Genomic DNA, 72,089 nt, shown 5'->3' with positions numbered 1-72,089 from the left:
GGTCACGTTTTAAAAACATGTTGTGACCAGCTAGCTGCTCTCTTTACAGATATTTTTAACACATCTCTGAGGGTTTCATCTGTCCCCACCTGCTTCAAGCAGACAGCCGTCATCCCTGTCCCAAAGAAAAATAAAGTAGACTGCCCTAATGATTACCGCACTTACTCCCATAGCCATGAAGTGCTTTGAGAGATTGGTGCTAGAACACATCAAGGATACCATCCCTGACAGTCTGGACCCCCTCCAGTTTGCCTACCATTGCAACAGGTCCACTGAGGATGCCATCTCCATAACTCTTCACACCATCCTGTCTCATCTGGAGAACAAGAACTGTTATGCCAGGCTGCCGTTTGTAGACTACAGCTCTGCATTTAACACCGTCATTCCATCCCAGCTCATTGCTAAACTCCTGGATCTGGGGCTTAGCTCTTCACTGTGCAACTGGGTACTGGACTTCCACACCGGCAGGCCTCAGCAAGTGCATATTGGTGGAAAAACCTCCTCCATCATCACCATCAACACTGGCACCCCGCAGAGCAGCGTGCTGAGCCCCCTGCTTTACTCTCTCTACACCCATGACTGCGTAGCTAAGTACAGCTCTAACACCATCCTCAAGTTTGCTGATGATGCCACTGTAATAGGTCTGATCACAAGGACGATGAAACTGCCTACAGGGAGGAGGTCAGACTCCTGGCAGAATGGTGTCAGGACAACAACCTCACCCTCAACGTTAGTAAAACTAAGGAGATGATTGTGGATTTCCGCAAACATGCAACAGAGCACAGCCCCATCTGCATCGGAGGTGAGGCAGTGGAGCAGGTCAGCAGCTTTAGGTTCCTTAGAGTCACCCTCACTGATGACCTTGAATGGTCAAGTCACACTGTGACACCAGTCAAGAAAGCCCAACAACGCCTCTACTTCCTCAAGAGACTGAGTAAGGCCTGGATGTCCCCCACAACCCTGTGCAGATTCTACAGGTGTACTGTGGAATCCATCCTGACAGGATGCATCACATCCTGGTACAGCAACTGCTCAGTTCAGGACTGCAGAGCTCTGCAGCGGATGGTGAATACAGCACAGCAGATCATGGGCACACAGCTCCCTGCGATCCATGACATCCACACTACACGCTGTCTCAGGAAAGTGAACCGTATCAGGTGGGACCCCAGCCACCCTGCACTGTCACTTTTCACCCTCCTCCCATCTGGGAAGCGACTAAAATCCATTCGGACATGCACCTCCAGGTCCAGGAACAGTTTCTACCCAACTGCAATCAGACTCATGAACAATCTGTAACCTTGTGTCACCTCCACTGCTACCTGCACATATACTTCTGCCACTGTCTCTATTTATTCCTAGGATTCTGGTTTTATTTATTTACTTAATTATATTCATTTATTTATTGTGTGTTTTTTGTCTCTGTTCACTGTCTGAGGGGGCACATGCAAGCAAGTATTTCATTGTACATGGTACTTGTACTTGAATGCATGACTATAAAGAATTGAATTGAATTGAATAACTTAAAATAATGCATTCCTTAGAAATCCTTGCTTGACATAAGAAACTCATGGTAAATATCTTCTTTCATGCCGAATCAATGTCCGTTACGTCAAGGCTGATTTGGTGAAGGTTAATACTACATCAATACATACAGTATATCCAACATAAGGATTACAATAACTCAAATAACCCACAAACAACCAAACACACTTACACATATTGATTAAATTATTGTAGATGATTTTAAAGGTTAAGGTTTAACTTTCATACTCATTACAATTTCTGAATAAGTTGCTTTCAGGAAATATTTTAGCTCTAGTTTTTATTGACCCAAGCCATTTACAAGATGGCAGAAGAGGGAGCAGAGGATGTGCGGGTGTGATGGGCTGGATCATTGCAGAACTAGAGTATGCACAGGCCATATAAACCTGTAGGTTTTGTCCGGTTACACAGGTTTCTTGTCAAACCTTTGATTATAGTTTAATTGTACTTTGATTGTAGTTTAGGTGCAGTATGGATGTATGTGCAGGTGTTCAATAAAATTCCAGTGGAATACATGAGCACCAGGTTAACGTAAATAATGAATAACTGTCCACTGTATAAAAAAGAAGGATTAACTACTCATGGGCAGAAAACAAAATAAGTGATATTAACTTGGGGAAAACATAGATGATGGTAGAATTAAAAAATCTTGTTTTAAACTAATTGAGCAGAATATAACTATGTATAATAAGAAACATAACAAAAAAACAAGGGAGGAATAGGGAATCATAAACCCTTTGGACACTGTTCCTTCGTAGAATTAAAAAAATATTTTAAAAATATGTTAAAAAAAGACAGGAACAGAAGCAAAAATTGACATTAACATGCCTAAAAATGCAAACCCAAGAAAGACAAAGCCAGTCCAGAATCCAAAGAGCAGTACCTTAAAACAATAGCAAGAAGTCCATAATCCAGAGAAACCAATAATAATTACAAAAATCTATAAACAAAAAAAGCTATTAATGTACTGTCACAGCACCAGCACTGAGGCTATCTTAGCTTTATGTAATTCTGGGTATGGTATCACAGCTGTAGTGATGCAGTTCATCCTCCTTAACCTCAACTTGAAGTACGCAAGGCACATCATACAAAGAACAAATAGATAAACAATTCACATAATGTATTATTAACTGTGCTAGCTTAACAAAATAGCAGAGTGCAAGAACAGGAGTTTATGGGTGTAATCAATGAATGGTTTTTAGCACAGTGTGTTAAAGCACCAATGTAGAGTGGGCCTGTCTAGATTTAATATTCTGTCATAATCAGAATAGGATTCAGGGGATTAATGTGGTTGAACTATTATGATCAAGTGACCATAATATAATACATTTCGCTGTGTTCTGGCAGAGAGCAAATTCAAAAACTAATGTTACAAGGGCAAATTGTAAAAGCAGATGTGGTAAATCCTAAATAATATGAATTTGGATAAGATTTTAAGTTTGGAGACAGTTAAGAATACAGTTTATTTTTTTGTTTAGCCCAAAATCACACAGGAAGTGCCGCAATGGGCTTTAACAAGCCCTGCCTCTTGACAGCCCCCCAAGAGGCATATTAGGCATATTAGAATATGTGGGGCAGGTTTAAAAGTGTTTTACATGTAATGCAGGACATATTTATCATATTTAACATTTAGAAACAGTAAGCAATTAAATAAAACTTGTATATAATATATTACAGTATATACTATATTATATTATAATCTATGTATATAAAATTCTTTTCGCGTTTGAAATGGAAATTACATATAAGTGCACCCTGCGACATCCTCTCCCAGCCCTCCTGTCTGGACTACAGTGCTGAGCCGTCCACCGCCAGGCGCGTTCTGACAGAAAACTTTTATTTATTCATCCATGTGACTGTCACGGAAACTGCCACATTGTAACTTTTTTTTAGTTGGCAGTACTTGATAGTAGAAGAGATGAGGAAAACAGCTTTGCGTCTTCCTACTTTTTAACTGCGGTGACCTGTAAACAATGTGCGTGAGAACAAAGTAGATGCTGGGAGGCTCGAAATGTCGGGGTACTCCGCGGGGTTGAGAGCTTCGCAGTTTTGGGCAGCGTCCTCTCTTCTCGCACTGTTTGTGACACTTCAAGTGCCCCGTTGGCTCCTGGGAGAGTGGAAATCTTTGCAAGTGAGTGTAATCGGCGCCATCGAAGCAGGACTCTGTTTGTAAATTACCCTGCACTACTACTTACTGTCCCTTAAGGTGAGTTCGGGTCACTAAAACCCCGCAACATTCAAGGTTCCTTTTGTGATAAATTATTTTAAGAAGTAAATCACAGGCACATAGTGCAAGGTTGTCAGGCAGAAATTTGGACGATCACATAGAAAATGTAATTTCTATACCACAGCAGTCGTGTAGCGCCTTTCACAAGGGATCTACTACCGACAGATAATCCAAATACATTTTAGCTGTCAACTGATCACCACCTGGTGGTGAGTTGGCTTCGATGGTGGGGGAGGATGCCGGTCAGGTGTGGTAGGCCCAAACGTGTTGTGAGGGTCTGCTGGGAACATCTGGCAGAGCCCCCTGTCAGAAGTAGCTTCAACTCCCACCTCCGGCAGAACTTCGACCACATCCCGAGGGAGGTGGGGGACATTGAGTCCGAATGGGCCATGTTCCGTGCCTCTATTGTTGAGGCAGCTGACCGGAGCTGTGGCCGTAAGGTGGTCGGTGCCTGTCGTGGCGGCAATCCCTGAACCCGCTGGTGGACACCGGCGGTGAAGGATGCCGTCAAGCTGAAGAAGGAGTCCTACAGGACCCTTTTGTCCTGTGGGACCCCGGAGGCAGCTGATAGGTACTGGCAGGCCAAGCGGAATGCGGCTTTGGTGGTTGCTGAGGCAAAAACTCGGGCGTGGGAGGAGTTTGGGGAGGCCATGGAGAATGACTTTCGGACGGCTTCGAGGAGATTCTGGTCCACGATCCGGCGTCTCAGGAAGGGGAAGCAGTGCAGTGTCAACACTGTATATGGTGGGGATGGTGCGCTGCTGACCTCGACTCGGGATGTTGTGGGTCGGTGGGGGGAATACTTCGAAGACCTCCTCAATCCCATTAACATGCCTTCCAATGAGGAAGCAGAGCCTGGGGACTCAGAGGTGGGCTCCCCCATCTCTGGGACTGAGGTCACCGAGGTGGTCAAAAAACTCCTTGGTGGTAGGGCCCCGGGGGTGGATGAGATACGCCCGGAGTTCCTCAAGGCTCTGGATGTTGTAGGACTGTCTTGGCTGACACGCCTCTGCAACATCGCATGGACATCAGGGACAGTGCCTCTGGATTGGCAGACCGGGGTGGTGGTCCCCCTCTTTAAGAAGGGGGATCGGAGGGTGTGTTCCAACTACAGAGGGATCACACTCCTCAGCCTCCCTGGAAAAGTCTATTCAGGGGTCCTGGAGAGGAGGGTCCGTCGGATAGTCGAGCCTCGGATTCAGGAGGAACAGTGTGGTTTTCGTCCTGGTCGCGGAACAGTGGACCAGCTCTATACCCTTAGCAGGGTCCTAGAGGGTGCATGGGAGTTTGCCCAACCAGTCTACATGTGTTTTGTGGACTTAGAAAAGGCATTCGACCGTGTCCCTCGGGGAATCCTGTGGGGGGTACTCCGAGAGTATGGGGTACCGGCCCCCCTGATAAGGGCTGTTCAGTCCCTGTACGATCGGTGCCAGAGCTTGGTCCGCATTGCCGGCAGTAAGTCGAACCCGTTTCCAGTGAGAGTTGGACTCCGCCAGGGCTGCCCTTTGTCACCGATTCTGTTCATATCTTTTATGGACAGAATTTCTAGGCGCAGCCAGGGTGTTGAGAGGGTCCAGTTTGGTGGGCTCAGGATTGGGTCACTGCTTTTTGCAGATGATGTTGTCCTGTTTGCTTCATCAGGCCGTGATCTTCAGCTCTCTCTGGATCAGTTCGCAGCCGAGTGTGAAGTGGCTGGGATGAGAATCAGCACCTCCAAATCCGAGACCATGGTCCTCAGCCGGAAAAGGGTGGAGTGCCCTCTCAGGGTTGGTAGCGAGATCCTGCCCCAAGTGGAGGAGTTCAAGTATCTCGGGGTCTTGTTCACGAGTGAGGGAAGAATGGAGCGTGAGATCGACAGGCGGATCGGTGCGGCATCCGCAGTAATGCGGGCATTGCATCGGTCTGTCGTGGTGAAAAAGGAGCTGAGCCGCAAGGCGAAGCTCTCAATTTACCAGTCGATCTATGTTCCTACCCTCACCTATGGTCATGAGCTATGGGTAGTGACCGAAAGAACGAGATCGCGAATACAAGCGGCTGAAATGAGTTTCCTCCGCAGGGTGTCTGGGCTTTCCCTTAAAGATAGGGTGAGAAGCTCAGTCATCCGGGAGGGGCTCAGAGTAGAGCCGCTGCTCCTCCGCATCGAGAGGAGTCAGATGAGGTGGCTCGGGCATCTGATCAGGATGCCTCCTGGACGCCTCCCTGGTGAGGTGTTCCGGGCACGTCCAACCGGGAGGAGGCCCCGGGGAAGACCCAGGACACGCTGGAGGTACTATGTCTCTCGACTGGCCTGGGAACGCCTTGGGATTCTCCCGGAAGAGCTAGAAGAAGTGGCCGGGGAGAGGGAAGTCTGGGCATCTCTGCTCAAGCTGCTGCCCCCGCGACCCGACCTCGGATAAGCGGGAGACAATGGATGGATGGATGAATATAAATAGCCCCTTACCTTCAGCGCTTCAGGAAGACAATGGCGAAAGCACGGGAAAAAAAAAAAAAAAAACTTCACCGAATGCGAAATGGAGGTCCTGCTAAGTGAAGTAGAGGCCAGGAAAAATGTTTTATTTGGTAGCTTAGGAAGTGGAATTAGTAACAAAAGGAAATTGATGGAGTAGCATAGCGTGATGGATGCACTCAAAAGTGCTGGAGCAGAAAGTCGCACTGTGACCGAAATAAAAAAGAAGTGGTCCGACATCAAAGTTGCCATGAAAAGGAGAGTTGCAGCTCATCGTCTGCATGTCAGCACGACTGGAGGAGGTAGTGAACTCCCGGAGCTCACACCATTTGAGCAGCGAGTTGCTGCAATTATTGGTGATACACTCATTGCCGGCATTGTACCAGCTGGGGAAGGTGATTCTGACATCACCGCAGGTGATGGTGAGTTACCATTTCCTTTTTGATTACCATTATCCATACTCGTGTAAATAATTTGTATGTGAAATAAGACAATCAGGCTGCAGATGCTGTATTAATTATTGTTTAATTACTGACCCCAATGCTGAAGACGTGGCTCCAGGCGATGATGGTGTTGCGTCTGTGCCGACCACATCTTCGGGCGCTGGCTGCTCACACACCCCTGCCTCGGAAACCACTGTTCGATCATCTGGCCGTGTGCTGACTGATGCAGTTCTGGAATCCCAAAATGCATTGGTGGATGCGGTGAGAGATGTAGCCAATGAACTACGAAATATAAAGGCAGTATTGTGTGATATTAATCAAAAATTAAATGACTTTGTGAATAAATAAATGATGCATCTGCTTACCTGTTTTTACATTCTGTGAATTACATTCATTCGACATTGTAATGCTGTCCGGTGTGGCTGCTCATTTGGTGGACCAGGGCCCGGTTCATCATACTGCATCTCTTCAGGTACGGGCAAGCTACGAATGAGTGCCATATTATGTAGAATGCTACATGCTTACACGATGCGACACACTTTCTGTGGACTATACAGCAGCACTCCACCAGTCTTATCCAGGCAGCGCCAACGGCCCTTAAGCTGCCCTATAGTACGTTCTACCACCGCCCGAGCCCGAGAGTGGAGGTCATTATAACGTCGCTCTTGTTCAGTCAGTGGGTTGGCGAGAGGGGTGAGGAGCCACGTCTTCAGCGGGTACCCACTGTCACCTAAGTAATCGTGTTATATGGTTACATCGTACAGATAACGTACGACTCTGATTAAAAGGTAATAAAAGTCTTATCTTACCAAGAAGCCAGCCATCACGCACCGCACCATTTTCAAGTTTGTTCCCCACACTACTATTTCTCAGGATGAATGAATCATGAGTTGAGCCAGGCCATCTCGCAACAACATTAGTGAGGCGCATTTTCGCATCACTGATGATTTGCACATTAACAGAGTGAAAATGCTTTCTATTCACATAAACAAATTCATTCTGTGAAGGTGCCTTTATAGCAATGTGTGTGCAGTCAACCGCTCCGATGACATTTGGAAAACCGGACATTGCTGCAAATTGCGCTTTGATGTTTGCCTGTTCAACGGGAGTGTACGGAAATCTGATATATCTGCTTGACAAGCAGATAATACCATCCCATACAGCTGGCATGGCACGACTCAGTGATGACTGAGAAATACCGGATCGGTCAGCCAATTCACGCTGAAAAGCTCCTGTGGCTAAAAATCCGAGAGTGGACAGAACTTGCAAAGGAGCAGGTACAGCACAATTCCTGAAAGTCTGCCTTTGTAAAGCAGGTGCCAGTTCAGCACACAGCTCCAAGAGGATCGCTCTTGGAAATCTAAACCGACTTAGTAGCCAGTCATCATCATGTGCCAAGAAATCCGTATGATCTCTGAATACGTGTTCTCTTCTAATCCTTCCATTTGCGATGTCCTCTAACAATGCTAAGACAGCCATGGCAGTGGAATAGTTTGGCCATTCTGTGCACAATTATATTGTTACAAATTGATTACAATCAGGTGCCTTAAATTTATCAACGATATGCAGTTAGTTTCAGTGTATATGATACAGCCGCATCAGGGATGTCGATCTAAAAATGAAAGGAAACCACACAGGAACAGTAGCACTGCTTTGACGCTGGGTGCCGCCAGTCTGCAAAACCGCGCGGAGAAATTGCGTACGCCAAGGTATGAGTTACCGTGGAAATGTGTGTGGCTTTACGCCAAGTTTAGGTTTTATACATCGCGATTTGAGCGTGGAAAGGTTCGTACGCAACATTTCTGTGCGTACGCACCGTTTATACATGAGGCCCCAGGACTGGAGGTAACTGTAGGCCAATAAGCCTATCATGCATCATACACAAATTAATGGAAGCAATTATGAAAGGAGAAGATCAACTATAACTTGTCTAGAGCAGAAATATTAGCAAATAGTCAGCATTTGTTCAGACGGGGATGGTCGTGTTTCACTAATATGCTGGAAGAATTCTTTGAGAAAGCAACAAAGGCATATGATAAGAGACATGCATATATTATTTAAGTTGATGTTCAGAAGGCTTTTAATAGGTACAATAAGTTAGTGATGAAACTAAAAGTAATGGCAATTCAATGCATGATGCATTGCTTAGTACAAAATTGGCTCAAACACAGGGAACAAAGTGTTATGGTGAGACAAATACTTTTAAAATTAGGTGATGTCAAAAGGAGTGCCTCCTCAATGGTAAGCAGTAGGGGACTGTTCTTTTTAATAATACAAAAACAAACTATATAAAAATATAAACAACCAGCTGGTTCAGTTTGCAGATGATTCCAAACTAGGTGAAATAGCATATAATGCAGAATCAGCTAAATTGTTAGAGAAGCCTGGACAGCATACAGGAATCACCAGATTTGTGGCAGATGAAAATTTAATGTAAGTAATAGTCAGGAACTGCATGTACGAAGCAAAAATATTAGATGTGAATATTCAATGAGAGGTCTGAAACTTAAAAGTACATCTTATGATGTATGATCAAGAAAGTATAGAGGAATGTGTGGAGCACAATTCAATGTAAGGTATGCTTAAGTTATATAACGCACTAATTATGTCTCACCTGGAGTACATCAAATTCAATTCTGGTAGCCATATTAAAAAAAGATATAGCAGTGCTACAGAAAGCCCAGCAGAGAATGGCTAGACTGAGAGGAGTAAGAGGTTGAATTATAAGAAAACACTAAAGGAGATGAATCATTTTAAGCAGGGACGTGTGGTCAGGGTAGGCAGGAGAGGCAGAGTCTCACCTGTCATCACGAAAAGTAAAAAACACTAATAATGATAAAATAAACTTGTCCACTGATCTGTGCTATAAGTTTGTTTTCTGTATGATTCCAATAACTTTGATCATTTTTATAGTCAAAATCGTTGAATTGGAGAATTTCCTGTTCAAATACACGGGTCAAACGCGAGGTGCGACAGTGACGAGCCTCTCCTCAACTCAGACTGCTCTATCCCTCACACACGGGTTTGATGCATGCAATTTGCATGTTGCTGTCTCTCTGAATGTCGCCAATATAATGTTTGCAGACATGTTTATTATACACCCTAACTTTTCACAGTCTGGCTAATATCATTAATGAATGTGTGTGATATATTGCTGATTGGACATAAAACCTCAGTGAAAAGGCACAAGGTGAGGCAGACAGTACCGTGCCGCACTGAAGGGGCCAGATGTGAGCCCAACAGGTGTTTGTTACTGCTGTTCTTCTATACAGAGGCTCTGGGCACCAATAAGTTAGTAACATCAGAAAGTCAAGTGCACTGCAGCGGTCCATTTATTTTTGTTTTTTGTTCCAACTGACTGTCAAAATGGAAGATTACGATTTTTAAAACTAAAGGAAAATAAGGGGGACTTTTACAAGAAATTTACAGAAATTTTTGTGGAGAAGGATAGGTGCATGGACTTCATTTACAAATAAAGGTAAGACCATAAATGGTTTTAAGGTGAAAATTGAAAACCGTTTTTGGGTACATTACTTAGTACTTTCATTTGTATTGAATGAGTATGAATTGTGGAATTGTAACTGCAAATTTAGAACACATGGAGATGCAGAACAAAAGCGCTGTCTCCTCTTTCTCTCGCTGCTATAAATGTAAAAGTGTAAAGAAATGCTGATGAGATATGAAATATAACTATTAGTCAATGTGCATGCTGCCAACAGCATCTTGAATAAGCTATTCCTTGAGTTTATATGTTTATATATTTGTAAATCTGACTCTGAAGGAATCAGTGCCTCACCAGCTATGAACCTCACTGCACGTCACTGATTTTAAGCAAATAGAGATTAAGAGGTAACATGTTTGAAGTGTGCACAATATGAAGGGAATTAGTACAGGATGCCAGCTATTACTTTGAAATAAATCTTCAATAAGAACATGACTGGAATTGAGTTAAGAGCAAATTTAGCCGAAATATTGGAAAGTTTTTCTTAACACATAGAACTATAGGACACATGGAATAAGTTGTATGGTGTAGAGTAGGATGTTAGGAACATTCATATGTTGGGCTAAATATTCTGTTCTTGTCAAGATTGTTCTAATGTTCTTATGCAAAATAAATAAACAAAACAGGAATCACAAAAATAATTTATAAAATAGAAAATACAGATATTATCAATAACAAAATGTACATAATAATATTGAACAGATGACAAAAGAAAACACATGTGAACCAGGGATAAAACTCTGGCTGTTTCCTAACACCAGTGAGCTGAGAGTGTAACTATTTGTATTCAAATGTGCATGATCCAGTAACTCCAGCTTTAAACACAGTACGCTTATGAGATAGTAAGCAGAAAACAACTCATGGATCTGCTTTAAAAATGAATTATGAAAGATTATGAAAGATTCCCTCAAGGCAGCAAAAAACAGGATTACAAATTGTGTTTTCTTCTGTAATGAAAAGTGGATTTTCTAGAATTTTGTTTTGAAAGCTAAGGCAACAAAATTGATTTAAACATGAAATATTTGGATTCATTCACATTACTTTAAATTTTGTGTTTTGTAGTTTCTTTAATTCTCAGAGCAGTATATTTCAATCAGATGTCACTTCAAAAGATGAGGGTTTTACATTCCTTTGATTTTCTTTTCAGCTGAATGCTGAATGAAGCTTTAGATCAAGCCACACTTGACATTTTGTCAAGTCTTTTGTCAGCATGCAGGCGAAATGGAGGTCTGATATGTTGTCAAGTCTTTGCCTACTTTCGAAGCATTGCAAGGTGAATTCCTGAAAGAATATCACCAGTCAAATAGATGCAGGGCAATGGTCATATTTCCAGATATGAAGGGCTACTGGCATTGAGCAGTGCATCCTCTTGGGATTAACTGAGTAGTATCACCTAGGCTAGACAAATACCAGTCTGAATAGAAGGATCTCTGAGTCAGATAAAACACAATCTAAGGATATGTAAAGCTTTTTTTTTAACCCATGCTTATGCTCTATCTTGCCATCCTTGCATTACCTTATTTATTCAAATACACAGATTTAACCCTCTCTATAATGCCATAACCATTTTTAAAGAATATCAGCTATTTTAAATTTTATTTTACCCCATAATCCTTCCATGCTGGCAGTTTTATTATAATTGTAAAATGCATGTGTGTATATTTTTTCATTCATTATCCAATTTTGCTTCTTACATGTGGGGTTGCAGGGAGCCAGAGGCTATCCAAGAAGTAAGAAGCAAGACCTAATTCTGCACTGAAGACCAGTCCGTTTAAGAACTCGGACACTCTCACTCACACATACAAGCTGAAAGTAGAGGTGCAAATAACCTTAAGATGCATATCTTTAGAATGTGATGGGAAACTTCTGTACCCACAGAAATTGGGAGATTCCGCAAACTCTGCAAAAAATATGTGCTGGATTTGTACTCATGACCCTAGAGTTCTGAAACAACTGCAGTAAAATTAAGCCACTCTTGTTGTCTCACGATGACACAGTTCTGAGCTAAAAGTCCATGTTTTAACTGTTGTTTGTGTAAAGTCTATACATTCTCCCTGTACGTTTGAGAGGCCAGAGATTATTCTGTAATATGAAATTGGTCCTGTATGACTCAGTGCTTGAGTAGGCCATGTGATGGACATGGGCTTCAGGTTCTTGTCTTGCATCAAATGCTGCTGCTGAGGCAGACTGTGTCCAAACTGAATTAAACATGATTGGCAATGATAAGTTACAATATGTTTTATATAAAATGTAATTAAACTATATTTGGTATGAGACAATCATTTTCATAGAGGTATGTGGGGAGCTCTGGCAGTTCTCAAAAAAGTAAAATGCATTCCAAAGCATGTGGGAAGCATTAGGACAAAACAGTTATTGAATAATTAAAAAAGAAAATGTGTTTAAAAATCAGCATGATAATAGATAAGAGCTGCTCTTCTATTGTCAGGATTTTTATACAAAATTTTGCAAAAACTCTCAACTGTTATATATATATATATATATATACTAGTCATTTAGCCCGTTACAATAACGGGCGCTAGAACAGTAGTGCATAAACATTAGTAGGAACAGTCTATATTAAGTGGCAGGGGACTTTGACCTCATTCTTTTTGTTGGTCGTATTTTTCTTTCTTTCAACCTTTCTTTTGTTGATGTTTACTTGCTGAGCTGACCGTTCTTCGTGGGCTGCCGCTGTGTATTGTGTGTCTTTAATTTTCTGTGACAGTAATACTGCCTTGTACGGCTCTATTCAATAAGGGCGCGCACAAAAAGGCGAGCTTCACAAGGGCGACCTCAATTGAGCGCGGCGTTCGTAGATAATTTAGTTCAAATGGCTCTGGAATATGTGAAGAGCAACAAAGGTGCAGATCTTTATTTTCGTGCGCCTTTATTCGTTGCGCCCAATTGAGGTCGCCCTTTTGAGGCTCGCCTTTTTGTGCGCGTCCTTATTGAAGGAAACCGTCTTGTACGTCCGCTGGCTTGTACATCCGTAATATACCTTTAATTTTCTCTGGCGGTAATACAGGCGTGCGCGTCGGTAATATGCTTTTAATCTCCTCTGACAGTAATACTGGCTTGTATGTGGTTGTAATATGCGTCACTGTATTGTGTACCTTTAATTTCCTCTCGCAGTAATACTGGTTTGTATTTCCGTAAAACGCCTCTAACTTTCTCTGACAGTAATATCGCGCATCGCACCGTGCCCCGCGCATGCGCACTTCATCAGAAGACACCCACACACGGACACCTGGACGCACATAGGGATTTTATATATATATATATATATAGATATAGATATATATATATATTTTTTTTTTTTTTACTTTTTTCTTTTAAAGTATTGTAGAAATTCATTCTGGAGATAGGCAATAAGGTTTTGGTAGCATTTAGAAAACATCATTAAAAGAATTTTATAACTTTGTACTTACTTCTTCATTAATGATTTATTTCAATAATTCTTGCTAGTTGACTTTAAATAACTAGGGATGTTCTGTTATTGATTATTAAATATCTTTGCAAGTTCTGCAAGTATTTTTTTAACATAAAGTGTTAGGTTCTAGAAGACTTCAGTAGTTCTGCAGCAGTGAAAACAACTAGGGTCTAATCATTCCTAGAGAAAAACATGTCTAATGTTGAGTAATTGTGTCATTTACTGCTTAAGACAACTGTGCTAAAAGAGAATGTTGATATTATAGGGTATCCCTCCACCATTGTCACAGACTTACTCAAGAGAGACGGAGGTGAGTCCAGGTTTCGGAAATAATCAGCTTTATTGCTCTGAAGACAGGAACATTCAGAAAGCATTTATGCAAACTGGAACTGTTGCTCAAACACGTGACACTATGACATTGTCCTGCACTTGCTCCCTTTTCAGTTTACAAGAACACAAGAGAGGGGACAGAAAGTGAGCACAAGGCCAGGTCAATGGCTGGTTCTAAATATTCCCCGCATCAGCCTTTGCACGAGAGCCATTTTAAGCAGTAAGCCTGCAAACCTATAGTTGTATTAGCAGTGAACAACCATTCCCTGACGGCGTTAACAGAGTTTCAATGCACAACGCAGTTGGGAGATTGTTGTGGTCTCAAAAATTCCACGCCCTCCCTCAACTTTATTCACACGGGGAAAAAAGCCACAGTACCAGCTGGGCTGGAGGTGAGAGGATGTCAGCAAACATCGAAATCAAATGGCTGCAAGCTACTGGAACTGGCCATGATCAGTCACCAGGGTAAACTGTCCACACCACAAGTAGTAGCAGAGCATCTCCACTGCTCACTTGATAGGTAAACATTCTTTCTTGCTCGTCGAGTAATTATGCTCGTCGAGTAATTATGCTGAGCATCTTCCTGCTTAGAAATGTAATGAGATGTTCTTCCCCATCAAAACTCTAAGTACAGCTCCCAAACCAAACAGACTCGCATCTGCCTGTAGAATGAACTCCTTAGAAAAGTCTGGGAACAAAGACAAAGTCAGAGAGGGATTTTTCACAATCATCAGTACAGACAACGATCCGATTCTTTCTGTCTTTTGTCAGGTCAGTGAGAGGGGCAACTCTATGTGCAAAATTTGGAATGAATTTCCTGTAATAGCCAGTGGGTCCACGGAAAGCATGAACCTGCTTTTGTATCTCTGGATGTGGGTATGCAAGCATCTCAACCACTTTGTTCAACTGAGGTCTAATCAAACCATTCCCCATAGAATACCCCAAATAATGTGTTTCTGACATCCCCAATTTATACTTCTTTGGGTTAGTTGTCAACCCAGCCTGCCTCAAACTGTCAAGCACTGCTTGCAGACAGTCGAGATGCAACCGCCAATCATTACTGAAAATGACTACATCATTGAGATACACTCCATCATACGTGGAATGGAGTCACAGAAATCTGATCCATCATATGCTGAAAACTCAATGGTGTGCCATGGAGACCAAATGGGAGTCTGTTGAATTTGAACAACTCCTCCAGGGTGGTGAATGCAGTCTTCTCACAGCTAGAGTCCTCCAGCATTCCTTGATCATTTATTCCATTTATCTGTGGTTCACAGTTTAAAGAAAAATGTTCACATTTTTGTGTGACAGTAACCCTTAAACACCTTCCAACTGTGTAGATGTGCTCTTTTTAAGTAGAAATTGAAATATGCTGTTCTAATTCTGTTTTTAATTTTGAACAATCTTATATTTCCCTGTGATGGGCAGATAACATGTCTTCCACAGCTGTGAATTCGATTAAATGGGTTTGAGAATGGTATAATATGATCTCATATTTCCTCTAAAACTTCATTTGCTCAAGATGAATAGATTCAACTCTTTTCGATTTTTTTCTCTTAGAACTTCACCAAATATTCCAGATGAGGTCCCACTAATATATAATATCATCATATTCATCATCATTATCATTATTTCATTTTGCTCCTCATGGAGCATAGGTCACTAATTGTTGCTCTCGAAAGTACTCTGTCCTGAGAAGTTTTCTTTATGCATATGTTGTCCTCCATAGCACATCAACCAGTCCTGGCTTTCTTAGGTTTCATTTGTGGGTTCCAGGCTTATGCTTTTTGTTGATGTTAGGTGCTGATGTATCCTATCCTGTGTCCTAACATGTCACCGATTTATTGTTTTTCACCATATGGTAACAATTCAGATGTTGTTTGGCCAGTGCATCTGGAGAATTTGGCTAGCTGTTGTCAAATGTTTGTAATATTTTGAGGGAGGTCTTCATGCATTGTTTCAGCTCCTTACAAATAAACAGATAATCATTTGTGTAAATCTGTAGTAAGCTTGATTTTGGTTTGGACAGGTTAGCTCTCTGGAATTACAGATTTTTTTCATGTGGATAAATTCACCCTGGGACTTGCTATGCTACAATGGATGTCTGCATCCATGCCAGCTTGATAGTCTCTGGCACTACCTACATTTTAGACCATTACTCTTTTTTCTAGTAGGCTGTTATCAAAGGTTAATTGTGTCTTATAGGCTGAGTTTATTGTCAAAGTTTTGCTTTTCGACTTGTTAAAATTAAGCCCTAATTGTGCTGATATGTTTGCTATCTTCATTATTTTACATTATATTAATTGATAGTTATGAGAAAGCCAAGCTACATCATCAACAAAAGTCTAGATCTGCAAGTTGGGTTTATGGCATTCATTGTATTCCTTCTTTCACATGTACAGGTTGTTTTAATAAAAAGTCAGCAATGTGCAGGAAGAGAAATGGGAGCACAATGCATCCTTGTCAGACTTTGATTTTCATTAGGAAGCTTTGTGATGTTTGTCTTAAATATGTGACTCAGCAAAGCATTCCTTCATGTAAACACCTGATGATTTTTACTATTTTTATTGGAATTCCATAATGCTGGGTCATTTACACAGGGTCTTTCAATCATCAGTGTCAAAGGCCTTTTCATAATCTATGACGTTAATGTATAGTTGGGGCTTCCACTTAGAAGACTGTTCTGTGAATTTTTTAAGGTGCCAAACTACTACATACATGGCCAGTTTGGACAAAACCTCTTTGCTCATCTCCAAGCTGTCATTCTTCATTGCCTTATAGTCTGTTTAAAATCTGTTTAAAAATTATACTGTAACTATGTACCATTACTCAGCTCAGACTGATTTGGAAGGTCAGTTTTAATGTCAAGAGACAGGCTAAATTTTTAAGGACATTAAAGAATCTTATACTGAAAGTGTTCAAGGCACACTTTTTTCCAAGACTTGTTTAGACAGTTATGGATATACAATACAGTATATACAGTATGTGTATTTTATAATACAAATTAGAAGGTTTTGGATTGTAGACAAGCTGAATATGCAAACATTTAGAACCTACTGAAAATTTAAAGTCTGACACAAACTCATTCACTTGGAATTGTTTGACTAGTTGTACTGCTAGCAGTACTATTAAGACCACTACAGTAGCACACATCGTAATGTCATTTCTTTTAATTGTATAATTTATTCTTCACTTTGGGAATATGTACTCTTTGTTTTATCTGGCTTAACTTGTCATGCTCCTTTGCTTTATTCGATGTTTTGCCTTCATCTGCCATGTCCAATTTGAAAAGGACAAAGATTAGAATGTTCAAGTGGATCTGCACAGTTTTCCCTATGGGAGAAGAAGACAAATACAGGAACTAAAGTCTAAGAAATGTGTGGAGTTCTAGATAAACAGGGAGAGGTGGTATGGGAATAGGAAGTACAATGTCAGAAAAACTGGATAAGGGTACAATTTGGTTGACATGATGAAGCCAAGAAAGTATTTTAATTCTACTCCTTTTTATTTCAGATTTGTTTAACAGATATATCTTTAGTTTATTCAGATTATCACAATATTTTATTTAAGATTAAAACAGTGTCATATAGTGGGGTATTGACACTTGACATTCTCCCTCAAAGTTGCAGGTTCAATATTCACTTCCTATTTATCACCTCACTTTAACCTGCCTATACTACAAATTTTACATACTGTATATCCTGATAATGTAATACGTCTTTGGTAAAAGCAACTGCGAAACTGCACAATAACAGTATTTTCAGTTTGAGGATAGAGCATCTCGTGCTATTTTTTATTTCATATTTTTGTGTCATTTGTCACATATGTTCCTCTTTTTGAATCATGTATTTGTTTCTTTCTAAATGCTTTATTCTATTCATGGTGTACTGCATTTACTCAGAGTTACTAATTTTCATCCATTTATTTGTTGAAAAGCCTGAAATGAAAAAAGAATAATATAATTATTACAAGTTCTACACTGAGTAAGAATATCTTGAAATGGAAATGCCTAATTCGTCGGTATGTGGTAAATCAATTATATAATGAATGAGAAATATTGTAAGAGGGATTAAATTCTAGGAGAAACTACATTGACTCAGTTGGATAAATTATAAGGATAACTGATAGCATAAGCTTTAATGAATATCTCTAAGTCTCAGATATAAGAAAATCAGAGGTGCACAAAGTTCATACATAGGAGTATCTCACTTAAAAGACTAAATTCAAGTTATTTTTCAACAATAAGCACATATTAAAATAACACAAAACAAAAACTAGTGACTCTAAGTAGTAGAAACTGTGCTTACTTTCAGCAAATGTTTCCAGTTGCCTGCAGGCAGACTTCATGCCAGAGTGATAAGACTGATGCTTGCCGTGACCCTGTCACTGATTGTCTCTCCCTGGGGTGGTAAAGTATTAAGATTTCTCATCCTGGGACGCTAGTCTTTTAGCTCAGTAGATTTAATAGCTGCTTGGGGAGTAATGCTGGCTATAAATGTGCTTTACACTTCAGAAATAACTATAGCACCACAATGATGACAATCACCATATTGGACAGCGGCCCTTTATCTTATTCATCCTCTTTAAAGGAAGAAAATAGTGAAGTATTCGGGTCTATTAATCCATTCCTGTCAGGTTATACTGTATTTTGAAATGTTCATATAGATAACCTGTATTTAATAAATCAAGTCTGCGTTCCGTGCATGTTTTACCAGTATTCTTAGTATAAAAACTTATATAGTGGAAAAATCTCACAAGCAGCATTAAGTTTAATTTCAGGGAAGAACTGATATAGACTGTTGCATTCTTGAACATTTCATTCATAGGCCTGTTGGGTCAATGTTGTCATTTTAACCAGAATATGCTCATCAACATGCAACCTGTTGACACTTTCTCGCACCATGATGAGGGAGTATAACTATTTTATCTCAAAACTTCTGTCTTCCTTACCTGAAAAATCTCAGAATGCAGTCTCTCATATATAAAAATATGTTTAATAAGGCTGTGGAATCAAATGAATTTCTACTTGATAAAAACTCACCTGTCTGCTAAGAACCAATTTGATGAAAAACAAACAAAAACAAAAAAGAAAAGTTACATTATAATTAAATTGGCCAACACTTAGAAAGTCATCACTCATGTTATTGCTTTTAAATATAAGAGCAATACAATGTGGGGAATGTTTGCCAGGTACATATGTGTGCATATAACTGTATAACATCAGGTTTAACAGTGTGCTTCACTTGAGAAATTTACCTCAACTTTGTTTGTAGTACTGGGATGTTGTACCATGTTAGCCATTATGGATGTAATTAGAAGTCAAGCAAAATGACACCTTTTATTGTCTAACTAAAAAGATTACAATATGCAAGCTTTCGAGGCAACTCAGGCCCCTTCTTCAGGCAAGATGTAATTAGGGTTCTTGCCTGAAGAAGAGGCCTTAGTTGCCTCGAAAGCTTGTATATTGTAATCTTTTTAGTTAGCCAATAAAAGGTGTCATTTTGCTTGACTTCTCACCTCAACCTTTTTAAATAAAAATGCTATTAACATCATTAAAATATCTTCTTGTGCTCAAATAAGTAGAGCATATAGGGAAATTGTAGTACTTACAGAGGTGGGTAGAGTAGCCAAAAATTGTACTCAAGTAAGAGTAGCGTTACTTCAAAATAATATTACTCAAGTAGAAGTAAAAAGTAGTCATCCAAAAAATTACTCAAGTAAGAGTAAAAAAGTACTGAGTAACTGTTTGAACGTAATGAGATTGTTATATTTTCATGTGGGATGCTCTTTTTAAAATATTTTTTAACAATTGAGACTGCAATTAACATGAACAAGTGTCCTTATAACTGTTATTTTTAAGATCCATAACACACAGACAGACAGAGCACTGTGTAATAGAGAGACAGACAGACAGACCGAGAAGTCACTAGATATATAAATAAACAGGGAAGGCACTGTATAATAGATATATAAAAAACAGCTAAGGGGATAGATATATGCAGTTAGGTCCATAAATATTTGGACAGAGACAACTTTTTTCTAATTTTGGTTCTGTACATTATAACAATGAATTTTAAATGAAACAACTCAGATGCAGTTAAAGTGCTTACTTTCAGCTTTAATTCAGTGGGGTGAACAAAACGATTGCATAAAAATTTGAGGCAACTAAAGCATTTTTTAACACAATCCCTTCATTTCAGGGGCTCAAAAGTAATTGGACAATTGACTCAAAGGCTATTTCATGGGCAGGTGTGGGCAAGTCCGTCGTTATGTCATTATCAATTAAGCAGATAAAAGGCCTGGAGTTGATTTGAGGTGTGGTGCTTGCATGTGGAAGATTTTGCTGTGAACAGACAACATGCTCTTTTTAAAAACATTTAAAATTGAGACTGCAATAGACTATACTGTAGATAGATAGGAAGGAATGGCACTATATGATAGGCAGACAGGGAAGCTGCTATATAATAATAAAATTACTGTTATTACTATATAGATAGACAGGGAGTTCACTGTATAAAAGACAGACAGAGAAAGCACTACTAAATGAAAAATGGTACAGCCTTTTTATTAATCAACAGATACTTTAGGAAGGCAAGCAGATAGTGAGAGTACATGTAGATGTGAAAAGCACTAGACAGACAGATAGATATGGAAGGCACTGTATAACAGATACAAAACTGTCAGAAAAAAACAGGGTATACAGTAAATAATATACAGGCAGAGAAGCCACTAGATGGGTAGATAAATAGACAGACATGAAAGGCATTATATTAGACAGATAGATAAGAAAGGCACTATATACTAGGCAGAAAGGGAAACCAAAAAGTAATAATACTATTATTACTACAAAGACAGATAGACAGGGAATTCACTGTATAATAGGCAGACAGCGAAGGCACTACATAAGAAAACAGATAGAGAATGCACTAGACAGATAGATCTCAGCATTAGCAATACAGCATATTGGTTTTATTATATATATATATATATATATATATATATATATATATATATATATATATATATATATATATATATATACATACAGTATATACAGTATATATATATACAAACATATATATACAGTATATGTGTGTGTGTGTATGTGTGTGTGCGCATCTGAAATTTATGTCAAAAAAATAAATTAAAAACGATTCAGTCTGTTTATTATCCAACACATGCTGCAGGAAAGCAAGAAGGCCGTCAGAGTACATATAGATCTGAAAGGCACTAGATAGACAGATAAATAGGAAAGTCACTGTATAATAGATGTGGGATGCTCTTTTTAAAAAAATTAAAAATTGAGACTGCAATTAACATGAACAAGTGTTCTTATAACTGTTCTTATTTTTAAGTATTGTAAGACATACACTGTCAGAAAGATCACTGAATAATGCACAAACAGAGAAGTTACTAGATAGATAAACTGGGAAGGCACAGTATAATAAAAGATATAAAACTGTCAGGAGAAAAAAACAGCGATAGATAGATAGATAGATAGATAGATAGATAGATAGATAGATAGATAGATAGATAGATAGATAGATAGATAGATAGATAGATAGATAGATAGATAGATAGATAGATAGATAGATAGATAGATAGATGTGAAAGGCACTATATGACAGGTACTGCAGAAAGGCAAGCAGGCAGTGAGAGTACATTCACATGTGAAAGGCACTAGATAAATGGATAGATAGGGAAGGCACTTACATAATAGGCAGACAGAGAAGGCACTAGACAGATACATAACAGTATTAGCTATATAGTAGTTTCGTTTTATATATAATGTATATGTATTTTACAACTCAGAGAATTATCAAAAAGAAATATATTAAATCATATATCAATCGACACACGCTACACGCAGGCAGTGAGAGTGGAGATAGATGTGAAAGACGCTAGATAGATTGTATACAACAGGCAAAATTAGCGACCACTTGATAACAGTATTAGCTGTAATCAATGAAAGCATGAATTAATCAACAGAAATAACTGTGATTGACATTTTAAACTTAACAATTTACTTAAGAAAAAAAAAGAAAAATGCCCCAGCACATCTATGAAAGCAGACGCTTGCAGGCAGGCAGGCAGAGCGGCGAAAAGTGCAAAACAGCGCCAACCGAAACGGAAGTGTCAGAAAATAGACCGCATCGGTAGTGGTTTAGCACTACCATAGAGAATGAATGGGAAACGGTTTTTGGGAGTTATAGCTAAAGAATATGTGGCGGCCGCGCGGGTTAATGGAAAAAAAGTAATGAGTGTTGCCCAATGTAGCGGAGTAAGAGTAGCGTTTCTTCTTCACAAATGTACTCAAGTAAAAGTAAAAAGTATGGTGCAGTAAAACTACTCTTAGAAGTACAATTTTTTTAAAAAGTTACTCAAGTAAATGGAACGGAGTAAATGTAACTCGTTACTACCCACCTCTGAGTACTTAGTACATTCTTGGTGCAGTCTGCAACTAAACAAAACCAAGAAACTGTGCCTAAGAGTGTCCATGTCAAGTCACAAGGAGTGGATGCAGAGGTAGTGCACTACTGTAGATACTTAGGGGTCTACATCAATGACAGGTTGGATTGGTCTCAACACCAGAAATATATAAGAAAGGGCAGAGCTGGCTCTTTTTTCTTAGGAGACTGTGTTCCTTTATTGTGGTAGTGACATCCTCTATATCTTTTACAACTCTAAACAGTCAGCATAGGCTCAGAAGAGGGAGGTTGTTTTACTAACATGTTGAAATTCAATGAGGAAGTAACACAAAGATATGATCAAAGTGGAGCATATGATATTATTTATCTTGACTTTCAAAAGCATTTGATAAGCTACCACATTAGAGAGGTTGGGCTTCAAACTAAAAGAAATGGGAATCCAGCGTGTTTTGTGTAGATGGGTGCAAAATTGGCTCAGTCACAGGAAGCTGAGGGTTATGGTGTGAGGAACCTTATCAGAATTTTCTGATGTTAAGAGTGGTGCTCCACAGGGGTCAGTGTTAGGGCTACTGCTATTTTTAATATATATATATAAATGATTTGGATAGGAATATAAGTAACAAGCTGGTTAAGTTTTTAGTTGATACCAAGCTAGGAGGACTAACAGATAATCAGAGGGACTTGGACAACATACAGGCCTGGACAGATTTGTGGATGATGAAATTTAATGTAAGTGAATGTAAAGTATTACATATAGGAAGTAAAGATGTTAGGTTTGAAAATACAATGGGAGGTCTGAAAATCAAAGGTACACCTTATGAGAAGGATTTCGGAGTTGTGGTGGAAGCCATTAAGAAGCCATTAACAGAATATTGGGTTATATTCACACTGTGTGTGGAGTACAAGTCCATGGAGTTTATGGTTAAGCTTTATAACACACTATTGAGACCAAACCTGGAGTAATGCATGCAGTTTTGGTCCCCAGACTACAAAAAGGACATAGCAGCACTAAGAAAAGTCCAGAGAAGAGCGAATGAGCTGATTTCAGGGAAGCAGAGGATAAGTTGTGAGGAAAAATTTGAAGAGCTGAGCCTTTTCAGTTTAGGGAAAAGGAGATAAGCGGTGACATGATTGAAGTGTTTAAAATTATGAAGGAAATTAGTCCAGTGGATCGAGACTGTTACTTTAAAATTAGTTCAGCAAGAACACAGGGACACACTTGGATACTTGGGAAGCGTAAATTTCACTCAAATATTAGGAAGTTTTTCTTCACACTGAGAACCATAGACACAAGGAATAAGTGACCAAGTACAGTAGTGTGTTAGGCAGTAGGACCTTAGGGAGTTTCAATTACAGATAAAGACTTCGTGAAAAATTGTTTTTTCTTCAGCAGCTCCCTTGTAAGAAACAAAAAAACTTTATGAACCTCTTCCACACAAAATGAATCGAGTGAATGATGAAATGATCACATTCAAACAAAAATGAACCAATGGTTAAAAAGAAATTCAACTATATGAGAATCCCTGGATCTGAAAATAAAAAAAGTATGTATTTTCTGGCACAAAAAGAACTGGCCACTTCAAAGTGCACTCACAGCTATGCTGATTGCTGGAAGCCCTAAAAGATGTGGCAAAGCATGTGGCTGCCTCCAACACTAAGAACACTGGTTACGCTTAATGTCTCTTTCTATTACTATCAGACTCTTCAGCCTTGTCACCTGATCAAGGATGTACTAAATTATTTAGTTTACTTCTCTAACATTTTTCAAAAAAATAGGTGAACCTATGGATTAACCCATTGGCCAGGCAATAAAAAGGCTATAAAGCTAGGAGATATAACAGACCATCTTGGACCTCTGAAATAATGGTTTATACGTACCTTGAGGGTAACAATTTTAAAGCAGGCAAATTATTTGACTACAACTTTCAGAAAATTGCATAACAGGAAAAGTGATGAAAATGACAGATGATTGCCTAATGATGTCATTGATCTTTTCAGTCCACTTGACTGTTTTCTAGCTAAAGGAAGAGCTATTTGCTAAGAGTCCAGCTTAAATTTTAGCCATTATGGTCTTGGAAAACTTAATAACCTTCTACGACCCATCTCTTCAATGATGAGTGCAAGGTAGTCATAGTCGCTTTAATGACTTAAATGCATCATTTTGTAGTGCATTCTATATAACGATGAAGCTGTTGCAAATAGCAATGATAATCCCAGTTTCAAGTATGCCATTTGAATGTGAATTCTGAACACAAAACAGATTCAAAACAAAAGTCAGAAAATTAATTAAATAATGCAAACCTCTCAAATCTGATTCTGATCAGTGCTTGTGCTCCCTAAAATAAATTTCATTCAACAGTTCACTTATAAAGAAGAAACAAAGGATAAGGAGGAGTGAGTAAACAAGGCAAGGCTAAAGAAGACATGCAAAAGTTAGAAAGAGTCAAGCAATAAGATAAATGATGTCACCGATGTTTGGCGAGAACAGTTATGTAGTAAGCATTGTTTAGAGACTGAAGAAAGCTTAAGGAAGAAATGCACACCATAAAAGAGATTCATCATTGGAAGTTGGTAATCAATTAAGATTGTATTTATAACAATCTCACGTTCAAATATGCAGTTTATAATACCCTTTAATTTTCCGTCTACACCCTTATTCTTCATAAGTGCTTAAATTCTCGGGTTTAAAGGGGGAGTTCCTCACCAATTTGAAAAATAAATTTTACACCTTGGAAGCAGTTAGTGCCTGTGTGTACACTTCAGTCTCAAGGTACAGGCATCATAAAAATTCAGAGGATATATAAATAAAATACTGTTTGGTAAAACTAGAAACTCTGGAGTAAGTCTTATAAGCACTCCTTGGCAGGTTAAAAAAGAACAGAAATACTTTAAAATAAACTCTTCATTAAGAACTTGGGATGTGGTTAGAAACTTGTTAAGGCTAGATTTCACACAAATGTTGGCTAAATTATTGGCTAACTGAACAGACTACAATATGCAAGCTTTCAAGGCAGCTAAGGCCCATTCAGTATAGCAACATTGATGTCATTGAACAAAATAAAAGATAGGAACCAAACAAAATGCATAAACACTAAAAAAAAATGTTCTGACAGAAAACAAAGAAGAAATGTTATACTGGACAATTAATATAAACAAACTGTATGCTTTATTTCTGAAATAACAATTAATTGTCAGTAGTATTATCGTGGGGCGCACATAAATTAATGAATTCAACTAATTAATAGAATAGCTACTTTCATCATATAATATTAAAAAAAACGACAACATTGTAATTCCCAACCATGCTAAACAAGTTTAAAAAATTGTTTGAATCAATTAATTTATGTGCACCCCACGATTTTATTTAGTCACATATAACCACGAAAATTGTGGTTAAAGAAAAATTTATTTTTTACTTTTTGGTGCATTTATAACTAAAGTAAATAAAATTGTTTTACTTTAAAAAAATATATATATATTTTTTAGAACTCTACTGTCTACAAAGTTCTTGTATGGTCACTTAAACCGAAATCACAAGGTTCCTCTGTGACCCTGCCTGTATATATAGTATTCAGCTCAATGCCAAGCAAAAGGAGGTATGGTATCTCAGAGGGCATTGGTCCACTGTTCAATCTTTGAGCAAATCTTCACAGAATAAAAGCAAACAATTGCCTTGTCCAGAGGCACAAATCTTTAAGCACCGTAGATCGTAATTTCAGATATTTATACAGATCTTGACAGGAAAATTGAAAAAACACTTTAGTTCAAAAGTTCTTCAAACAGATCTTGATAGAAAAAATGGGTTAAACTGATTTTAATCATTGTTTTTAGTTGATACCTTAATTTTAACAGACACATTTTCTTAAGCCAATTTCAACATTTTCGCTTCTGATTCTCTCCAGTCCATTATTGGCCAGATTCAGTTTTTAGGCTTTCGCTGGGTGGCCAAGATGGTCTTTTATCTTGACACTCTTTTTCAGTCTACAGATAAAATTGCTTTTGTGTTATATTAAGTTCAAGAGCAATCCTTCCCCATGCCTTGTTCATTGTTGTGATTCTACTATAATAATCCTTTGACTTGTGTCCAAATTAAGTTAAACTGCAAACATTTGATTTATCTCTCTGCTTCAGAAAGACGAAAAAAGTTTTTTAACTTTCGACGGAAGTCAGGTTTGTCACCAAGCATTAACCACTAACATGTAAATCCAGCATATATGTTGAGGTGCCTGCTTGCTGCAAATAATTTCAAATTCCTCTTTAATTCACTTTGTAGAATTACTGATTGCCAACAAAATACCATCCCAAAGTGCACAATAATGTTGAAATATATTATTAATTTGCTTTAGGCAAAGTGTCATCAAAGACAAAAGGCGCACTATTTGGTGTAATGACATAAAAGTACTTCTTGATTCTTGAGCTAAATCAGATTACTTGCCATAAAAATAAATTTACGATCCAGAGTTAGGGTGTTTCTTTTCTGGGTTGCCATAGCTGTTTTTTAGGTTGCAGTAACATTGACACCAATTGCCTTACCTGCCTGTAACTGTTATAATAAATGATTGCACAATAACCAAAAGTGGCATGTTATACTGTACTTCCTACTTTCTGTTGTTGCATGGTGTGCAAATTCCATCCAGAAACAACTCTAAATAATCCTACATGGATTTTTATTTTTATAATAAATCCAGCTTGTATCAGACATGCATATTATCTGAATTGCGCTTCATGAAAATAGCTACCGACAAAAGTGATATTTGTTAGAGATGAGTAACAAACACAAATGAATCACATTTTATGCCTTTGTTATTATGCTGCTTTGTTATTATTCTTCAAAGGCCAAAAGGAGTGAAAGAGTGTAATTCTGGTGTATGATCTTTTCTACCGTGAAATACTCTCCACTCATTCATGTCTCTGTCCTGCTAATTTTATCTCACAACCGCATGGTGCAAGACAGGAGGCAGTCCTTGATGTAGTGACATTATTTCACTGAGTACACTCATTCAAACACTTTTATTGATTTATTTATTTCAGCTATTCTGAGGAGACATCCAAGTAAGACTTTCATTATATCACCTAATGTCACTTGTTCAGTCTGTCCCCGAGGCTCCATAAAATGCCACTGCTATGGAACACAACCTGCATTTTTACTGTGCTAAAGAAGGCAGGTGCCTCTTCACCTCTTCACTGAGGACTACAGACCAGTGGCACTTTCGACTTACATCATTAAAAACTTTGAGAGGCTGGTCCTGGACCATATGAGTCCTCTTGTGGAAGAACATCTGGACTCACTGCAGGTTGCCTATTGGTCAAAGACTGGAGTGGAGGATGCAATAATCTTTCTGCTGCATAAGGCTTATAAGGCCTGGACAAAGCTGACAGCACTGTGAGGACTATGTTTTTGAGTAAGTTCAGAGACATGCAGGTGGATGATCCTATGGTGTTCTGGATAATGGACTATCTGTGGGACAGACCACAGTTTGTGAGGCTCAAGGACTGTGTCTCTGATATGAATGTAAGCAACACTGGAGCACCACAAGGAACAACCCTGTCTTCTTTTCTCTTTGCTCTGTACACCTCAGACTATAAATATAACACCAGGTCATGTCACTTGCAGAAATTCTCATATGATTAAATGAGAATGAGGCGATCATGCAAACTCCACATGCACACACAAGAGGAGCAGGAATCAAAACTAGACTTCTGGAAGTGTGTTTGAGCAGAGCTGTCCTCTACTGAGAAAGAGTTCTTATATATATATATATATATATATATATGTTTGAACTCTGTAGTATAACTTATTTATTTATAATACAAATAAATCAGATGTGAATTGCTATTTATATATATGGTATTTTCACATACTGTATATGCTGATGAAATACTCGGTGAAGTCTGTGAGCATTCTTACTTTAAGTTATATCAGCATCTTTGTGGCTTTGTGTATATACTCCATATATATATTATATCAGCAGCTTTGTGGCTTTGTGTATATATGCTGTACATACACACACACACACACACATATATACTGTATATATATATATATATATATATATATATATATATATATATATATAGTGACCACAAGGAGGCACCACTGAGCGCCAAACCACAGACACAGTAATAAGCCACACATATTTGAATAAAATAAAGATCTTTTATTCTTACCAAGCACTTCTTCCCAAAACCTCTTCCAGCAATCAGCCACAATAACCATACAAATCACAGACAATCCAATAAATCCTTCTCATTCCGTCCTTCGATGCGTTTTGTCTGATGTCTCACAACTCTGACTCACTGCAGACTCCTTTTATTTCTTCATCCCACTGGCGAATTTGTTTGCTTCATTGCACTGGGCTCCTGTTGAGGTAATGGTACGCCCTCTGATCTGGCTGGGCTGCCCGTTCTTTTCCTTCTCCGACTATATATATATATATATATATACAGTATATACTGTATACTGTATATATATATATATATATATATATATATAAATACTGTATATATTTTAACTGTATACTAATGTGTGTGGTAACAATACAGACTAAGTAATGATGCCCTACTCACTGACCTAAGTAAGGATTCATTGATTTCAAGTGTGTTCAAGTGTGCTCCATATTGTGCTTCACACCACTAATCTAAGTGGACAACTTCAACATAATTAAGGACACAGAATGCTGAGACTAGTCATGAACCAAAGTTAGTGTCATTTCTTTGGAACTGGGTCCCAGCTTGCTAAATTGCATGTTACCATGAGATTTCAGTCAACCTGAGAGCTGCTCTGATTCATATTGTTTATCTAATGTCCCCTGTATGGGAACCATACAATGTATTTTTTTGTCATCCAAAGTGTTCATTCAGTGTATACCTCTGCACAAGACGATTTCACTTTTATAATTCAGGACATCATGTCTGTTAAACAAAACTGGTTAAAAATCATCTGTAACTGAATTGTGGAAGACACAATGCATTCAAAAAATGCAAATGTTAACCTTGTTATAGTGTAGCCATATTTATATATATATATATATATATATATATATATATATATATATATATATATATATATATATATATATATAAGCAATTTTTGAAACCCAAAATGTAATTTCTCCCTTCCTTTTCCTTCCAATAACATTTTAAGGTAGAGCTTTAACACTGATTGCTTCTACCCATCCAACTTATTAACGATATTATCCACTTCAAGGTCTTGGACAGCCAAACCCCATCTTGGACATATATTTAATGCTTTACCAATTGCTGTTTAAATGCAGTTTGCTCAGGCATAAATGTAAGTTAAAACCCATGCTGTTTGACAAGGACACTGTTACTGCTGTTCATTCATTTAGCTGTTGCTTAGCAACATGATCAATGTCAATTGGAGTACCAAATTTAATGTGTTGTCTTGAATCGTATACCATTTATCTTTATTATAACTTCTTAATTTTTGTTGTCAACTCATGTTCCGCTGTTGTACTTATGGTAACTAAGCATTTAATGCTTCACTAATTTAGAAACTGAAACAACAGCTATTAAGCTCAAACATTTGCTTCCAAGATTAATGTAAATTCCATACTTAAAGAGGTGAAAATAGCATGCTAGTGTTGGGAGGATGCCCACTCGTTTACTTGGAAGGCCGGAAGACAGCAAATAAGATAATGGCGCACAAAAAAATAAATTATGTGTTTTCAGTACTGTGAGTATCCAGTTTTTTTCCTAAGTGTCTCTGTGTGAGCTGATTACAAAATTATTAGTTTCTGAAAATCATTATTTCAGCTTAATCTATGTGGAGACAGAACTTATTCCAGCAGGATGGGAGACACTCGTATTGAGACAGCGTCGAATTCTGAATTAATCCAACATGCAGATCTTTGCAATATGGGAGGAACACTAGAGAAAAAACTTGTGAGAGAGCTGGGCGAGAATGTAATGTCCACACTCCCAGTGACCACTGCAGGATATCAAGCCAGTGTGTGGACAGCAGCACTAGCTATTGCTCCACTGTGCCAGTCTACTAAAAATGCTTAACTAAAAGGTGCTTAATTTGATACTTAATGGTTAAGTTATAATTAAGAAAGAAAGAATAAAAAATACAAACCATGATAGTTACTTATTTTTTAAGAGTATGCTTCTAACACTGCATATAGAAAAAATGTTTTTGGCAACCAGTTTTTTTCAGATTAGGTTTATCATCAAATGCACGACTCTGTATAAAATAAAATAATTGGTAATGTCTGAAAATCTTCTTGCATCTTGCTTATTCACTTTCGTGACCACATCTAGTATAACAAATACAGAAATGGATGAATAAATTAATTTTTTAGTTGTATTGACTGAGAGACCAATAACTTAAAAAAAAATATATAGCCTTTTGGCACATTGAATATTTTTTAATATAGATTAGTGCATAATGTCGTTCTGAGCTGCTGAGGTTGCTTGCTTGCACTCTGTCACCTTCTGTATGTGTTACGTGTCTAATTAGTTTCTTTAAAAAATAATTAAGCGTCAGAGCTCATGTGAACAACCTACCCTTCTGAAAAATGAAAGAAACCAAACCAGTTAACTAACTGAGTGCATTGTGAATTACATTAGGCCCCACTGATTTTATGCCCAAACTTCTAAATCGTTTGTTTTGTTTTTTTCATACATTTCTGCAGCTTCATTAATAAATCCAATTACTCCCCTTATGTGTCACAGCTGTTTGTCAATTGTTTATTGTGCATAGTAACTTATGAAGAATCATGAAAAGGGTAAAAGAATGAAGAACAGACTAAGGAAACGTTATAAAGAGCTAGATCCATGAAGAACAATATCACAAGTGCAGGGTCACTACACCTTGTTCTTCTCTAAAAATATATCTAAATATAATAGATGTTTGCTTTTAATTAAACTGAAAACAGTGTGTTGTGATGGTTTTTGCTGCTTCTTTAAAACCTGCCTGCCTGCACATTCGCCCTGTGCTTGTTGTCCCTATGTGAGTGTACTCTTGACTGCCTGCAGCCATACCACCTGTATTTCAAAATAAGTAGTCCACCTGAAGCTAAGCATGTTTGGGCATGGCCAGTACATGGATGGAAGACCATCTAGGAAAAGCTTGATTTGCTGTTGGAGCAGGTGTCTATGAGACCAGCAAGGGACACTTACACTGTGATTTGTGTTTGGATCCCAATGCCCCAGTGCAGTGATGAGGACACTGTGCTATAAAAATGGTGCCATCCTTCAGATGAGACCTAAAACGGAGGTCCTGATTCTCTGTGGTCATAAAAGATCCCTGGGATCCTTTCATAAAGAGTAGGGTGTTTCCTGATGTCCTGGCTAAATTGCCCATCACAGCATAGTCATTCTGTCCCCCTGAGCATCCCCTATGCCTACTTTGCTATCTTTCACACCCATTCATCACCTAATAGCTAATGTGTGATGAGTGTACTGGTGCAAAAATGGCTGCCATCACATCATCCAGGTGGATGCTGCACATTTATTTTTGTTTGAAGTGGCTCACACCCTCTATGTAAAGTGCTGTGAACAGTTGGAAAAATGCTATATAAATATAATGCTGCCTTCTTCTTCTTGTTGTTTTATTATTGAGAGCTGCAGTGGACTGGAAGCCCATCCGGGGTTGGTTCCTGTCTTGTGTGAGATACTGCGAGAATAGGATGAGGTTGAGAACAGAACATTATTTTATGTTAAAATTGGTTAACTGTCCACTGAAAGTCCTAGACACACCTTTTCTACAATGTTTTGTTCCAGTTTGCTTTTATATTTATTTTAATTTTTTTAATTTATTTTTTTTTAATTAAAAAAATTTAAATATATTTATTTTGAAGTTTGTTAATAAACTATAATGCATTCTTCTGCTTCTTCATCTTAAAGCCTGCAATGGACTGGCAGCCCATCCACAGCAGGTTCCTGCCTTGTGTCAAATACTTCCAGAATAAGATGAGGTTGAGAATAGAACATTACTTTATGATAACATTGGATAAATACCTACCAAAAGTTCAATACATGCATTTTTACCAATACTATTACACCAATTTGGCTTTATATTTATTTTGAAGTTTGTCAATAACCTATGTACACCAAAACTGACAACAGTTTATGGCATCACTTGGGTCCTTATTTATAGTAGAATTTGTTCACTGGATAAAGAAATAGCACACTGCTGGCAGCCACCAGTGCTGCCTCCAATCCACTAAATAATGTCGGTCATTCTCTTTCATTCGGGGGTCCTGCTCCATGCCCCTTTCCCTCCCAGGTCAAATGGCAGTCTGAGGGCAGACATGGGACTTCTTCTAAATATTCTGTTTGAACTAAAACAAAGGGTCTTTTTAAATGAGAAAGGACCAGGAGAATAGACACAGTCAGAAAAACATGGAAAATTTTGATACCATGGAGATAAATCAATCTTTCACCAAACCCTAAACATCAGTTTTTAAATCAAGAACCTTAAATTAAAGCTGTCTTTTTAATATCATAAATAACAGCAAACAAAATCATGAAAAAAAAACCCTGTCAGTATCTAGATCACGGGTGATCTTGGATTGGTGTCGAATTTTTCATGTGGTGACGCTGAAAATGTCAGCACTCCCACTGTCCCATGGGAAATATCACTATAGCAACCAGTACGCTATAGCTCTATAATGGTGGTGCCCAAGTACAATCAAAATTCCATCTTTCAAAAGGAAATAAAACTAGCAGAAAACAGGCATCAGAAACAGATTCCCAGAGTAAAAAAAAAGACAAAATCATTATCCAAACAATATGTAGAAAACTCACAGAATAATAATGAACAACCTTCATCATGGTGCTAAAGGTGCTCCACTAGAATGAGACTGGCCTAGGTTGTTTTTCCAGGTTAGTGGTATCCATGCTAAGTAGAACACAAATGGAGTGTTTAATCCTCCAGTCTCAGACTGTGTCACTTCCTTTGCATCCTTATTCATATACTTTTAACATGAACAACAGCAGAAGACTTGAGAAACAATCTGTCCGTTTGTGTTTTTGATGTCTATTACTGGGTTGCTGGTTTAGAGACTTTACCAGCAGTACTGGAAATAAGACCTAGATGGGAGGAACACAAACAGACACTCACACACATACTGTACACCCACACCCCACACAAACACCCAGACACCCCAATCAAGTTAACTTAAAATGTGCGTCTTGGGAAAGGCAAAAAAAGGTTTGACTAAAAAGGCAATCCAAAGCCAACAAGTCCCAAATCGCAGTCTAAGATTCTAAAACCCACAAAAGAATCAACAATCCAAGAATCGAGAAAATCAATACATACTATGATACTGAAGGATCCACACCTCAGCCTCACAATATGTGGGCCGAGGGTGGTCCTTTTGCTGTTATGTCAGGTGGATTCCACCCACAAATCACAGGGAACACAGAACATGTAATACAGAGACGGTAAGTAAAACATTAACAGAACGATGGTTACATAAATACATTAATGTAATAAACACATGAAAATAAAAATGAAAAATAATAATACTATTAAAATAACAATAAAAAGACTATATGAAAAAAAGACAAAACCACAGCTTTTCAATAATAGTAAGCATGTAAAGCTATGGGCCAGATAGCTAAATAATGAGATCAATTAAAACTAAGCATGATGCACTGAATGTGAAATTTGCTGGAATAAAATTCTGCAGCCATTGAGCTAACCCAGGAATGAACTTCAAATCCAGATACCCTCACAGTGGGCCAATCTAGAGTTACTAACTGACCTGCTAGGCAGATTTAGATTAGATAAACTTTATTATTTGGGAAAGAAACAGTGCAGAGAGAATGTATATATATATATATATATATATATATATATATATATATATATATATATATATATATATATATATATATATATATATATATATATATCCATCCAGCCATCCATTTTCCAACCCGCTGAATCTGAACACAGGGTCACGGGGGTCTGCTGGAGCCAATCCCAGCCAACACAGGGCACGAACCAATCCCGGGCAGGGTGCCAACCCACCGCAGGACACACACAAACACATCCACACACCAAGCACACACTAGGGCCAATTTAGAATTGCCAATACACCTAACCTGCATGTCTGTGGACTGTGGGAGGAAACCGGAGCGCCCGGAGGAAACCCACGCAGACACGGGGAGAACATGCAAACTCCGCGCAGGGAGGACCCGGGAAGCGAACCCAGGTCCCCCAACTGCGAGGCAGCAGCGCTACCCACTGCGCCACCGTGCCACCATATATATATATATATATATATATATATATATATATATATATATATATATATATATATATATACTGTATATATACAGTATATATATATATACACACACACATATATATATGCAGAGAATGTGCAAACTCAAGACTAATAATGACTAAAAGCCAGTGTGCTGCATCTGTAAGGCAGAAACATTTACCACAGTGCCAACATGCCACCCTTTAAAAACATGCATAGACTAAATCATATAAAGTTATTGTTTTTTGAATGAAGAGAACTCTGACCTCAACCATGGTAAATCTCATGGTGTCCACTTTTGAAATACCTTAATCTAAAAAACCTCTGGCAAATAAAATCCGTATTCATAATAAATAAAAAGAATCAGCAATTGATAGTTCTGCCGCCTCGTCTCTACGAATAGAATTGTCCATCAGCATTAACTATAATCCCTCAAATCTTGACATCTTATGTTGGGTGTTTAAGGGGAGCAGTCTTCTCCGCCAGCAATCTTTCCAATCTCTCCAGCACACACACACACTAAGAGATCTTCTTGTGTATTTCGAAGTAAATATCCTTGCTGTGTTCAAAGTGCAATCCTTAAAATGTTTTTGATCCTCTGTCTGAGTCGGCTATCCTTTTTGATGTGCATTTTGCTTTCTGTTCTCAGTCTCTCTGGGGAGTGGTCAGCGATAGTGCTGTTGCTATTATTATCACATTTCATTATACTTGTCATAGCATCTAAAATAGGATTTGCTGTCCAGTGTTCAACCAGAGATGCCCTTTTGAGATTTTAGTGACAGACATTTGAAGGAACATTTAACAGATGTCATCCTATAAACTGGGAAGGGGGCAGAGGAATATGTAAAATAATGGATCTGGACACAGTTTGCACTTGTGTTTATTAAGCTACGGTTCAGGGGTGCTTGGATTCTGACCTATACCATGCAAACAACACAAGTATTACTCTACTAAAAGTAGTGATGAAGTCATTTTAGTTTAAGATGAATGTATAAATTATGTTTTATACAAGGAAATCTAAAGCATCACTGTGATGCCAGTGGTTAGCACTGCTTGCTCAGAACACCTGGGTTCAATCTCTGTCACTAGATATGTGGTTTCTACATTGTTCTGGTATTCATCTTTATACTCACATACTAAAGGTATGTATGACAAGTCAAATGTTGAGTTGAACCTAACTGGAAACTTATACTGGTCCAGTATAAATGAGACTATGATGAACTGCCTTGTGCCTGATATAGTCAAGTTAGGACTCTGCTCCATTTGCATAGTGCGTTACACAGAAAATAAAATGAAAAATGTGCTTTACAAATCAAATAAAAGTTGTGTGGGACAGCCGGCAGCTCAACCCGGCTGGGACGCCCAAAGGAGGGAAAGACGGGGGAAGGCAGATATCTTTGGATGCTGCTTCCCCAAAAACACTAGATGGAAGCTCCCCTGGAGTGTGGTGGTGCCCTGGATTCCCGCAGCGCATCCTGGGACTTGGAGTTTGGCTTTTCAGCCCTGTTGGGTGCCGTGGATGGTGCCAGGGGGAGATGTCAAAGGACCTGGGGACTCATCCTTTTCCTATAGCCCGGAAGTACGAGGTAGTCACGAGGATGGAAGCCCCGAAGTACTTCCGGGCTGAAGAAAAAAGCCAGTTCTTCATTAGACCCAGAAATGCTAGCCAGTCACGAGGTTTGAAGGACAGAAGCACTTCCGGGTTGAAGACTATATAAAGGACTGATGGGAACCCAACAAGAGAGCTGGAGTCGGGAGGTATAGGACAGAGCTTGCTGGGAGGTGTGGAGGAGAGGATTATTATTATTATTATTGAGAATTGTATTTATTTACTTTACTGTTTACTGTGGCTGTGGTGCATGGGGAGCACTATTGGAAAGAGAAGAATTAAAACTTCTTATTTGTGCTTTTAACCTGTGTCCTGTGCATCTGTCTGTTGGGTTTAAAGGGGCAACATCGACCTCTAGCGTTCACAAGGTATAATTCTAAACTACAGGTAGTCGTCGAATTACGACCTATGCATCTTCTGACCATTCAATGTACAACCACTACCGCATCTCACAAGCAAACTACAGTTTTCGCCAAGCCTGCTCTGTATGCCGTGACTCATTCATCTTAATCTCAGTTTATTACCTGCAGTGGTTCCAACTACGTTTAGTTATGTTTGTCTTACAATTACAGGAATAAAGGCAATTGATTTTGACACAAAAATGAAGGTGATCAAGTTGTATGGGTGAGGAAAGAAAGTGAATGCAATTGCACTTTAAGTTATCCCATTATAACTAGTGTTCACTGCATGCACTGTACTGCTGCGTTCTGCTTTGAATCTGGTTAACATCCAAAGCTTCTGCATTGTGACTCACGATGTGCAATTTTGTGCAAGCCACCACAAAGGGGTAAGGAAAACTCCTTTATCTGCTCATTTTTATTATTAGCAGGTTGAAATGTTAAAATGGAAAACATATGAGTGCTCAAACTCTGCTGGTACAATTCCTCCTCTCAGAATTAAAACAATGAATACTGGGAGAGGCTCACACTGACGATGTAACATAACACAATGAAAGGATTCATGAAGCTTTTAAAGGTCCAGCACCCATGACAACAACAGTAATAATGAAATAAAACAATGAAATAAAAATAATAAAATAAAAAAAAATTACAAAAAAAGCTAGAAAATCTACACAATGTGCTAAAAATGATAATAAAAAGGATATAAAATTAACAATATGACTTAAGGGACTTGTTATACAGTACAATAAATACGGTCAGGTTTGAATACATATACTGGTCCTTTTACATCCATATTGACTTACGACTGATCCGTCGGAACTGAAAGTTGTCATAATTTGATGTACTAGGTAATAAGCAAGGGTGGCAAAGCTGTCAACTCCATTTCTTGGGAGTAGAGAGGTTCATGGCATTGTGCTTTCTTAAAATTAAATAAGTAATTCGAAACATGCAGGCAGGTACAGAAGCACATGAAATCAAGCATGCGGCACTCCGAGGTTGGTTGGGGTGCTTGGTGCGTTAGTCAGGAGCTTCATTCATGCAACTGAGTTGGTGATTCCATCATCTGTGCCTGGCCACAGCTTAAAACGGAGCCTGGGCAAAAGACAAGGTGTTCAGGTACTTAAAACGAGATTAAGAGAATGGTGGTGAAAGAAAGAAAGTAAGAAAGAAACAAGTAAAGAAAGAAGGAAAGAGGCAGGATCAGGAGGGCTGGTGCAGGAAAGATCCCTTGGAGGGAGGAGCATGTGGCCAACACTCAGAGGGGGCTGAAGAGGGTCGCTCCTGTTGAGCGATGTGTGGTAGCAGGTGTGGTTCATTGTATTGTGTATCTCGTGGATGCCAATGGACTGGTGCCCTGGGGATGCTGAAGGAATGGCAATGGGTTTACTGCACTTGTCGGTGGCCATTTCCTCCCACTGCAGGGCCCTTACAGGATAATCAACAGAGACACCAGTTATACAGTGTTACACTGTGGCTCATGACTGTTTGTAAAGGAGAAGATCTGTCTCAGTTCTAACCTCATTTTAATGAAATTACTTGTTGAATTTTAACCTGCACTAATGACACTGTTTTTATTGGGTAATTTATTGAATGTAAAATTTTGACACTGCACTAATTTGGTGATATAAAGCACATATCACTTTAACACCTACCCCTGCTGACTGTTTGTGTCCTCACTATTGACAGCTCTGAGTTAAAGCCTCCAAAGGAGGTGGAGCCAACCTGAACCGTCACATTACCTTAGAGTTCCAGAACACAGGGTTTGAATTATGATGCGGTCACTATCTGCACAGAGTTTTTGAGATGTCCCCCTGGGTTTGTGTATCTTTCTCCTTATATAGTACATCTCATAGATGTGTGTTAGGTAATTGGAGATGTGAGTGACTATGAATGTGTGCAAGAGTTTGTCCTACCCATTCTGGGTTGTTTAGTGTCTTATGTGGGACAAGCTACACAATCTACTATACCCCACCAAATCAAGATAAAAGGATAGATTGATAAATATAATAATGTGCCATAAAAATCATTCAGATACATGATAAATTCCAGGGAAGTAGTAGTTTAGAGACAAATGACTCACCTAGTGATTTAAAAATATAGTCATAGCCAATGCAAGACAGAAAAATGGCTCTACAGGTGTAAGTGTAACATTAACAGTGGATTGACCTCGACCGAGAGTTCCAGAGAGCAGATAAATAAGCATTTACCCAGAGATGTATGAAGAGACCATGAAATAGTATCAAGGCTGGCTGCAATAGTTTACCTGTGTTGTTGAGGGGTGTAAAGTGAAAACTAGGATTTAGGTTATGTTACTATAACCAAGAGGGTGAAAGCTGCTGAAAAAGATACTGTGTGCATCTTTCAAGCAAAGAAAACTGCACCCATGCTTTATTACCATTTAAACATATGTAGATGAGGTGGTCTCTACTTTGGACATTAGTAAATTGGGCATTTACAAAAAAGGGTACAAAATCCTTTAGAGAGTGCTTATTGTAGACAAAAGTATGGACAGAAAGAATCTGCAGCATGCTAGCAAATGTGACATGTCAAGAGATAAGGGAGAAAGTTTGTCACACTTTACTGTTGTATGAAGCTATGGCACTTTTGCTGACTGTGTACTGTCATATGCAGGTGGGAGGTGAGTGTGGTGATCTGTATTATGCATTGACTGTTCTACGTATAAAGACCCAAAAATATACCTTTGTGTCTTGTGTGGATCTGAGTGTGACAGGACATGTTATACTATATATGTACAGTGTACATTTTAGGACATCCTCCTCCCTCCGAAAAAACTCCATACTTCCTACTACCTTCGACAAAATATTCCTCCTCCCTGCGAGGAATCCCCAGTCACCCCTCCTCCCTCCTCTCTCCTCCCTCCTCCATCCGCTCTCAGTTCTCCGCTGTCCGTTTTCCGCCATCCACCCTCCTATCTCCGTCATCCGCCTTCAGCTCTCCATCAAACCCCACACTCCCCCCGCCCCCTCATCGACATTTTCGTTAATGAAGTGACGTAATACTTCAGCTCCACCTTCTTCACAAGTTCATTCACTAAATTATTTGTCAATTATATTTCACAGTAAGAATTTACAGCACGACTCAAACGTGGGAACGAAGGTAAATGACGTTAATTGTTGAGTGTCTTTTAATATTGTGTAAGCATACATATTAACACATGTGCAATTAAACGTGTGCATTTACGGTGTGATTTTTCAGGCTTAAAAGCTCGCCTTTTATTAAAAAGGTAAATGCAAACTTTTTTCATTCTGAAGGGCACAAACCACGCAAAAATGTCGGTACACCAGATAAATAAGCGCAACGTTTTATCAGTTGTATTGTATGCTTACAATACATATAGAAATGTGTTAATCGTTAACTATTAGTATGGGATGGTGTTTTTCAACTCAGCTACAGATGCAGATGGAAACCAGAACTGCTTTGAAAAATACGAACGCCTTAGGACCGATCTGGATTAAGGTAGCACAGCGCCTTGATTTAAACGATTCCATGTCTTGGTGGGTTTGCGTTGCTTGTTGTCAATATCTTTACACCTGTTTTTAAGGCTTATTGACTGAAAGGGGCTTTCGTGAAAAAAGTTAGGGCTTTGCTACAGGATACACCCTCCACAAGTTAAGGAAGTCTCCTAACTGGCACCTTTCACTGCGCCACCATGCCGCCCGCATACAAACTTAAAAGATTTAAATAAAACAGAAATATATACCTTTATTTTTAACTTCCTTAACTTGTGGAGGGTGTATCCTGTAGCAAAGCCCTAACTTTTTTCATGAAAGCCCCTTTCAGTCAATAAGCCTTAAAAACAGGTGTAAAGATATTGACAACAAGCAACGCAAACCCACCAAGACATGGAATCGTTTAAATCAAGGCGCTGTGCTACCTTATTCCAGATCGGTCCTAAGGCGTTCATATTTTTCAAAGCAGTTCTGGTTTCCATCTGCATCTGTAGCTGAGTTGAAAAACACCATCCCATACTATTAGTTAACGATTAACACATTTCTATATGTATTGTAAGCATACAATACAACTGATAAAATGTTGCGCTTATTTATCTGGTGTACCGACATTTTTGCGTGGTTTGTGCCCTTCAGAATGAAAAAAGTTTGCATTTACCTTTTTAATAAAAGGCGAGCTTTTAAGCCTGAAAAATCACACCGTAAATGCACACGTTTAATTGCACATGTGTTAATATGTATGCTTACACAATATTAAAAGACACTCAACAATTAACGTCATTTACCTTCGTTCCCATGTTTGAGTCGTGCTGTAAATTCTTACTGTGAAATATAATTGACAAATAATTTAGTGAATGAACTTGTGAAGAAGGTGGAGCTGAAGTATTACGTCACTTCATTAACGAAAATGTCGTGATGAGGGGGCGGGGGGAGTGTGGGGTTTGATGGAGAGCTGAAGGCGGATGACGGAGATAGGAGGGTGGATGGCGGAAAACGGACAGCGGAGAACTGAGAGCGGACGGTGGTGGAAGGAGGGAGGAGAGAGGAGGGGTGACTGGGGATTCCTCGCAGGGAGGAGGAATATTTTGTCGAAGGTAGTAGGAAGGATGGAGTTTTTTAGAGGGAGGAGGATGTCCTAAAATGGACACTGTATATATGTATATATATATATATATATATATATATATATATATATATATATATATATATATATATATATATATATACTATATATATATATATATATATATATATATATATATATATATATCCACTTTAATAAAGGGATAAGTATCTGTGTGTCTATTCCATTGTTAGGATTAGAAAGTAAAATTTAAAAATAGGCAAAAGATGTTGAAGAAAGTTTAACAATGACACTAAATATACCAAATAAGCTTCTGAAAATAAGAAAATTGGTTTTATCGTCCTTTTCTTTTTTTCTGTTGCTACAGGCAAGCAACAGCAGCGTGGCATCGATTTTCATTGCAACCCATCAGGCCACACAAATAAAGTTTGTAGCTGTAATACTAATGAACAATAACTTCAAATTGTTGGCAATGGACTAGTGAAAATAACGACAAATTAATGTGCATGTGGGAAAACCAAAGCCAAGATATGTCTAGGCTGGAGTTGCTAAACCAGGTGACCACCACCACATTTTCCAATCAAAACACTTTGGTTATAAGACACTGAGAAGAATTGAAATAAAAAATGGGCAGCTAAAAAGAGGTAAAAGCCACCACAAGGTAAAGTGATCTTATCTTATATATAAACGTCCATGCGTGAAACTGTGTGTGTCTGTCCGGCCTGGAAGTAAGAGGTGGAGTCGGGGTAAGGGCTCCACCTCCGAGAAAACAGAAACTCACTTAGCCGCTAATAACACAGCGGGGCCAGCACGTCAGCAAAATGAAACCTCAGAAGAAAGACAAAGTCGCTTAGCTGCTAACATCGGCAAAACAGTATCCCTTTTACTTTCCCTCCCACCGCTAATACAAAAGCGAGGCGAGCACATCGGCAAAACGAATTCTCTGAAGAAAGACAAAGTCGCTTAGCTGCTAACATCGGTGAAACGGTGTCCCTTTTACTTTTCCTCCCGCCGCTAACACACAAGCAATACAAGCACATCGGCAAAACAAATCTTCCTAGGAGAGAGATGGCCTGAGTAGTTCCATTCCATTACCTGACATCTCTGCATTTCAGTTTTTTTTCTGATGATTTCAATAGTTTCTAGGAGCCCGGACTTTTTACAGCATGGGCTTACACAGCTAGTATGTAATAATATTCCAGACCAAATGGACCACCCATGTATCAAATAAAAAATTTGGTCATGATGATTACTTTAATTTCACCCATATATATATGGGGGACACATGAAGGAAAAGCCGGTTTCTTTTTGAGTCTAACCTAAAGTACGATTCAAAGGAAAGTGATAGAGAGTTGCACAACCACTTAACAGACTTCTACTTCCTCTGTCAGAGAAAGATTCAGACAGAGTAAGATGTGAGGAAGACATATCCCTGCCTTTTAGCCTACTTCCTCCAGTCCTGCTCTCATTAAACTTCTATGGCAGTAACTGCAAATATGTCTCACAACCTGTAACGGAAGAAGAAAATAGTGGGGCTCCTTTCCAAAGCATTTTATAATTTTTACAAAGAAAAAAAAACTCGAATGACAACCATAGTAGTGTGGTGAAGCGGGTCCACAGCTCAAGTCAACAGCGCCACTTTTTAAATAAATAATCGCCACACTTGCGGCTTAGAGAGGGGGCATGGTATGTGTGGATGGAGCGGTTCCCGGGGGAGTTTGTGATGCAGGTGGTCCTCGCTTAAGTGCACAGGTGAGGAGTCGTCCACATCCGTAATTGGTGCCGAGAGCTGCTAATTGCCACATTTGATCCACGTCTCCATAATAAATAGAAGTGCGAGGCGGCTAGTAAGGAAAAAAAAAAAGAAAAGGAAAAGTGAATGGAGGTTGCAGGAGAAGAAGGCAGGAAGCGGGGAGGGGAAAGTCAGTGCAAGAGAGTGAGAACAAGCAAGTGCAGGCTCGCAGGCAGCTGAGCAGTGAGACCTAGCGTAGTGTTTGGCCGACAACTAGGGCTGTCGGTAGTGGTCACTCCTGTTAAGCATGTAATTGAGGAACAGAAGTGACTGGAAGAAGGATGGCTCGCCGCAGGAGTCGGGAGGCTTGGGAGGTGGATGCCCCAGCGTGAGCGTCCTGGTAGCTGGGGAACCCAAGTCTCAGTCTGGGGAGAGCAGAACTGAAGCCAGGGATTGGAAAGCCTCCAGACCAGCAGGCAGAGCAGGTCAGCTGCAGCTAGGGTGACTCCCCTGGTGCATTGCCTGGATGGGAGAAGCAGGGGAGTCGCCAGTCACCAGAAGAAGAATGCACCGGGCTTTATTTTTAAAAGGTCAACTTCCAGTCATTGTTTTAACCTCGTTTTAAAAAGGATTTTTTTCTATTTATTGGATTTTAACCTTCACCAGTTCACTTGTTTAATGGATTATTTATTTAAAGATTTTTGAGACACTGCACTATTTATTTTTTGTTTGCTGTTTTTAATAAAAGCACTTGACACTTTTGCACCATCCCCTTGCTTTGTTGTGCCTCACTGTCTAGCTCATTGGTGACATTACCAATGGTGTCGGGTTCAAGAGCTCCCAGAAGTCAGATGGGAACATGGTGCGAACCCGCATCGTCACAAGTAGGTGTCCCTTAGTATTACATCCATCTGAATAGCTTTTTGTGTTCTCTTTTCCAGAAAATGGTTGACAAGAATATAAACTTTATTTTATATAGCACCTTTTTGTAGCGAATACTGTCTCAAACAATTTTATCATTGAAAGGGTACATAACAATTGTTTGGTTCCATTTTTAACAGATAGAGCACATGTTTGGCGTGCAAAGTTTAGGTTTTACATTTAAAACCCTAACCAACTGGGCCACACAAAACTGCCCTGTAAAGCTGAGATCTTTTGATGCTGCTGTTCTTACTGTTCCAGATCTGTTACACAACTTCTGGTAAATGTTTATACACCTCAGTGGCTGCCTATCTTTGGAACTCTGGATCCGTTTGGGAGACTCAATCTTTATATTCCAGTACCCTCTACCTGTTTTCCCTTGCCTTTTCATTTCTGTCTATGTATTTGTGAGTATCAACAGCCCATTCTTCCAATTAGAGGCCCTACTACTAAGTTTTTTACTAAGTTGACACTAACTTGGTCTGCCTGCCTTGAAATATCCATACATAATTTATCAGTTGATCCTGTTCTGCTACTTAGTAGTGTTATACTGCAGCTGAGCTTGATTTGTATAGCTTTTTGTTACCTGCTGCTTAAAATCTGTCAGGTGTACACTACATTCAAACTCCCCCTGGCTTCTGTCAATATTGATTCTGGCTTTTGAATCGGCTTTGTTTTTAAAGTACTGCTTAGTGTGTATATTAGGTTTGGCAACATGAAGCTTAGTCCAGTAGAATTCCATGTGCTGGAGAATGCTGTTAACAGTGCTATTTAAATGATTGACTGATCAAGTCATTTATTCATTAAAATTTTCAGTATGCCAATTCCCAACTTTTATCTGTTATGGAAGTAGTTTGTTTATTTTCATGTTAAAAAATGTTTAGCAGTGACTGTGATTTTTTTGTAATAATGACTATTAATTTAACTCTAAAAAATGTACTGTATGCAAATAATCATCTATATGTCTATTTTCTCATTATTATTGTATAGTATATTAAGCTGATGCTCTTATCCAATGTCGATTATAAGTATAGTATGTTGTGCAAATGTTTACATGCTACACTTTTTTAATAATTGGTTTGCTCAGGTTAGGTGACTTATTCAGCGTCACATAGTAGAAATTCAACCAGCAACATTATTTAAAGTCCACATTTTCTTCAATTCCGCTCGCTTCCACCTGAATTGATGGGCAGTAAGTATGGTTGTATATAGTTACATTTATTCATTTAGCAGACACTTTATCCAAAGCGACTTACACATGAGGTCAACATAATAAAGTTAACATTAATTGGGGGTCAGTCTTGAAACAAACTTTACAAGACTATGTTACAAAAATTAACCAAAACTCCTACTACGCAAAAGTATGCAAACTTTAAAGCACAAAACTAGTTAACCTTAACTTAACTACCAAAAGAACATAGCATCAAAAAATATTAGCAATTACGAAAATGTTCACAAAACAGGAGACACTTCAGATGCTTGTTAAATGACTGGGAAAAAAGCTCAATGCTATGCATCTTGATGCCCACTCAATCTCCTGGATCATGAAGTACCTGGGCAACAGACAGCATTTTGTGAGGCTGAGTGACTCTGTGTCAGAAATCAGGTCAAGTCAGGTTGGGAGGCATGGACTGCTACAGCGCGTTGCTGCACCCACCACACGATGAAACATCTCTGGATCCTGGTTGGCAACCCACCAGGCAGACAAGCGGTCCAGTCCCACCTCCAGTTAAGTGGTCGTCCCCTTGGCCTGGTCCAGTCACTCGAGTTCTCAACAATGAGGATCCTGCAAGCTGGATCACCCACGGGGAATTGTGCCACATGGCCTTAGTACCATAATTGATGCTCCCTCACAATAAAGATAACGTGCCTCATTTGGGACTCCGTGAGCAACTGCTCTTTTGACACAAAGTCAAACAAGTGGTATCCAAGGATTATCTGAAGAGACACAGAACCGAAGGAGTCCAGTCTTCTTCGTCTCAGGTCACTAGATATTCTCCAAGTCTCACAAACATATAGCAACACAGAAAGCACCAGGACTCTAAAGACTTGGACCTTTGTCCTTTTGCAGAGATATCAGGAGCGCCACACACCCCTTTTCAGCAACCTCATGATCCCCCCATGCTCTCCCTATCCATCTACTGACTTCATAGGAAGATTCACCAGAGAAATGAATGTCACTGCCAAGTTAAGTAAACCTCTCGACAAGGTTGACACTCTCTCCACAAAGAGACACACTTCTGATTGCTCTGCTCAAGAGGTCATTAAAGGCCTAGATCTTGGTTTTTATCTAGGACACTTGCAAACCCAGACATTTCAGACTCCTCGCAGTCTGATCTTGTAGAAGTTATACAGAGTGAATCTTAATCAATGTTAGCTGGTCACCAATTATCACCCCAAAGTTATGTGGCACTATTTCTCTGTTCACAGAGCACACTGTTGTATTTCATACTCGCTCCATACCCAAAATGGCAAAAGGTATATGTCAGGAGCCAGACTTATTGTGACAAGTACCTGCATGCCGCATTTCAAGCCTGTATTTTGAAATATAAAACTGTGCACAAAGTACAAGCAAACAAACAATGATTTTGCTTTATAGATGCTGAGATCTCACCTCCTTGGTCTTATTTAGGTAGGGTGATGGCACAAGGTCCCACACTAAGGCTCACAGACTATACACTATACTGTAAATGAGCAGAAAATTAATTCATCTCTAAAAGTGCCTGAACAGCTGTCTACTATGCTAACCTTACTTGCTGACACCAAATGTTTAGTTGAAAGTTCAAGTAAAGGTCAGTCTCAGATATTGAAAAATTTTAATAAAATGGATTTCAATGCATAAATATTCAGCTATATGCAGTATTTCTGTGATAAGGCTGCTGGGACAAGCACGACTTGACCCTTGCAAAGCAAAAAAAAATTGCCTGGATCTGGCAGTACAACTTTGATGTGTAAATAGTTAAAGTTCATTTTACTAAACTCTGCCAACAGAAGACATGTTAATGAACTTAATAATATAAACATGAAGAGTATTAAAATCAGATGTTTCCAGTTACAGTAATACTATAGTTCAATTTTAGTCAGTCAGTCAGTCATTTTCCAACCCGCTATATCCTAACGCAGGATCACGGGGGTCTGCTTGAGCCAATCTCAGCCAGCACAGGGCGCAAGGCAGGAACAAACCCCAGGCAGGGCACCAGCCCACTGCAAGGCACACACACACACACTAAGGACAATTTAGGATCGCCAATGCACCTAACCTGCATGTCTTTGGACCATGGGAGGAGACCAGAGCACCCAGAGGAAACCCACGCAGACACGGGGAGAACATGCAAACTCCACTCAGGGAGGAGCTGGGAAGTGAACCCAGGTTTCCTTACTGGGAGGCAGCAGTGCTACCACTGAGCCACCGTGCTGCCTATAGTTCAATTTTACATCTCTGCAATTAACAAGTTAGTGGGTGAACTGTGAATTCAAACCACATATTCGTAAAGTAATTAAAAATATTCAGAATATGAAGATAAGTTAAAATAACCTGGAAGCAAACAAATGTTACCTATTGTGATACACATACACCTGGGAGACAATTTCAGGGCTTGTCAACTGGTAATGCCAGCCAGAACCACAGGTTGGTGCTGCCTTACAATGCTTCTCTTCTCCTTTCCCCTGCAGATCTGGAAACCAACAAACCGAGGGCAAATGTAGATAGATAGATAGATAGATAGATAGATAGATACTTTATTAATCCCGATGGGAAATTCACATTCTTCAGCAGCAGCATACTGATACAATAAATAATATTAAATTAAAGAATGATAATAATACAGGTGAAAAAAACAGACAATAACTATGTATAATGTTAAATATTAACGTTTACCCCCCCTGGTGGAATTAAAGAGTCGCATAGTTTGGGGGAGGAACGATCTCCTCAATCTGTCTGTGGAGCAGGACAGTGACAGCAGTCTGTCGCTGAAGCTGCTCTTCTGTCTGGAGATGACATTATTTAGTGGATGCAGTGGATTCTCCATAATTGATAGGAGCCTGCTGAGCGCCCTTCGCTCTGCCACAGATGTTAAACTGTCCAGCTCCATGCCAACAATAGAGCCTGCCTTCCTCACCAGTTTGTCCAGGCGTGAGGCGTCTTTCCTCTTAATGCTGCCTCCCCAGCACACCACTGCGTAGAAGAGGGCGCTCGCCACAACTGTTTGATAGAACATCTGCAGCATCTTATTGCAGATGTTGAAGGAAGCCAGCCTTCTAAGGAAGTATAACCGGCTTTGTCCTTTCTTGCACAGCGCATCAGTATTGGCAGTCCAGTCTAATTTATCATCCAGCTGCACTCCCAGATATTTATAGGTCTGCACCATCTGCACACAGTCACCTTTGATGATCACTGGGTCTATGAGGGGTCTGGGCCTCCTAAAATCCACCACCAGCTCCTTGGTTTTGCTGGTGTTCAGGTGTAGGTGGTTTGAGTCGGACCATTTAACAAAGTCATTGATTAGGTCCCTATACTCCTCCTCCAGCCCATTCCTGATACAGCCCACGATAGCAGTGTCATCAGCGAACTTTTGCACATGGCAGGACTCCGAGTTGTATTGGAAGTCCGATGTATATAGGCTGAACAGGACCGGAGAAAGTACAGTCCCTTGTGGCGCTCCTGTGTTGCTGACCACCATGTCAGACGTGCAGTTCCCAAGACGCACATACTGAGGTCTGTCTTTAAGATAGTCCACGATCCATGCCACTAGGTATGAATCTAATCCCATCTCTGTCAGCTTGTCCCTAAGGAGCAGAGGTTGGATTGTGTTGAAGGCGCTAGAGAAGTCTAGAAACATAATTCTTACAGCACCACTGCCTCTGTCCAAGTGAGAGAGGGATCGGTGTAGCATATAGATGATGGCATCTTCCGCTCCCACCTTCTCCTGATATGCAAACTGCAGAGGGTCAAGGGCGTGTTGAACCTGTGGCCTAAGGTGGTGAAGCAGCAGCCTCTCCATGGTCTTCATCACATGTGATGTCAGAGCAACAGGCCGAAAGTCATTCAGCTCACTAGGACGTGATACCTTTGGGACTGGGGTGATACAAGATGTTTTTCAAAGCCTCGGGACTCTCCCCTGTTCCAGGCTCAGGTTGAAGATGCGCTGTAGAGGACCCCCCAGCTCCGATGCACAGACCTTCAGCATTCGTGGCGATACTCCATCTGGACCCGCTGCTTTGCTGGCACGAAGTCTCCTCAGCTCTCTGCTCACTTGCGCTGTTGTTATTATGGGTGGGGATGATATCACTTCCTGGACACACACCCTTCTGCTTAACTGCTTCCATAACTGGCACCACTGCCATCTTTCACCAGTCTAATGTTACACTCATGTCTGTAAAGATGTTCTTCATGTTACATGTTGTTTGTTATACTGTGACGTAATGTTTGGTGTTTCCCTGAGGATTCCCCAACCCTTTATGTGCATTTTTGTTTCCTCTTATGCTAAACAAATAGCATAAGTAAAGCCAAAAACACAGAGATACACACTATTTACTAGCTTCAGCGACAGACTGCTGTCACTGTCCTGCTCCACTGACAGACTGAGGAGATCGTTCCTCCCCCAAACTATGCGACTCTTCAATTCCACCCGGGGGGGTAAACGTTAACATTATTCAAAGTTATTGTCTGTTTTTACCTGTAATATTGTTTTTTGTATCTGTATGCTGCTGCTGGAGTATGTGAATTTCCCCTTGGGATTAATAAAGTATCTATCTATCTATCTATCTATCTATCTATCTATCTATCTATCTATCTATCTATCTATCTATCTATCTATCTATCTATCTATCTATTTGATTTGAGCTTTACAAAGTCTGAAGGAATGAAAAAAGGACCGATAAAACCATTTAAATTTCAAATCTGCATGTGTCCTGTGTTATTATCAGAAAACAACAGGCCTTTCAATAATTCCCTGTTCAATTAAATAATGCAAAAATAGGTTTAAGGTTTTTATTTAGTCACACTGCCTTCCCAGTTGTATCCAATAATAGACAGAAATTAAATTATACAAACAAATAAAAAAGACAGGTTCAAATCTTACACAGAAAGTCTAACCTTAAATAGTCTGGGTTTACAGATGAAAATAAATGCTGATTACATTTAGTGTATATGTTTTTGTATTAATATTCCAATTAAAATTATTATTTAGGGTAGTTCCTATTTAGTTTTTATTTCTACTTACTCTACCAAAACAATGGTGGGTGAATATGTAAATTTCCGCCTTTTAAAGTCAAGTATCATTCATTTCTTTGGTCTTTTTTGACATTCACAGTAAGATGGTTCTTATTGCACCAGTTTAATAAATAGTCCACGTGATTTAAGTAATGACTTTCATTCTCCAAAGATAGAAGGATGGCCAGTAGCACTGACCTCTGTAATAATGAAGTCTTTTGGACATCTGATCCTTCAGCATCACAGAGTTGTCACAACTCCTGTCCTTGACCCACAACAGGTTGCTTGCCATGCCATCAGGTTAGTTGAGGATGCAGTGAACATGGCTCTTCTCTACATAGTGCAGTATTTAGACTCTCCATATACTTATGCCATGATCTTATTTGTGGATTTTAGTTTTGCATTTAATACAATCATACAAGAGCTCCTCCACAGCAAACTTCTCAGTATGAATGTGGGCTATGCCACATTTCTCTGAATCTCTGACTTTCTAAGTAACAGACATCAGACAATGAAAATGATTTAATATCAGTCAGGGTCCATGACTGGAGATCCTGTCAGGGCTGTGTTCTGTCTCCACTCCTTTTCTCTCTGTACACCAATGACTGTCCCTCCAATGATACATCTATTAAACTAAGTTTGTTGATGACACCACCCTGATTGGCTTGATCACAGATGCAGACGAGGTGCTGTATCAGAGGGAAGTGGATCAGTTGGCCAGTTGATGCACCCTCAACAATCTTAATTTGAAATACTTGAAAACAGTACATATTATTGTGGATTTTAGGAGACACTCCTCTCTTCCTGCACCCCTAGATATAAATAATGTGACTGTCAACAGGGTAGAATCCTTTAAATTTCTTGTCACAACTATCACTCACAGTCTGGACTGGAATGAAAATGTAACTGGTCTTATCAAAAATGTTCAGCAGCATATGTTTGTTCTCTGTCAACTTAAAAAATGTAAACTGTCCCAACCGGTGCATGGTACAGTTTTGTAGAGCTGTCATTATAATCATCCTCACTTTCTCCATAACAGTCCCTTATGGCAATGAATTTGCTCACTCCAAACATAAACTGCAACGTGTTATTTGGACCGAAGAAAAGACTGCAGGACTGAAACTGGACTCCACTGGTGTCCTGTTTACATCATGGGCCAGGAAATGAACCAGAAATATAAGCTAAGACTGCATCTGACTGGGCAATCATCTCCTTCAGTTATTACCATCCAGGAATCATTGCTGATCACTAAAAGCAAGAATTACTAGACATAGAAACAATTTCTTTTCTACTGCGATCACTTTGATTAAACACAGTCTCTTCCTGATTAATGTTAACCTCCATTCAATTTAAATTGTGTTTATTTTATATAGGACTTACCTAATATATTACTGTGCAGAAGTGCAATTCTACTTTACTATGTTGTTTAATATATCTGTATTTACTGTATATAATGTTGTAATGATGTCATGTGTAATATATATTGTTGTTAAATTTTATGCACCTTGTTATGTGTATGGATGTAACACAAAGAGAAATTTCTGGTAACTATGTCGCCTGGCAATAAAGATCAAAGTTCAAGTTAAGTTCAAGTTCATTTATGACTCCCTTCAGCATGGTGTCATCAGCATACTTGAAAATGGAACAGTGGTCATTGTTCTGTGTCTGGTCACTTGAGTGCAGTGTAAATAGTAATGGTGATAAAACACAGCCTTGAGGAATGTCTGCATTTGAATGAAAATGTCATATACTCTGACTGTCTGAGAACAATTTAAAAAAAAATTCTGGCTCCATAATGTAATGGGAAAACATTCATACTGTTCAATTTGAGGCTGGTATTGAACACTAAAGAAAAAGCAAGAAATAGTGATTGGACATATGACTCAGGCTTATTGTGAAAAGTATAGATTTGATATAGGATAACCAGAAGGTCTGTTTGCACCGTAAACAAATCTTGAAATAACTCTGTGAAGTGTTCAAAGCATTTCATTGGAAGGGAAGTGAGTGCCACATTCAGACTTCCTGGCTTGGAGACTTTAGGAACTGGGGTAATGATTGGCTGTTTCCAAGTCTCAAGTACAATACCACAAATTAGTGACCATTAGCTACTTAAAGCAGGCCTTCAGAAGCAGGACTGACATGCCACCTGGCCTACTACCCTGCTGGTTTTAACTGTCACAAACAATATCTCCACTAGAGTTATACTGACCCCAGTCCCAGCAATATTTCTGTCATTTGTACAAAACATCTTCCTTACTTGTGCATTATGGCTACTGGTTTTTTGGTTTCAAAACTTACAAAAAAAGTCAATAACTTCATACGAGTCTATTGGAAAGTTCACACTTTTTATTGAATCCAGTCCTGTGATTGTTTTAGAACTTTTCAAACCTTCTTTTTATTGTTATCATTAAACCACCTCTTGGTTTTTTACGATGTATTTTGTTTAATTAACCTGTTAATCCTTTGCCTTTTTCCTCTTACTTTCCTAATGAGTATGTTGTTTAATTTAAAAGTAGTACTTTTATATCTTTAGTGACCCATTGCTAACTATTTAGGTACACTTCGATAGTTTTTTCCTTGATCATCACAGATTGACTGAATTTCATATATTCACTAACAATATAAACAGCTTCATTGAGTGTCTGTGAGGATGTCAGAACATCCCGGCCAGTGCAATAGTCTTAAGAATAACTAACGATATTCCCAAATAAAAACAGATCACTCAAACAGTAAAATAATAATACAATGAAAATTTAGATTGCAAGGTTGCCAGGGCTAAGACCTCAAACCAGAAGGAAATGATAAAACATTTGACCTAATATTAAATGTGCAAAGGGCGCATTTATGGAAAGGTAATTCAGATTAATTTTAAATCATTCAGTTAGGGAAGAAGGTGCTCAGCCTGAAAATTCAGAATATTTGACGGCAATCAATTTCCATGTTGATCGTTAATAAGATTTGACAAGATTTTACATTTTAAAGAATTGTGTATTTTAATTCCAGAACTTTATGTGAACACTTCAAAAATTGTAGAGTCACTGGAATGTGTACTTAGATTGCTTTTATGTTCAGAAACTGTAAATCTCACAGAGTGAAAAGTCTTGCCTTCATAATAATGACACCAGGAACAAAGTAACATGCACACATCTCGTTAGAAGCCACAATGTGAGTGATGTCTACTGTGATATTATCTTGTACAGAGCTGATAATATCTCTTGTAAATATCATTACAGCAGCTGAGGAAATAACAGGGGAGGAGACCTTTTTAAGACCATGATAGATGAGGAATAATGTATTTTGTTAGTAGTGTGTTAAGGTGTTAACAACATGATCTCTTTAATTACAGCCATTTGAGGCAAAAAGGATACTCTTTGTAACTGGCAAATATGTCAGTTTCTGAGAATAGAATTTTTAAAGCTATTAACAATATATAGTGTACATAAAATTACAAATTATTTTGTTTTATCTCAGGTTTGGTTTGGGGGTAATTTGTATGTCTCTGTTAGCATGTGCAGCTTTTTTATAGACTCTAACATTGACACTGGTAATAAAGTATTTAACATTTCCAGTATTATTCAGACACTTCATCTTGATGTTAATGCTACAAGTGCCTCCACTTAGTTATCTTGCACTGCAGAAATTGAATTGATTATACAATATTTGTAGTGGTCAAGCCTGTATTTGCTATGAAGCTTAAGCTGATGTTCAAATTCTACTCCTATGCCATGAAAATGTCATGAGATTCTTATTGTGTGTCTGTTAGTGATTAGTGATAATAGTATAATACCAACAACAAGCAATGAATACAACACCATATGTTAACTAAAACATCAGACAACAGATATATGTAAGAGAAACACAACAGGTACACTCATGGATTTATCAGTACAAGTGGTTGTTGAATGAACTTGTGAACTGTAATAATAGCTATCCCTTAATCTGCAAGTGACTCTACTCTGCTGCAACCTCGAGCTTGGCCCTTAACCTGTAATTACTTCATCTTGGGTATGACATTAATCTACATCCAGCCCTGCAAGCAGGTCCTCCAACTTACAGGGAAAACTTGGGGGTTGGTGGCAGGATTGGTTCTCCAGCCACCATAAAAAAAACTCACACTGTTCCAGTGGTTCTGAGGTGTCACCTGCTGCACTCGGGTCCCAATCCAGGTGGTTCATCATGTGGTGGTTGTGGCAACGCAAAATCAGCGCATGCTCCCCACTCTATTTCTGTACCTTTTAGCACAATTGGGGAGGGAGAAATGTGACCACATACAATGGCCAAAGTCTTCAATAATACTGTTTTTATTTGTAAGACAGTGCATATTATATATGTGATGAGCAGAAGGTATTTGAACACCAGACATATTCTGGGCTGCCTTCACCATCCTCTGCAGTGCTTTGTTGTCCAGAGCTGAGTGGGTGCCATACAAGATTGAAATTCCATCAGTGAGGAATCCATTGTGCTCCTCTAGAAGTCTGAGACCATAGATACAAATATAAAGGATTTTGCAGAATTTCAATTAGTAAAGGCCTTGGTTAGCATTCTTGACAATAGCTGAGATCTTCCAAAATAGCATCAATTTGAGTTTTGAAAGTCCCTAAAGTCCTACTGTCTACAACAGTACTTGGTAACCTATTCCATGTGTCTATGGTTCTCTCTGTGAAGAAGAACTTCCTAATGTCCTAAACTCTTGCTAACTTCTTAAGAACTCGAGCATAAATATCATTTGGTCTAGTGATTTGCTTGCTTTCAGCAGTACTTCTCCCTCTACAATTTCCAAATCACTCAGTACACTCAGGTTATTCATTTTCTCTCATGTGAAGACCTTAGAAATATGCAAGTTTAGAGCATCTGCTATTTCACTGTCTGTATTTTTTAATTACCCCCCTCACTATTCCTAATTCACTTCACCTCCTCCTTGACTGTTCTTTTTCTACTAAAATACTGAAAGAATCTTGTTGGGTCATCTTTTGCCTTATCTGCTTTATTCCTTTCTAACTGCTTTTAGCCTTTCTAATATCCTTCTTAATGTTTGCCCTCATGTTCTCCTACACCCTTCGATTCAAACTGGAGTTATTAATCTTACACACCTTATACAGCTGTTTTTTCCTCTGTAGCTTCTTTTTCAACTCTTTGTTAACCTACTGCATTTTTAAAAATTTCCTACTAATTCCAAATGTAGGTATGAACCTGTCCTGCATTATATGTAAAATGTTTTTAAACCTGTTCCACTGCTTCTCAACTGTCTCCCCACTTAAAAGCTTATCCCAGTCCATTTTCCTTAGACTTTGCTGTATTTGCTTAAAATTTGCCTTACGAAAGTCTTTGTATTCCACAGTCTTCCAAACCACTGAGTTTTTCTTATTTAAAGATAACTCCCAAAATTGTAAAGCTGCTGACCCCCTCCACTGCCTCTTATCTGACAGTCATATGTGAACAAGGGGTACTTAAGAGGGCTGCTCACACTACCAACTAGGGTGCCTGGGCCGTGGATTAGTGTCTTTGAGTCTATCAGTTAGAAAGCATCAAAAAATGTTGCCCAGCATTGACACTAAGTTACAAGTTGAAGAACATGGTGACCAGCTTTCAACAAATCTTTATGCTATTTCAAAAGGTTTAATACTACAAGCAGGGTAATCAAAACATTAACGTCTAGAAAAGAATGTGTGGACATCAAAAGAGTAACAGGCTGAATCAGACATGTGCTTGGACTGTTATCTGCACATTCTTCCCTAGATGTGAAAGAGGAAAAATAAAAATGCTCTGATGTTTATATCAAAGTGGCAGCTTATTCGTATTGAATTCTAAATAATCATCTGAAATTAGTTTTCAAGACTGAGTTTGTAAACCATTTCCATTTTAATTTAGTCATACTGTGATAACTGATTATACTTTCTGTTTATTATTAGTGGACACAGTGCCAGCGGATGAACTTTAGTTACCACTGTTCCTTACATGCAGCAGCATAGACATTAAAATGTAAAGTTTTCTAGTGTAAACATATATAAATGTAACTTTACTAAAAAGGAACAAAGGCACTTTCTTTATGGGTTAAATATAGTATCATGAGAGGAAAAGACCTGTCCTGCCAAACCAATCTTTTAGATTTTTTTAAATAAGCAACCGGGATAGTTGACAAAAACAAAGCATACAACATAATTTACCTGAACTTTCAAAAAGCATTTGTTACAGTCCCACACCAAAGATTAATTCTGAAACTGAAAGCTGTTGGCATCAGCGTTAACCTACAAAATTGGACCTCTAGTTAGTTAACTGTCAGGAGGCAAAGAGTACAGATAAGAGGTAAGGTAACCATCCACCCCGTTTTCCGGGGACAGTCCCCTTTTTCGGACAACTGTCCCCACTCAGAAACATGTCCCTGTTTTGTCTCTGGTTGTTCCTGTACGATAGCACATCATAATGAAACTGCATTTTCACAACCAGGCATGAATTGTTCTTGAGATGTTTGTAGTCCACGCTCCACTGCCCCCCCCCCCCCACCCATGTCCCCGGATTGGCCCAAAAATAGAACCCCCCCCCCATGTCCCCGGATTGACCCAAAGAATTGTGGTCACCTTATAAGAGGAGAATGCTCTACGTGGATTGAGGTCATCAGTGTTGCACCTCAGGGGTCTGTCCTTGGACCATTATTTTTTCTGATTTATATTAATGACACTCTGTGGTGGGCTGGCACCCTGCCCGGGGTTTGTTTCCTGCCTTGTGCCCTGTGTTGGCTGGGAATGGCTCCAGCAGACCCCTGTGACCCTGTAGTTCGGATATAGCGGGTTGGATAATGGATGTATGGATTAATGACACTGATTTTGGCATAGTTAGTAAACTTCTGAAATTTGCAAATGACACTAAAATTGGAGGTATGGCAGACACTGAGGAGGCAGCAAAAAGAATTCAAAAAGACCTGCACCATCTTCAGAACAGAAAATGCAGTTTAAAATAGATATCTGCAAAGTGCTACACGTGGCAAAAGGAACATCAATTATAAATAGATAAAGAAGTGAAACACTGTCGTTTACGAGGCAACTTCTGGAAAGGATTTAGGGGTTTATGTTGACACAACATTCTCATTGAATAAGCACTGCACAGAAGCAATTAAAAATGCAAATAATATGTTAGGTTATATCATAAAAATTGAATTTAAGTCAAGGGATGTTATATTCAAAATATATAATGAACTAGTAAGACTGAGGTCAGCTGCATATGTCAGTAGGGTGACTCCTCTGCAGCAAAGCATATATGGGATAAGCAAAGTAACGACCGTTTATAACCTCGATTTTAATCAATATTAATTGGGATTATTTTAACCTCCACTTCATCTTTTGTTTTTAAGGGACTATTTATTGAACTATTTTCTGATCATTGAACTTTTTAAACACTTGTTTTAGACTTGGTTTTTAATAAAAGAGCTGATCACTTTCACACCATCCCTTTGCTTCATGTGTGTTTTGTCATCATTTGCCATGCTCATTCGGTTACATTATCGATGGTGTTGGGTTTAAGAGGCTCCCAAAAATGAATTGGGCGCAAGGAGCTGCACCGTACTGTCACACCAGGAAGCACTTTTTTATGCAAAGAGTTGTGGGACTCTGGCACAAACTACTCACTCATGTAATTGAAGCAGAAACCTTGACAACCTTTAAGAAGAATCTGGATGAGATATTGGGACAGCTTAGCAATTAGCTAAACAAATGAGCTTGATGGACTGAATGGTCTCCTCTCATTGTCAAATTTGCTATGGTCTTATGTACCTATGCACATTATACAATATTAATTTCTTTCATGTTTAAGCATTAACATGTAGATCTTTTTGTCATCACTCTTTGGTTGGCAAAATTTTACATCTACTGCATACACTTAGTTTAAATGACAAGTCAAAAACCTTTAAAAAGGTAAAATCATGAAACACCTTTATGATTTTGTTTTTTATTTATTTACATCACTTTCAAAGTGTCTGTTGATTGATATTTAAATCTTTAATTCCTAGATTACATCATATATTTACACTCTGAAAGACATTTCAGGGTGGCACGGTGGCGCAGTGGGTAGTGCTGCTTCCTCGCAGTTGGGAGATCTGGGGACCTGGGTTCGCTTCCCGGGTCCTCCCTGCGTGGAGTTTGCATGTTCTCCCCGTGTCTGCATGGGTTTCCTCCGGGCGCTCCGGTTTCCTCCCACAGTCCAAAGACATGCAGGTTAGGTGGATTGGCGATTCTAAATTGGCCTTGGTGTGTGGGTGTGTTTGTGTGTGTCCTGCGGTGGGTTGGCACCCTGCCCAGGATTGTTTCCTGCCTTGTGCCCTGTGTTGGCTGGGATTGGCTCCAGCAGACCCCCGTGACCCTGTGTTCGGATTCAGCGGGTTGGACAATGGATGGATGGAAGACATTTCACTTACTTAGTCTTCTCATCTGCACAAATGAGTGCCCTAAGCTGTTCCGTAATTCAAATGTAAACATTGGAGCAGCACATTTCTAAAAAGATGAGGCAGAAAGATTTGATTAAGTTTGCACTGTTACAGATGATATATACAAGTGGTGTATCTGAAGGTGCATACTGTCCCATTGTCAAAAAGAAGTCAGATGTTGTATTTATTTTTGGGGAATAAAAATATACCTAGTATACAAGTAAATATTTAATTTCTTGTTCACCAAATGAATGATAGGAAATTCTGTTATTTACCCATCTCTCACGAATTACCATATTTTTAACTAAATTTGTGTTTGTGCACATCGATTTACTGTTCTTTTTATTGGACACTTAATTTCACTATATATTTTGATCTTTTTATTTAATATTGTTCTTAATTGTTCGAAAATTGCTTTGTGAAATTTCTCACTATAAAGTAGTGATTGATATTTATAACTCAATTAAGCATTGATGAGATTTAATTGCTAATATGGAATATTATCTTTGTACATGTATTTCCTTTAGATAGCATAAAAATTGCCCTCCATAATTTAAATAATTTATTTTAATCACATACTTTTTTACTTATACTCACTATAATCACAGACAATTGAAATGTGCAGCAATACTGTGTCCATCACTATTCATGGTTTCACAAAAAGGCATGACATTGAGTGGTGGATACGTTCACCACCTTTTAAAATTCTTTCCTCTTTTATACTTTAAAATACAAAACATAAATTCTTTCATGGAAAAATTGTATTTATTGTAAAAACATTTTCTATAAGGAGTGTAAAACCTTTATTCAAATAAAGGTTTAGTTTTGAATTGGAAGAGGCAATTATGGGTACTCAGATATACAGTATTGACTACTCTGATGACCATTTAACAGTGTAATTGTTACTGGCCTCATGTCTAGAGAAACCTGGGCCAGGTACAAGCCACTGTTAGTACAGGGTGTAGCCGCAGTGATATATGGTACCAAAAGCATAGAAGAAGATGGCAGCAGTTAGGAATCTCTGACCATACTTTTTTTAAAATTCTGATTTGTCCAGAAGTATATAACTGCTTCAGTCTCTGCCTAGATCAATATGACGATTGATTCAACAATGGTACATACCAATTTCCTTTACTTAACAATAGTGTAAACACATTTTCATTGTTTAAACAATCGTATTGTTGCCAATTATCAAGAAATACATATACCACTGTATGCTGATTAGAAACCAATGTCCCCAGAACACAATTTTCAAACCAAGTAAATGAAAATATTTTCTAAGGAAGAAAGCAGGTCTGTTACCACAATACTGTTTGTTGAAGAGATACCAATCAAAGCAGTTTGATCTTCAAAGCAGGTGACTCTTTTGCAAGACAGTTAAATATTTACATTCTGTAGACCGCTACCAACAATAACCTGTGACAGAATTATTTAGAAAATTAGCCTTTTCATTTATTATCCAAGTCTCAAACAAATGGTGCCTATTGCTCCTTCATCTACAGTCTTTAACATTTATTATTTCTGTTTTTTCTTTAAATCAATGATTTCTAGCTCATTCTACAAAAGACCATGTAAAAAGGGAAAATAAAACAATTCTTAATTTCCTAGGGAATTCTTGTTTGCATAATTCCATAACACACAGCAATAATACAAGTAGAGATCTTGCTTGTACAAAACAAATATTTACTTTGTTACGTTATCGTATAATACATTGATCTGTCTATGTTGTGCATCATGCTGAAATCCTAAAATCAAGGTTTTTATTTGGGTATTATTAATATAACATATTACTAAAATATTCTCTCAGTGTTGCTTACTGTGTTTTTATGCAAAATATACCAAACAAACCTGAAAGAGAAAATAGTTTTTTAGGAAAGAGTAACCACATTTAGAAGAATTATTATTAAATGAAGGTGCTTGAAAAACTCCATGTGTTTTTTTTAATAAATTGAAAAAGGACAATAACTTTTATTGTTTCATTTAAAGTAGTGAGAAGTCAAGCAAAATGACACCTTTAATTAAATTGAACAATTATGTGCATTCGTTAACAAGCCGTAGATTATTGATTTATGCATTGCAATGCCACATGTCTTTTACAGACTATTGAAAATAGTACCATTATTTATAGGAATAGAAATCATACATGCAACATAAACAGCCAATGCAAAGAGTTGATGTTTGAAGAATCATCTCTCTACAAGGCTTATTTTTCCATTTTGAACATTTATTAACTTTTGTATTTGGTTCATAACTGGCTAAGCAACATTGTATTACTACAAATTCCCAGAGCATTCTAATTTTAAGTAGTTCTTTCAAGAAAATTCTAGTGAAAAGCCAAGCAAAATGACGCCTTTTATTGGCTAACTAAAAAGATTACAATATGCAAGCTTTCGAGGCAACCCAGGTCCCTTCTTCAGGCAAGATGTAATACAAAAACTGGAGTTCCCTGTGTTTATATACACACTAGGACAAGAAACAACATTGGTAAATCTTTAAGTGAGAAATCTTAAATGTAAAAAATTAATAGACTCCTTCAGGCTAGGGTTCATTTAACAAGAGAGAAGAACAATGTGCGGTCAAGATCTTTGGATAAGATAACTATCCAACAATGTCTTTTTAAGTTTCTAATGGGTTTTTCAATACAATATGGATCTGTAGTCAGGTTGTCTGTGTCAGTCTGAGAAATGCAAACAATCCTCATACCAGGCCATAAAGTACCACTTAGTACTACTAAGAAAATTGTAGTAGTAGGAGTTCCTATTTTAGCCCTTTTTGCTAACAGATTCTAAACAGAAACAAAGGAAAAGATGATGCAAATCCTGCAGTCACCACCCTGGCTAGACATTCCTCCATGTCTTAAGCTAACAAATGAATCTGAACAGCTGAAGATGAAGGATCTTATAACAGAAGGAACAACATCATTCATTGGTGTTCTTATGGAAAAAGGCAAAGAACTATCTCAGTCATTTCCCCAGAAACATCCAAAACAGAACTGTTGGAATGAATGGTGGTAGTGAATGATGCAGCTGAGAGAGGAATGAGTCTCTTCCAAATGTTCAATGACATAATGACAAAGGTCAAGGAACAGAAACAGTTTTTTCTTCGACTGGTCACAAACTTTGGCAAGAATTTTCCAACTTCATCAAAGGCAGTGCTAATGATAGACCTACACATGTGGAACAGCTGTTTGCTGTTCAGTTCATATGACATAAAGACTGCCAGAGTGACCTCTAAATGTTTTTTCTTTTCATTAATATTTCGTGTTTTGTTATAAATATCACAAAGAATAAAACTAGCCTTGTGGAGAACTGGAATTGGTTTTTTTTTTCGACCATTGCAAATATATGCAGTATATATTTAGTCCTTGCCTGACTTGGATGGCATTATAATGGATGGATGGAAGAAAACAGCCACCCAGAGACGTGTGCTCTCCCTGTACTATAGGTGGCAGCATCCCTCTGGAGGATCTTCCATTTGCACAGCCACACAGGAGCAAATGGGGGAGGATTCCTTGTTTTCAGGAGGTTTCATCAGACCCAGAAGTGTTCTTTGGGTGCAATATGGTAGCGCTAGAAGTACTCTCAGGTAAGGAATAAAGGAAACCATTCCATCTCACTCTGGGAAGGAGTGGACTAAAAAAAAAGAAAATAATTGTGCTTGTACTTGTGCTTATGAAGAAGACAAAATCTGTGATGTCATTTTGTTTTTAAAAAAATAGACATTTGAACTTGGTTTTTTCTGAGACTTGGGGCTCTTGGACACCCCTACATGTATATATATATATATATATATATATATATATATATATATATATATATATATATATATATATATATATATATATATATATATATATATATATATATACAGTAGTAGCACCATGTGGTGTTTGCCAGCATGGACAATGAGCAGTGTGGCTAATTTTATTATCCTTTTGCACATTTTGCCCAAGAATGGTGATTGTGTTAACCATGGAAGTTCACCCTTTTTTTGGGCTTCCCTATGGCTGCCACTGAAGCTGCTTATTTGAATAATAGTATGGCAGCTCATAATGCTTCCTCTTGCTGACTCAAAGCTGCTGCTATAGCTGCTATGTGTATGCCTTCCCCTGTAGAAGCAAGTGTGTCTGCCATATACAGTATATTGTAATACAACAATCATTTGTTAGTGATGTGATGACTCATTAACTGTGAAGAAAAACTGTCATTGAAACCAGTAGTGAGAGTGTTAATTGTCCAGTATGGAGGGGAAAGAAAAGTGTTGGATGGTTTAAGTCCCTAATAATATAATTTGCCTTTCTTAGGCAGCATGTAATATTTATGTCCTGAACAGAAGACAGCTGTTTGCCACTGTGCTGACTTCAGCACTTTCTGTAATGCTTTGTGGTTTTGAGCTGAACAGGTGCCTTCTATAGCCATGTAGAGTGGACTCCACTGTATACATACAGACGTTATAGAGTGAGCATACAAGGAGAAATTCAAGCTTTCCATAGACAGCTGAGGAAGTGAGGCTTTGGTGTGCAATTTTATTAACCGGCAAGGTGCAGTCAACCCACTTCAGATCATTAATTGTCAGGGACACCAAGAAATTAAAGCTAACAGTGGTAATTTTTAAGCTAAATCAAAATCAGCCATCCAAGTTGCTACATTTATTATCAAAGAATAGTTATCAATTAACATTTACTTGATTGATGTATTTCAGCTCTTTCTTCTGGTCATCTCCAGTTGAACACACATAAGAACCTAAGAAATTTGACAAACGAGAGGAGACCATTCATCCATTGAGCTTGTTTGTTTAGCTAATTACTAAACTGTCCCAGTATCTCATCCAACTTCTTCTTAAGGTTGTCAACATTTCTTCTTCAACTACAAGGGACATTCAAAAAGTTTCCACAGTTTTTTTTTAATCTATTTATTAAGAATTTCAAAACCAAATTGCATCACTTTTCTGAATGGCCAACTTCATTTGTGATGCAATTTTCCCAGTGTCGTACAAATTGTTTAATGCCCAATTACTACTTCTGCCTTCACCATTTCCAACAAAAATATAAAAGTACGGAAACATTTTGAATGTCCCTCGAACATATGTCAGAATACACTGCACAACAATTTTTTTGAAAAGTCTTTTTGCTGATTGTGACAGGTTCCTACTGGGTATGCACAAATATAGTTTTGGCTTTACTGCATCACATTGGAACTCTGAGAAATAGACATTTATATGTTTACTGACAATAACATATTTAGTCAATTTTATGTTTTGCATAATCTATTAAATTCAACAGAATTAAAAGTGTTTTGCTCCTGATTTTCTTTTGTATTCAGTGTCTGGTGCATCACGTTGCAGAGTCCAACAGTAGTCAGCAAGCATTGACGGTTTCCAGTTGCCCTAGTATCGTTTTTCCATCATAGCAATGTCCTGGTGAAACCTTTCACCATGTTCATCACTGACAGCACCAAGATTTGCGGGGAAGAAGTCCAAGTGTGAGTGGAGGAAATTAATCTTGAGTGACATGTTGCACCTCATTGTCTTATTTGCTTTGAGAAGTTTGTCTACCAGCTGAATGTAGTTTGGGGCTCTGTAATTGCCCAGAAAATTGTCAACAACGTCTTTGAAGGCCTTCCAGGCAATTCTTTCCAGTCCAAATAACAGATCTTCAAACCGCTTGTCACTCATAACAAGCGTCTGATCTGGGGGCCAACAAAAATGCCCTCTTTGATCTTGGCGTCAGTTATTCTTGGGAACATCTGTCTTAAATAACGAAAACTTTCGCCTTCCTTGTTCAGTGCTTTCACAAAATTCTTCATGAGTCCAAGTTTTATGTGAAGAGGAGGCAAAAATATCTTTGCCGGGTCGACAAGCGATTCACGTGCCACATTTTTATGTCCTGGAGCTAACTTTTTACGGAGTGGCCAGTTCTGTCGAGAATAGTGCGACTCTTTGGCACGGCTGTTCCATTCACAGATGAAACAACAGTACTTTGTATAGCCGAGCTGCAGTCCTAGTAACAGAGCAACGACTTTAAGATCTCCACAGATATTCCAGTTGTACCTGCTATACTGGACGTGCTTCAGCAACAGTTCCATATTCTCATACGTTTCTTTCATGTGTGCTGCATAGCCAACAGGTACTGAAGGATAAACGTTGCCATTGTGTAGCAGAACATCTTTCAGGCTTAACATTGACGAATCAATGAAGAGACACCACTTTTCCGGGTTGTAATCACAACCCAAGGCCGTGAACAACCCTTCAATGTCACAACAGAAACAGAGACTGTCGACTTGTGGAAAAAATTTGGTTATATCACGATGTCGGCCTTGAAACACAGACATTTTCATACCTGGTGACAGCAAACGCCATTCCTGCAGTCTCGAACCCAGCAGCTTAGCTTTTGCTTTTGACAGACCCAAATCTCTGACCAAATCATTCAATTTGGACTGTGTTATAAGATGTGGATCGCCTGATGAGCACGGTTCAAAATCCGGGTCAATGTCACTGCCAGCACCCTGCATTGCAGTTTCTTCATCTGGTTCATCTAAGGTCCAATCCTCTGGTGGTTTCAGAATTGGAAGACTGTCGTCATGTGGCACAGGTCTCATTGCTGAAGGCAGATTAGGATATTCAATTGACTTCTTGTTTTTGGCAGAGAAACCAGACACATTAGTCATACAGAAGTAACAGTCCGTCACATGGTCTTTCTGTTCTCGCCATATCATCGGAACAGCAAATGGCATCGTTTTTTGAGTGTCTCTGAACCAGGCTCTCAGACTGACAGTACATGTCGCACAGTAAATGTGACGCACCCATTCCTTGTCTTGATCACCAATTGGGGTGTTAGCCATGATAGATGTAGTAAAGAGATAAGTAAAAGGACACCTTTTATTGGCTAACTAGAAAGATTACAATATGTAAACTTTCGGGGCAACTCAGGCCTGTTCTTCTTACATCTTGCCTGAAAAAGGGGCCTGAGTTGCCTCGAAAGCTTCCAAATTGTAATTTTTCTAGTTAGCCAATAAAAGGTGTAATTTTGCTTAACTTTTCATTACAATAAAAAACAATACATTTAAAAATCAGGTATCAGTCATTTTATTTTCTACTGTTTTAAAATATTATTATATGTAATACTTAAAGGGAAGGCCATGTAAACTATATTCAATGTTTCTCTATCTCCAAAGACTCTTTAAAAATAAGCAGTCATGCTCTTTGGTGGTTTGGCATTATACCAGCTGTTTGATTAATGTCTACATGCATGATTAATATCATGCATTTTGATAATGAGTTTGCACTTGTACATTGAATTCTTCAGTGGCTACAAAGATACTAATGGGCTTGGCTTCCAATGTGAAACAGGTAGAAAAGGAAACACCAAGAAATACTTGAATAAGGTCTACCTGTTTATATATGTGTTACATAATGTATAAAAAGCCTGCAGATGTTCTTCAAAAAAGTTTTAATATCCCCAATTATTTTCCAAACTTTCTTTATTCTGTTACAATTACAAGAGCCAGAATTTCAGAAAGTGCAGAACAGAGACCTGCTCTGGGCAACTAATACAAATATAAGGCGTGCATAGAAACGGAATAAACAGAATCAGTATGGGGTCCAAGTGCTGCTCCCCCGTACCCCTTGACACCATATAGTATACCTCAGATACTAAGTAAAAAAGATAACAGGTATTATTTTATAAATTAATACTCATTATGTGTCTTTCTAAAACTAATACTGTTTCTTTCGATACTTTGTTTTTTTTCTTGTATTATCGAGCATGATAAAAGAGGCAATGTTTTTGCAACATTTGAAGAAAATATTTTTGGACGGAAAACATGAATTACTCAGTGGACAATGTACTATTTTAGAATTTTGGTAGGATTGATTTGAAAAAGAGTGACAACATTCTGCTTTCAGTCAATGATGTAATATTGAATATTTTGCCAAGAAACCAGAGCCCGAGGAAAAACTGCGAACATTATGAAACTGGAAAATCTAATTGTGAAAGGTCACTGATTAAAAACAAGAAAAAAAAGTTAATGTATTTAAAGTGAATTTGGATTGTTCATTTTTAATTAACTGTCTTCTCAGGCCTTCAATTTTTATTCCATAACAATCACATTTTCTTCCTGTTATATTATATTTTCTTTAAATCTAGTAATCTGAAAAGTGGCACATTGATGCAGAGACATTTTGAAATCTCTTGTTACTAATGTGTGCAACAGTCACTGGAAATGGAATAGTCACTCAATTCCTTATTTTTATAGTATTTTTATATTCATTTTCCCGTAAATAATAAGCAGGTATACAGGAAGGTGGCTAATAAGGTGGAAACGTTTTAGTAAATCACAGTTGCAATGTGTATTGAGCCTGAGTTTGCACAGTAATGTGTGCTTGCCAAGCTATCTAAGCAGTTGCCTTCTAGGGTATTTAGGTTCTTGTATTAAAACGTCCAATAGGTCATCTTTTATATAATTATGATGGGAACTTAGTGATAAGAAGGGGAGGATAATTGTTGGATTCCACTTGGTGATATCTTCAATGATGAAGCGCACTCAACCTGCTGATGCTTCATCGAGAACAGCGTTAGTTGAGGATGTCTGCTGATTTACCAGAAGTACAAGGCTAATTAAACAGGAACTCAGGTAGTTTCAGAAATGACAATTCCAGACAGAGTAGTATTATAATGAAATAAAGTAGAGTACATAAGATTGGAATGCACCTTAAGATAATTGAACCTGTGTGGGGTCACTTAAAATGGAAAAAGAATAGTAAGTCACAAAGTGAAAGGAAGAGTACTGGCAAATCCTACAAAAATTTATCATAGAATTACATGCAAAAAATTATGTACCAGTATACTAAAACATTTTAGCTTCATTTAGCTTTGAATTATAAGTGAGGCAAAACATGTTTGTTTCTTATTTTTTCTTATGTTATATACTGATTTCATAAGCAATTAAACTATTTAATGATTAGATAATTAGTTTTAAAAATAATTTTTATTAGGTGGGCTACAGCATTTTCACAGTATTGTAATTTTCACAAAATATAACTAATTAAATGGAAAAAGGGAATCACCATGGTTTAACGATACAGTATTAACATTTCCAAAAACGACAGTTTGGATAGTGACCAAGCAAAATGTATTTCTGTGAAACTGGCCTGGGCTGACTGCAACAAACGTTATAAGAAAACCCTCTACTGACATGGATGCAAGTAATTATCCCAATTAATAGATGGAAGCAGAATCAGCCCTAAACAGTCATTTCAAGTGACACATAACAAATCAACAATTCCTTTTTGTGTTATCTGAAAAAGTTTTGTGAATTTCTTTAAAAAGGAACTATAAAACACAAGAATGAGCATTCAGTATCTGCCTCTGTGCTACTTAATCACCGAGCACAAATTTAAGCTATTGACAGAACATATTTTTAAATATAATCAACAAAATATCCCTTAGTTTTTATGTCAGACTTAAATGGACCTGTCTAAAGAATTTTTATATGAGTTCAAGCCCAGCACTTGAAGTTAATTTAACAGAGGCAAACCAGAAAGAAAGTCATAAAATATGCCTAAATCCGAAACCAAAGAAACATGAAAATTTGTCAATATTCATGGTCAAAAACAATAGTCAAACAGTTAAAGCAAAAAAATATTTTCCTTAATGATCACCACCTAATTTGATTTTTTTTTGGTTTTGAATATTCAAAACCTGGATGTTGACTTTAATACACCGCTCTCTTAAATACAGGAAGTAGAGATGAGGTGACATGGATGAGTCATATGACAGGCAACTGATCAGTTGCTTACAACTGTGGCTGCTTCCATACGAACCTTCTCACAAAATAGTGGCACCCATGAAAAAATAACAAAATCAAAAGAGAAACAGTCATAAAATAACAATTTTTTTAAAACTAACAATAATTTAGAGAAGAGCCCTAAAATGATTCAAAATGAATTCATAACACTTAGACCAAATTCCATTTAAATCTGATACAACACTTACCGATTTAATTGAGTAAATCCATTGTTAAATCAGATTTGAACGTTCTCATTTAAATTATAATCTGATTTCAAATTTACAGTATGTTCTCAGCCACACTGTTTTTATGAGTAGTCTATTTCTAGCACCAGTCACTTATTTTTTTGTCCTCCTTAGTTCAATGCCCTATTCACTGTTGCTGAAACCTCCACATAACCCAACGATATTCAACCCAATATTTACATAACTTGTGCCTTGTTATGATATTTCATAATCCTCTAACTCTAGAAACCCTACCAACATTATGCTTTTGACCACTTAATATCCAATTTTACTAAAATAAAGGATGGTATTTATTTTGGAGTTTCAGATACTCTTCTTGGGCTCTTTTCTAATCATTCATCAATGACGTTCAATATGTGTGGAGGTTTGATGATAATATGTCTTCATTTCTATTACATATTGTCTTTTTGAATTACTATTATGGGGTCTTAATCTGGTTTATTTATACTGATGACACTATGCTGCATTTATCAGTAAAGCCAAATGATAAATTTGCTATTGTGTGGTTAATTAACCTTTTCAATTAAGCAAAACAATGGACGGAAATATGTTCATCTTAACCTTGACCTCTTTCTTACACTTATGGGGCACACACAGACACCTATGAGCAAGCATTCACCCATACTTTGGAGTGATTCAATCAGAAGAAGCTCTAACTTCCTTTAAAAATTGTGTGCTTGGGTCTCTTCTCTCTCTCCTTGCATTCTGGAAGCTCTTCTAAACTCTTGAAATCTGAACAGGAAGGACTTCTGATGCACAACAGAAGTGAGGGTATTCATATGCAGTAAGTGCATAGTTTGATCTGGAGTGAAAGATTGAAGAAAGATTAATGCTAGCATCTTCTCAAAACCTTCCCTCGTTTTACCTCATTTGCAGAGCCTCTAGCACACTCCTACACTCTGTATGTGACACTCTATACATACCTTTAAAATGATCACAGCACAGTGAAATTCTTACTTGCACATGCTAATCAACTGTAAATATTTGCCACAGGGGCAAATGAAAGGACTAGGAGGTACATGGGAGTCGAAAACTGAAGCGACAGTCAAAACAGCTTGTGTCAAAGCCCAAAATGTAACCCAAACTCATAGTTAGAAGCCAGGAACAAATGCAAGAAACTAAGAACCTAAAATATATGCCTGAACTTTGTTATTTTCTTTTGGGAAAACTGCAAATTCAGACAATGAAGGGACCCCAGGATTTGACCTTTATACCCAATGACCCCCTGACAACCGCTAAACAAAACTAAACAAAATGCTGCTCCGGTGCCAAAAACTAAATGGTGATGTGGGAAACATAAAATAATGAATAATTAAGGCAGCCATTAAAAAAATAAAACAACATCAAATAACTACAGTACACTATCCTCCAAAATGCATGAAAAGATGGAAATCCAGAGAATCAAATCTCATTACTACCAGGAGAAATCCTACTCCGTAAGGCCCTTAACCTGAAAATTGCTATGGGTGTGATGAACAAAGGCTGACCCTGCGTTCTCACCTCCAAAGGTCATGCGAAAAGACAATTTTCCCTTAAGGATTAATAAACAATAAAAAAAAAAAAGACAAACTAACAATGGTAAATAATTTATCATGACAGAATGATGTTGAGTACATTAACGTAAGTCTAGTGCCTGGGAAGATCAGTCCTCAACAATAAAGAAAAAAGCTGTACTAAGATGTCTCATAATTTTTTCGCATTGCCAAATCCAAACTGATAATTCATTAATTAATATTAGTCATTTCATTCTTCTTCCCTACAAAGGTTAATCATTTGCACATGAATTACTATTTTCTCAGTTCTGGATTTCATCCAAACAGTACGATATAATATGTTTTATTACTAGAATATGTAACATTAAGTGTATATGTAATATCCAACTGTTCTTACTGGTGGTCTTGTTTGATTTATAGTATGAGCATTTCTTAATTTTTACTACTGTTTTGTGACTTGATGAAATAGCCATCACAATCTGGGTGATCAAATATATTTTTTTCAGAGCTTGGGTCTCAGTAAGTCTTAGTATTTCAGTGTCCTCTCTGGTTCAGCACAGGCTGTGGTACACACATTATTATTTTATGTAGTACCTTTCTATAGTAAACACCAGCCTACCTGTATGCTGTATTACAAGTTTTGTACACAACTATTGAGCAACTGATTTCAGCTCTTCAGATTCAAGGTCACAAAGTGAGTCAAACGTAATGATAGAACTGTTAGCCTTGTGGTTTATAAGCCTTACCATTAACCTACACTTTTCCGCAATGCAGAGTTGTGGAAATTCTTGATAAGAATCAAGATGCTTCCTATTTACATATTGGCAGTAGTATCTGCAGAGCAAAATAAAATCTTTTTTTTCATTTTTTCCAAGATCTGTGATATTTTAATAATAATCTTAGAAAAGTGTTTTTCAACATCATTTGATAAATATGGTCTTTAGTCATTTTCATTGGTATTACAAAGCCTTACTTACAGTTTATATTACATCCACATGTATATTAAGAGTTCTGATGTACACAATTTGAAAATAAATGCACTGTAATATAGATTACTTTTATAATATTTAGCTTTTGGCCAATCCTTTCATTTAATAAAACCTACCTTCTGAGGATACTGTGTTATATCATTTAAAGATATGTAAATTAAATATGGCATACTCTATATTCTATAGAGAAAGACTGCTAATGCATTAAACATGCGATGGGGCCATTTTTGGAACTGGTACAGGAAGCCAAGTAGGCCAGATTGGAGTACAAGTTAGAGTTAGTTAGAAAGGGTTTGTAATGCCTTTTCATATATTAATTATTTGACAGAATATTATTTCATTAATCGTCTGCACCTACCTTTACCAGCTTAGGGTTGCATAGATCTAGAACAGCAACAGGTCTACAGCAAGAACCAATTCTCAATGGCAATTGACAAACGTTTGGGCTTATATAGTAATTAATTCTTTCTGTTGAATAATGATAATATTAATAAAAATAATATCCGGAATTTCAATGCATTAACATGTTATGTCACAATGTCAATAATAGGCAGTATAAATATTAATATTATTTAGGTTTTATTACAATATTGATGTATTACTTTTGTGTAATATACCATTTAATATGGCATTTATAAAAGCAGTGTTAATGTTAGTGATGGGGTGGCGCAGTGGTAGCGCTGCTGCCTCGCAGTTAGGAGATCCGGGTTCACTTCCCGGGTCCTCCCTGCGTGGAGTTTGCATGTTCTCCCTGTGTCCGTGTGAGTTTCCTCCCACAGTCCAAAGACATGCAGGTTATGTGGATTGTCGATTCTAAATTGGCCCTAGTGTATGCTGGGTGTGTTTGTGTGTGTCCTGCGGTGGGTTGGCACCCTGCCTGGGATTGGTTCCTGCCTTGTGCCCTTTGTTGGCTGGGATTGGCTCCAGCAGACCCCCGTGACCCTGTGTTCAGATTCAGCGGGTTGTAAAATGGATGGATGGATGGATGTTAGTGATGTACCACCTGTTGAAATGACAAATGCAATGGATTTTATTACTAAAAATGTCAGTGATAGCCCATCTTTTAGAATAATAGAGACTTAGCAACTGGACAGAGATATAGACACTTATTCTTAAGATGGGGATATATATACGTACTCACC

Source organism: Erpetoichthys calabaricus, chromosome 1 (assembly GCF_900747795.2).
Source record: "Erpetoichthys calabaricus chromosome 1, fErpCal1.3, whole genome shotgun sequence".
NCBI classification, from domain to species: Eukaryota; Metazoa; Chordata; class Cladistia; order Polypteriformes; family Polypteridae; genus Erpetoichthys; species Erpetoichthys calabaricus.
Note: the sequence above shows the minus strand (reverse complement) of the source record.